Source organism: Solanum lycopersicum, chromosome 10, assembly GCF_036512215.1.
Source record: "Solanum lycopersicum chromosome 10, SLM_r2.1".
Taxonomy (NCBI): domain Eukaryota; kingdom Viridiplantae; phylum Streptophyta; class Magnoliopsida; order Solanales; family Solanaceae; genus Solanum; species Solanum lycopersicum.
The window spans coordinates 51,368,144-51,440,232 of record NC_090809.1 but is presented as its reverse complement, the minus strand read 5'-3'; the positions used below and the strand labels follow the sequence as shown (position 1 = coordinate 51,440,232).

General features: G+C 32.5%; 4 protein-coding genes across 5 annotated transcripts; 1 reads left to right on the top strand and 3 right to left on the bottom strand.

Annotated features, from left to right (window-relative positions):
• Nucleotides 1–22,633: 22,633 nt before the first annotated feature.
• LOC101264869 (isoflavone reductase homolog) lies at nucleotides 22,634–25,470 on the bottom strand. 2 transcript variants are annotated; one of them, XM_004248663.5, is made up of 5 exons: nucleotides 24,328–25,470; nucleotides 23,965–24,099; nucleotides 23,413–23,650; nucleotides 23,020–23,223; nucleotides 22,634–22,926 (listed from the first exon to the last, which is right to left on the bottom strand). In XM_004248663.5, exons 1-5 carry the CDS (start codon nucleotides 24,508–24,510, stop codon nucleotides 22,760–22,762), a joined length of 927 nt encoding a protein of 308 aa, XP_004248711.1. In that variant the 5' UTR covers nucleotides 24,511–25,470; the 3' UTR covers nucleotides 22,634–22,759. The 2 variants fall into 2 exon arrangements, with proteins under 2 accessions (XP_004248711.1, XP_010327437.1); XM_010329135.4 differs by having other exon boundaries at nucleotides 22,634–22,923; nucleotides 24,328–24,596.
• Nucleotides 25,471–25,840: 370 nt separating this feature from the next.
• Nucleotides 25,841–28,220, bottom strand: LOC101265178 (isoflavone reductase homolog). Its single transcript, XM_004248664.5, has 6 exons — nucleotides 27,850–28,220; nucleotides 27,450–27,584; nucleotides 26,928–27,165; nucleotides 26,622–26,825; nucleotides 26,315–26,512; nucleotides 25,841–26,118 (listed from the first exon to the last, which is right to left on the bottom strand). Exons 1-5 carry the CDS (start codon nucleotides 28,030–28,032, stop codon nucleotides 26,346–26,348), a joined length of 927 nt encoding a protein of 308 aa, XP_004248712.1. The 5' UTR covers nucleotides 28,033–28,220; the 3' UTR covers nucleotides 25,841–26,118; nucleotides 26,315–26,345.
• A 19,657-nt stretch (nucleotides 28,221–47,877) lies between these two features.
• LOC101265488 (isoflavone reductase homolog) lies at nucleotides 47,878–51,719 on the bottom strand. The gene is made up of 5 exons (XM_004248665.5): nucleotides 49,767–51,719; nucleotides 49,538–49,672; nucleotides 49,203–49,455; nucleotides 48,574–48,777; nucleotides 47,878–48,495 (listed from the first exon to the last, which is right to left on the bottom strand). The coding sequence occupies exons 1-5, from the start codon at nucleotides 49,944–49,946 to the stop codon at nucleotides 48,329–48,331; spliced, it is 939 nt and encodes a 312-aa protein (XP_004248713.1). The 5' UTR covers nucleotides 49,947–51,719; the 3' UTR covers nucleotides 47,878–48,328.
• A 3,832-nt stretch (nucleotides 51,720–55,551) lies between these two features.
• LOC104649731 (E3 ubiquitin-protein ligase MPSR1-like) lies at nucleotides 55,552–56,001 on the top strand. The gene has a single exon (XM_069289986.1). It carries the CDS (start codon nucleotides 55,552–55,554, stop codon nucleotides 55,999–56,001), a length of 450 nt encoding a protein of 149 aa, XP_069146087.1.
• Nucleotides 56,002–72,089: the final 16,088 nt, after the last annotated feature.

Sequence of the window (72,089 nt, the reverse complement as noted above, 5' to 3'; positions counted from 1 at the left end):
ATACGTTCCTCGAAATGGTACATCCTCTTTGAACTCTAATTCTTTATCAATGCACATAACACTGTCACAACCATGTCTTAAAATAATGTAAATGACATGTTCACACAAACAAAAAGGATATGACCATTTTCATAACACAGCACAATTCACAACAACATCAATAATGATTCGAGAAGCCTTTCAAATCGCTCTCCATTATCAACACATCACCCACAAGCGATTATTCACATTACCTTTTATTACTCTTTGTTTTCATCATTAGAATTAATCAATGTGGACAAATCAACCCATCACCAAGTCCCGTTACTCCCAAGCATATACCACAAGGAAATACACGCATTCCATACACTTAACAAGAGTTTAGAAATCACTTGCCTCAAACAATCAAGAATTCACTCCGAAACTTGAGCCTTCCTCTTTCGTTGAACTTCCAAATCGATGCAATATATTCAAGTACAGATTCACCATGAGATTTCTAATTTAACAACACCGATTTTACTATAATCCAATTTTTAAACTTAATGTCAATTAACATGTGAACTCTTCAATTTCCTCCAAATTTCAAGTCTAGGGTTTAGTTCTACTTCCCCCAATATTATAGATTTAATCATATTCACATCATACAATATATCAATTATTTAATTATTTATTTCTATATATCAAGAATTAAATCATAATAAATAAAATAAGATATAACTTGTAAACCAAAATTTTATTCATTATCCGTATCCTTTAACAAAGAACCGATACTACTCAAGACTACCAGAACATAAGCAGAACAGTAACTAGCTCTTTAAAAGTATATTTTTCTAATGATTACATCATCATTAACCCTTTAAATATGTATCACTAACTTTTCCCAACTAAGAAACTAAAGTTTCCACGTAAGATGGATCATTTACCATCTAGTGCAATTAATATTATATTATTAAGAATAATTCATGAGCAAATTAACTCAGTAATGAGTCAATATGCACGCTAACCTATGCACTGTTCAAAAACTTATTAAAAATCTAAATTGGACCACTAATTTTAATTATTAAATAATTATTGAATATAATATGGTTGCCATTATTTTTTGGCAGAAACTTTTCCAAACAACAATAACTTAAAGGACTTTTTTTTCTTAAAAGATAACTATACTGCCTATTAAAGTAATTACTATGTCAAGATTTACCTGAAGCACCAAATATTTTTTTTCGGCAATGCAAATTCCGCCTTTCTGCCTCTCGCGTAAAGTCTCCTCTCTCTCAATTGTGGAATAAAATACAAAACCCTATAAACTCATTTTAATATATTTGGGCTAAGAAGTATAGGGTCTTAAATGAGTTTTCATTCATTGCCATTATTATCAATTAACTTAAATAAATATCTATCAATTTAATAACAACGATTATTGAATAGCTTTAAAATTTTCATCAACTTCACCGACATATCAATAATTATTCGAGACAACTATCAAGAGCGGGGAAATAGTATTTTATATAAAAATTCTTAAAATTAACTTTCGAGTCATTACACCCCGAATATTCTCTATGATGTATATATAGTTAATCCTTCACTACATACATCATAATGAGTATAAACTTTTCCCATAGTCAATCTCCCATGTTAATGCAATTATGCTATAACAACCTTTTGTATGCCGCTATTAATACTATATGTGGAGGCATAGGAACTCTTATTGTGCACACTTGAACATACTTATTGAAAGAATAAGAATCACTCTTCTTTTGTCATTGTGTTTCTATTGCTTTCATAACTAAAAGTCTAAGACATTGTCTTTGATGATAAAGAAAGAAAGTGTTGAGATGAAAATGATTATCAGAATTTTAGGAATTTTTTCATTGTTCAAAGTTCAAGATGAATGTTTGAAATATTTTCCATATTTGTCATTTCTTTTAATGAAGTGTTATACTTCCGTCCATAATTACCTGCCTATTTTTCTCCTTTTTGATTGTCTATTCCATATTAATTAAATTTAATGACCTTGAGAGTTGTATCCATGAGGGACCAATGATACATTATACATACATTGGTCCATAGTTACTTGTCCAATTTCAAAATCACGAAAGAACACTTCTTTACATATTATACCCTCAATTAATTACTTAAAAAAGGTAGAAGTTTTGGAAATTTCTTAAGTTTTTAATTCATCCACTTCATAATTAATATGGGTAAAATGGTACACTCACTATATTAATCATTGTTTTCTTAATAAGTGTGTCAATTCAAAATTGGACAAGTAACGATTGGGAGAGTATTTTTAAGAAATAAATGCACTACTTATAAAGTTACATTTATTATTTCACAAAGGAAAATAGTGGAAAGTATGGTTTAAATTATGTCCTTAAATGTTTTTCTTGATAATTGTGCATAGCCTCTCAAATTTAATTAATATGGAATAGAGTGAGTATTTGACAAGCAAATAGGAACTGAGGGGTATCTTCTAAGTGAGTCAATGCTTTTCTTGTATTTTGGAAATGGTGTTCCCTTTGTTCTATATTAGTTGATCATTTTCTTTTTCACACACATATTAAGAAATTAAAAAAAAATTACCAATTTATCTCTTAAAAAAAATTCTTGAAAATTCTACAAACAAGTATGAACATCCTTACTAGTCAATGAATAGTGTTTTCTTAGAGATTGTCTTAAATTAGTCAATCAATAGTAGTTGGACATCAATATGTGAAGAAAAAAATTTGTATAATCAAATTATATTTACTCAAAATGAGTCACCCTAGCTCTCTCCTGATCATCCTATTGTTGTTATTATCTATGTTTTCCTTTGACCTTACAAGAGCTTGGTTTTTGAATAAGAAATATCATGTAAAAATCATCGACGATCTTCCTCCCAATTCGCCTCCACTGAAACTTCACTGTGCTTCCAAAGATGATGACTTTGGAGAGCGTTGGCTATCTAGTACCCAAGACTTCACTTGGGCATTTTGTGGAATCGTTCATTATATTTTAGTCATTTTTGGTGGGATTCAAAAGAGAGTAGTTTGATGTGTTTAATTACCCTGAGAGTTGTATCCATGGGGGACCAATGATACATTACACATACACATGTGTATGGATTGTCAAGCCAGAAGGTTTTTATTTGAGCTATTATGATAAGGATTGATCCCTTCTAGCAAACTTGATTTATGATTGGGATAAGTAGGAAGTTGGAACTTTCTCTTCTTGTAAAAATAATTATTTGAGGAGCTCCATAACGTAACTCTCTTAATTCTCTGGATGTTATTCAGAACTATTCATACTCTTTAAGATATGTTGAGAGCTTGTGTGACTAACTTTGAAGGAAACATGGATGAGCATTTTGATGTAAATTTCTATGGCCCACGTTATTATATTTTGGTTTAATAATTAATATAAATTAAAAACTAAATATGTATGAAGAAATGGAGAAGTTACATAGTGTTAGAATGAGAAAGATTTTGATAGTTGATAAATACAGGAACAGATGAAAGAAACAGGTTTTCCGATCTGTTCCTTACAGACTGAATCCGACTTGGATAAGGAGAACGTCAACGACGTGAATTAGAAGTTATAAAGCTGTGGAATTATTATTTTTTTCGACAAACAACCAGTTCAAAAAGTTCTCTTTTATAAAGGAATTCAAAACCATGTGAAAGAAGGAAAACTAATTCCTATTTAAGGAAATTGTGTTTTCTTATTTATTCAAGAAAATTGTGCTTTCTTATTTATTTAAGGAAATTACGTAAAAACGTTTTTTTTCAAGTCGATTCCAACGCGGAATTCTACGTGAAGAAGGATTACGAGTTAAACAAGGAATTGAAGACATGACAAAGGCTAGTTTGAGTTGAACAAGACTTTGAAAAGATGTGATCTATAAATAGGGCGTTAGATTCGCTTGAAGAAAAGTGTGCACTTACACAGAGAGAAGATCAAAAGACGATTAATAGGTTTGAGAGAGTTTTGAGATTTATTGGGAGTGTTGCAATTTGTGAGGAAAAATTGTAAGATTGTATTCAAGAGTCTTGTTTACAATCTGAGTTTTGTGAGTAGGAGTTGTTCGACAAGTTGTAGAACTTGAAGAACATTAGAATTTATAAAACCTAGAGTTTTTGTGTCTTTGGGTAGATAGAAATTAGAGTTTATAATTTCTTAGCTAGGAAATAGAGTTTATAATTCCTCTAGGAATTAGAGTTTATAATTCCTTAGGTTACATAGCTTTGTAACCTTTTGTTGAGACTTGAAGTTTAATAAAGTGGAGTTAAATCCTACAGAGGTGTAGTTCGTGGTTGCTTTCTTTTAAGAGTAGGGGTTTTCTGCGATAATATTGTGTTATTATTTTATTTGCTTCATAAAACGTAAATATTGTAATCTGCAAAGGAAGATATAGAATAAACATGTTCCTTAAGCGATTTTGGGGGTCAGAATTCGAACAATTGGTATCAGAGCAGGTTATCTTTGAAGAGTCTAACAACTCAAGATAAAATCATTATGAATTTTGCACCTCCTCTTGGGCACGGTCAAGGGCAACACATCAACAGACCACCATTATTTAATGGAGAATACTACTCTTTTTGGAAGACAATGATAGAAGACTTTATTCAAGCTGAAGATTACGAACTATGAGTTAGAATTACTAATGGACCATTAACTCCTACTATTACTGATAGTGAAAGGAATAAGGTACCTAAACCTACAGAAAATTACGGAGAAGCTGACTACAAGATGCTAGGGAAGAATGCAAAAGCTAAGTGCATTTTCGTATGTCGACTAGGACCTGATGAGTTTAACCACATCTCCAGTTGTACCTCTTTAAAACAAATATGGGATACTTTAAAAAACGCTCACAAAGGTACAACTCAAGTTCGTAAATTTAGAATTGCCAGACTTTGTTCTAAATATGAAGCCTTCAAGATGAAATCCGGAGAATCACTTCAAGATATGATCACCAGATTTACTACCGTTGTAAACTAGTTAACATCTTTGGGAAAATTATACACCACTGAGGAACAGGTAGACAAAGTACTAAGGACTCTGCCTAGATCATGAGAAATAAAAGTCACTGCAATCAGAGAAGTTAAGAATCTAACTAATATGAGTTTGGATGAATTAGTAGGAAACCTCAAAACTTATGAGATGAATGTTGACAAAAGAGGTGAAGGAAACAAAGAGAAAAATCTTGGATTCAAAGCAACTGAAAGTGATGAATCAGATATAGATGATGATGATGATTTGACACTAATAAGAAGAAACTTCATGAAATTCTTCAAAAAAAAGGATTGAGTTCTGTAAAGAAAACACCACTTACGAAAGAAAAAATTGTTGAGAAACCACAAGATGGAAGGTTGTTTCAAATGTGGTCAAACTGATCATCAGATTAAGGACTGTCCTATGTGGAAAGTAGAATGGAAAAATAAAAGAGCCGAAAAACATAATAAAGAATTTCTCAACATAAAGAAAAACAAAGAAAAGAAACAAGCTATATATGCAGCTTGGGGAACAGGTTCGGACATATATGACTAAGATGATGAGGACCTCACTTTGATGTCCATAGAAGAATAAAAAACTGAACCTGAATTAGACTCTGAAGAAATGGAGGTAAATCTTTTTAATTTATAGGGATAATGCCCAAGTACCCCCTCAACCTATGCCCAAAATCTTAGAGACACACTTATACTATACTAAGGTCCTATTACCCTCCTGAACTTATTTTATTAATAATTTTTTACCCCTTTTTAGCTTACGTGGCACTATCTTGTGGGCCCAATGATGGTTGACTTTTTTTTCGAACTAGTGCCACGTAGGCTAAAAAGGGGTAGAAAATTACATATAAAATAAGTTCAGGGGGGTAATAGGTTCTCTCTGGGATTTCGGGCATAGGTTGAGGGGGTACTTGGGTATTTTTCCTAATTTAAAAGATAAATTAGTAAAGTTCTCTAAGAAAAAGTTATCCTTCTTATTGCTCACTTCCATGGATACAATTCAAGAACTAGTTAAAACTAAAAATCAATTATTTCCTTCTTTGACTAATTTAAAGTTTGAGTATATTGATCTTGAAAAAGTTAATTCTGATCTCAAGAAAGAAAATCAACTCCTAAAGGAACAAGTACAACAACTTGATTCCTGCACTTTGGCTCTCAACTATGAAATTTTGAAATAAAGTGTTAGTGGGAATGAAAAAGAAAAAAATTAGTGGTGACCAAATCAGATGTGACCAAGATTTGATGAGGATAAACAATGAACTATCTTTTGAAAGGGAAAATTCTTGGAGAATTAATCTTGAATTGTCTAGGATAAAAATTGATCTGGAAAGAGCTAATAAATGGAGAAAATCTTCCATGGTAGTAACACATCTAGGTAACAATAATCGGAACATAAGAACTGGAATAGGGTATGAACAACCTATGATTGAAAATTCTTTGTTATGTATTATTTGTGGTAACTTAGGTCACTCTAACAAAAATTGTCTGAAATACAGAGTTAGTGCAGAAAATAAAGCAAGAGGAATTTATAAAACTGTTTAGAGGAACATGTATATTCCTAGAAAAAAACAATTTGCCCAAATAGACTCATAGAGATTTTGTTTATCCTTTTGATCAAAACAAAGGACCCAAGCTAGTCTAGGTTCCTAAATCTAACCTTTAAATTTGCAGGAAAAGTGAGAGAAAGCATGCAACATTCACCAACTGAACATGTTGCTTCAGATGTATGATTGAAACTAGAAAAAAAAACTCTCAACTTGAAAAAAAAAAGAAATGGATGAATAACATTGACTGAAAAAAAAAGGGTTGAGAAAAAAAAAACAGGAAAGGGAAAGACTAAAGAAGCATGTGAAAGGAGTAGGTCCAACCTATGCAGTATCAAACAGTTATTTGGACTCACATGATCAACCAATCAAAGTGATCATCCAAGGAAAATTCTTTAAAGAGGAAAATTTTGGAACTTGGGGATGATTAAGTTCACATTAGTATCCCTAAATGGCTAATGAACATTGTGTATACTGCCCCCTAATCTTGAATTCTATGCTCAGTTTTGCACATTAAGTTGTATGTCTCTGTACCACTTTTAAAGTCATGTTACTCATGCACTATAACATTATATTTGCATCTAGCACAGGAGAGACTTAGTAAAATTGAAGCAAAATTCAGTATATCCAGAGATCTATGGTATGTGCAGTACAATTATTCATGATTAAATATAAAGTCAATGCACTTGAATTTATTTCTTTCACTTGTCCCAAAAGATATGCATGCCCTAAATACTACCAAAACAAATATCTTATTTAAAAGTCTTATCCCAATGTGATGGTCTATGGATGAGATGAATTTGATGGAGAACACCTCTACTTTGGCGCCTTATTAATATAGATTAAGAAAGTAGAGTATGTTAGTTCTTAGGGGGAATCTTTTGTATTGAGTAAAGTCTTACATTGTGAGGGGGAATATTTTGGGGACCCTACACTTGAACAAAGTTCACTTGTTAGGTTCAACTTGGGTGCATCTAGTGAGGGGGAATCAACGGGAGACCCATATGTCGAACCTAGTTCTTCTATTGGGAACCATATAAACTGGGATTTCATATTGTTATAAAAAAGGTATTATGTTGGTGTTGCACCTGATAGTACACGTCCAGGAAACAGATTGAGAGAACATGTTCCTTTACAAGTGATATTCAAGAAAATTTATTCCTTTTACTGAATCTACTGAAATTAAAGATGGGTGAACTATTGTTTCAGCAGAGGGAACATGATTGATTGAATAAGTTTCTTAAAAGTGATATTAAAAAGAGAAAATAAAAGGATTGAGCGTGCATAGACCAAGATTACCTTTGAAATTGAGAAGGTTGCTAATCTTGTTAATCCAAAAAATATCTTTGCTACTAAAAACGACTTTTATTTATCCTCTCATCTTTTGATATTACCTAGCAACTCTAGCCTTTGACTTCCAAATTCTTGATTCTATATTTAATTTTGATTACATTTGTGGTGTATATACTTTTTGAGTAATGCTTATGTTGGGTTTGAGTTTCAGGTTCATGTCTATCTCATATGTTTGTGTAAACGCTTTGTTATAGCTAATTGAGTTCTTTATTTTTTAAGTGTTTGAGTAGGAATCAAATTTGCTTCCCTTAGTAGGGTGTATGCCTTCACAGTGTTTTATTTTTGCCTGATGTAAAAAACGCGAAGCAGTAGCATATGAATTATATACAGACTGAGTATTATTATATTTTCAATACATTAAGTTGCTATCGATTGTTTTCGAAACTTTTCATATGTTGCATTTTTTATTGTTGCTTTATCTTAAGTTGAGTAACCCATAATTGAGTAACTTATTATTGAGTTGATCCCTATTTCTCTGAGTTGAGTATCTTATTCTTTAGTACTTCTGAGTTGATTAAGTTTTAATATCTTTGAGTATTCCTTGAGTTGATTGAGTTGAGAAGAGGTAAATATGTTTCTTTTCCATCAGTTCAATCTTATGTCATACTTTAGAATTTCCCTTACATGCTCGTATATTCCATCTACTACTGTCATTTGGCCCGTATCATTTAATGATGCTGATACAGGTAGTTGGGTTATCAACAGGAGCTTTGTTGATACCACTTGCAGTTTCAGTCAACTTTGGTGATCTTTCTTATATTCTGGAGGACTTCACCTTTATCTAACATACAGTAATTTTGGGATGTCGTGGGTCTTGTCACAATATCCTTATGTAAAAGTAAAGGATTTATAGACATACATCAGAGTTTGAAAACTTTGTTTCATTTATTTTGTTAAATGTTTTAAAGATTTTAGTTGCCTATTTTTGGCTAGTTGAATATTCTATTTATATCAGAGTAAATCATTTGAGTTAAAGCTTTGTATTTGAGTTTCATCAATTTCATTCAGTTTTAAGCATTGTATGCTTGAATCCATCTTCCGCTAGTCATCCAGGATGAGAAATTGTTTGGGGATCAACAATGATTCTCAAGAGTCGGTCATGTCTAGGATATAGGCTTGCATCGTGATATACACTACCTATATATGAACAAACAAACTCTGCACAACCAGCATACGAAGAAAATAACTCATATTTTATGTCAATAGATTGGTGACATAACTTTGAACAATGGGGAAGAAGATTAATGAACTAATTTTGTTACTCCAATAGCATTTAGGGAACAAATGAAGGTAAGGTTTATTTAGTGAGAAAACAGAACACGAGAGAGGTTTAGGTTTACTCTCAGGTTTGTGGTTTCAAGAAAAAAGATGGAAGATGGAAAGGTTAGATAAGAAAGGTTTTCTTCTTAGAAAGGTGTCTCGACAAAAGGTTTAAAACTGGAAATAAAATTTGTTTAATTGTTTTGGAATTTTAATGTTTTTTTAATAAACTTATATTTTATAGCCTAAGTTTTTGAAGTAATGAAAGTATTCATGATCCCACAACCAATTCCACTTTTTCACTTTTTCATAACCTAAGCTTTAAATAAAAAAGTTGTTATTTGTCCAATTAAATTTTGTTGGAGTTCCCGGTCCAATTAATCTCGAGAAAGAGTTAAATCTCTCATTCGAACAAAAACTTGGATAATAAGTGTGTGTTTGGAACGAAGGAAATATTTTTCATAGAAAATGTTTTCCTAGAAGTTTTTTTTTTGTTTGGTGGTTGAGTAGAAAATATTTTTTATGGTTTGGTTGACAAACGAAAAATATTTTTCAATAAAATCTTTTATTTTTGGCTTGAGTATAAAATATACTCTTTAGGAAAATAAATTCTAATTTGAAAATCAACTCCGATAATTGATCTAGAACCCGACTATTACAACCAAACTAGGAATAGACCACGATGATCATTCAAAGTCAACCCTAAGATTTGACCCATAACCTGACCCAAGATTATTATTTTTTTCAAAAACGACATTTTAAAAAAAATGAAGGGAAGGGGGAGGATTTTTTAGGTAAAATGGTAAAAAAAAAAATACCCCTCAACATTGTTTTGTTGGTTGCTCATGCCCTTATGGTTAAAACAGAGTTATTCTTACACCTGTCAATATCAAACTTATCACGTGTATCCCTCTTTTAATTGAAAACCCCAAAACAGAATAATTATCGTAAAATGAAAAAAATCATCATCCCTATTCTAACAGGCACCCAACCCAACAACTAGGTAACCCAAATTCTTCAATTTATCATCACACTCATTTGAGAAATTTGTATTTTAAGAATCAACTGTTAATGACGGTTCACTCAAAAGCTTCTTCGGTAGAATTAAAGTACCCAATCAAATTTTTTTTCTTGCAAAATTTTTCTGATTTTCTTTTTCAAACCATAGGAGACAATTTACTAGAACATTGATCTTCCTTTTTAGCGAAAAGCGAGTCTTTACATTAGAAAATTTATAAAAATCTAATGGATTTTTGATGTTTAGTAAAAAAGATTAAATCTTCACCTTTTTTTATAAAAAAAAAACTCATGAACAATAATCTTTGTTCTTTTTACCGTTTTTAATCATATGTAGATGATTATGTAGCATATAGATATGAAATTTTTACTCTTTATTTCCTCTGGATTTTAATTACTTCCATTGAAGAAAGAAGGGCAATGTAACCCTATTTACCATGAACAGTTTTGGTACCATTGCCGGCAGCGGCAGATTCTAATGATGATATTTGCCCAGTTCTAATAGAAATTAATTATGTTAAAGTAAAAAAATTGAATCGACAAGATGATGAGTCCACAAGAATATATGTGGTTGCAAAAGTATGAAATTTTTATGGAGTAAAGAGATAAAAATATTTTTTTATTCATCAAGCAAGAAGATGAAAAAAAATTGATTTTGAAATTTAATTTGTCATGATTTTATGGGCTGGATTCTGAATTTGGGTCAAACTCACCACATGAAAAAAAAAACTCCTTTTATCAAGTGTGTAAAATTGCGGCATTTCATCCCATTCTTTAGCAATGCTTGACCAAGAAATTCGACCTCGATCCAGAAAATAGAGAGAAGAGAGACAGATAGGAAAATAGAGGAATAAGATGATATAGTTGACAGTGTTGAAGTTGGGTTAAAAGATTTAGGTTATCGGTGGGACTTTTGGGTGGGTATTTTTTTTTAATTTGTTTAATTAACTATTATGGTAACCAATAGGATACTAACAAGTCATAGAAGAATTTGCTAATTGAGGTTATTATTTAGGCAGTTAAAGATGAGAGCCAAAATATTGACATCAAGAGCATTTTAGATTCGAAAGATACAAGTGGATAATTTTGTACCAATTCACATAGTTGAGGGATATTGTAGGCCTTTTTCATTTTAAAAATAAATAAATAAAAATAATCATTATTTTTTTAGTTAAGTTTTGTAGGAGTTCCTTCTAATTAATCTCGAGAAAGAGTTAAATCTCCCATTCAAACCAAAACTTGGATACTAAAGGTAAATCATAACCAAAAGGAAACATAGAATTAAAGAAATGGAGAGGCGAATTGGATACTGAATGTAATTCATAACAAACTCATGTCTTATGTCAAGATTAACAAGAAAGAATAAAAAATATGATTCATATTTTGAGATGACTGTTTTCAAGGGGGAGATAATGAAACAATTCGAAAGTTTGGATTATGTTGAACTAGTTATATGTGTTTAATTAACGGAACTAATATTTATTATGTTTGTAAGATTAGATATCTATCATAAATGATGGAAAATTGAATTTGTGTTCCAACGCACATCAAACTATTCGCCAATCAAACAACACAAATATGAATATCACACATCCCCAACACATAACATCAACCAAAATAATTATAAATCACATAAGGTCATGTCAATTTAATATAAGATTCAATCTGCATTTTACTTTTACAAGAAGAGAAATCACCACTCATAAACCATGTGCTTCTTAAGAGTTCCATTTTTATCATACTCTGTTCCCAAATAAAAACCTTCTGGTCTGACCACCCATGTACATGTTAGTATGTAATCATCATTAACGACATCCTTATGGATACAATACCAAGGTTCGTTAAATACGTCAAATTCACGATCCTTTGAACTCCACCAGAAATGACAATGATATAAAGTAGTACCCCAAAAATTTTCGCAAAATGACCAAGTGAAGTTTTGAGTACTGGATAAAAATTTGATTCCAAAGTCATCGTCTTCTGAGGCACAATGAAATTTCAGTTGAGGTGAATCGGACGGAAGATCGTCGATGATTTGTACCTGATATCTTTGGTGTAGAAAACAACCTCTAATAAGGCCAAGGGGAAAGACAAGTAATAACAACAAGAGTATGATTGTGATAGAACTTGGGTGACCCATTTTTAGAAGACAAATTGTTGGATATTAAAAGGTGATGCATATTTATACTAATTTTTCCTTCACATCTTAGTTACTAAATCATTATTTTGGAGTCAAGTATTTATTAATTTTGGAGTCAAGTAGTTGTACAACTTTAATTTTTTCAAACATAAGATAAGCTTTTAATAAATAAAAAAAGATATGAAGATTTTCTTAATTAATGATGGGATATTTAAATAATTAGATTCTTTTAATATTTTGATTTAATATAAAAATAATAGGCAAAATGGTATGAACTAACAAACTATTAATTTAAATTAAATGTTATAGTCATAGCTTATTTTGGAGAAAATGCATAACCCCCCCTCCCCCTCCCTCCCCCACCCTCCAAAAAAAAAAGTTGGCAGCAAAATTTACTTTAGCACTTAAACTACACGGACGTTTAAATACTTCCTTTAACATTATTGAAGTGAATTAAATACAATCTCGAGAATAGAATACCACTCTCACCTACCACATCACAGTCATGTATGCACCACGTCACAACAATGTAAGCACCATTTCATTAAGTTTCAAACATTGTTTTTTGCCTATTCACCTTTTTTCTTAAACATTTTCTTAAAATTTATTACACTAATCAATTAATTAAAAATATACTTTAAAAGGAAAATTCACACCATATACACATTTAAAGTCAATATTAAGTTTTAAATATACTTTTAAACAATTCTTATTTATAACAGTTTATTTACAAGTTATAACATATCAATTTAATTTTATTTTATTTGAAAATTAATTTCAATTTATTTAATAAATGATTAATCCATTTATAGTTTCCGTGAGTCTTCTTATATTTCAGAGAACTTCAACTTTATTTTACATCTAGTAGTTTTGAGATGTTGTGGGTCTTGTCTTAATATTCTTCGGTAATAGTAGAAACTTCAATATTTACAACAGAGTTTGAGAAGTTTGTTTCATTTATTTTGTTAAATATTTTAAAGACTTGGATTGTCTATTTTTGGCTACTTGAATATTATATTTATATTCATAGTAAATATTTGAGTTATAGCTTTGTATTTCAGTTTCATGAATTTCTTTTAGTTTTAGCATTGTATGCTTAAGTCAGTCTTCCGTTTGTAGTCAACCAAGATGAGGACTCGCTTAAGGACTAACATTAGTTCTCGAGTATCGGTCACGTCCAACATGTAGGCTCACGTCGTAACACACTCTACCTATATGAACAAACAAACTTTGCACAGCCAACATTAGGGGTGTACATGACTGGGTTGGTTAGGATTTTTCAAATATCAAACCAAACCATTTGTGTTAGATTTTTGAATTTATAAACCAAACCAATAAAACTTGGGTTTTCAACTTCGTGTTTTTTCGGATTTCATCGAGTTTTTTTGGATTTTCGAATTTTTTCGGTAAAGTATTCATAGAAATATATAATTTACTTGTACTTCAAATATTTCTTTTGTCCTACCAAAATGCAACTATCTAAGTTATTTCTCAAGAAAATAACAAAAAATATGATATGATTAATGACACTAAAATATCCAACAAAAAAATAATAATAAAATTGCGTAAAACAAATATTGCTAATTAATAAGTAATAATGAAATTGATCATAATTTAAAGTACTAAATCATTCTAAATTAAGTTAAGTATTAGTTACATGACTAAATATTAAAAGAACATAAAATTAGATTATGCATTTTAATTGTCTAAATCTATGTAAAACTAAAAAATAAATATTCAATATTGTTGTCATTTTTAGTGTTGAATTGATTTTCTTTTTGCATTAGTATTAATTTGAATTTTATTTAAATTTTATTATAATTATCAACATGTATGGACTATAATATCATTAAGAATTTTAACTTCCAAACATGAAATAAATATATTAAATGATAAAAACTATGAAAAAGTATAAGAGATATTTAAAAATTATATCAAAGTAAGTAGTTTAACGTATACAATAAAATTTTAAAATTATATATATAATGTCGGGTTGGTTTGTTCTCTAGTTCGATTTTTTTGTTGACACCAAACCAATCCAAATATAGTCGGGTTTTTTTTTTCAACACAAACCAAGTCAAACCAAACCATTAGTCAGATTGTTTTTCTCAGTTTGACTCGATTTAGGATTTGATTCAATTTTCAGTTCGATTCTGTACACACTTAGCCAGCATACATAGAAAAGATCTCATATTCTATGTCAATAGATTGGTGACATAGCTTTGAACAATGGGGAATAAGATTGAACTAATTTTGTTTCTCCAGTAGCATTTAGGGAACAAATGAAGGTTTATTTAGTGAGAAAATAGAAGACTGGAGAGATTTAGGTTTAAGCACAGGTTTGTGGTTTTTAGAAAGAAGATGGAAGATGAAAAGGTTAGAAAAGAAAGGTTTTCTTCGTAGAAAGGTGTCTCAAAAAAGGGTTTCAAAACTGAAATAATATTTGTTTAATTGTATTGGAATTTAAAAGTTTTTTTATAGACCTATGTTTTATACCCCAAGTTTTAAAGGGATGAAACTGTTCATGATCCCATAACCCTACCCCACTGAAGGAATATTGATTGTATTGAAGTGTTGAACTAATAAGAGAATACATGGGAGATATATACAGGAGATATAGGAAGGAGTACTAATCCTAATAGGACTAGGATTAAGGAGTACTAATCCTAATAGGACTAGGAGTAGTACACAGTAAATACTAATATTATTTAATACTATTTATTTAATACTAGCTGTTATTATCCCTCCTCAAGCTGAGCTGAGCGGAAGCGAACGGAAGCTTGGAACTGAGGTAATCGTGTTGTCGGCTCGGGAGAGGCTTGGTGACAATATCAGCCGGTTGTTCTTCAGTGGGTACATAGTGCACAGTCATGGTGCCGGCCTGAACTTCATCGCGAACAAAGAGACAATCGGTATCAACATGCTTCATTCTGGTGTGTAGGACGGAATTCTTGGCCACACAGATGGTTGATTTGTTGTCACAATAGAGAGCAGGAACAGTGTGAGTGGCGCGGAGTTCGCGAAGAATATATGTGACCCACATGGTCTCAGTAGCAAGAAGAGCAAGGGCGCGGTATTCAGCTTCAGTCGAGGATCGAGAGACCTTGGGTTTTTTTTTTGTACACCAAGAGATCAGGTTCGGCCCCAAAAAATGAGAAACCCCGATGTAGATTTTCTGTCATTTTTATCATTCGCCCAATCTGAATCTGAGAAACCCCGAAGCTCCAAGTCCCCGGGTCGAATGAGTAAACCACGACCAAGAGTGCCAAAAATGTACTTGAGAATGCGTTTTAGACAATGGTAATCATGTTCACTTGGTTGATGCATGCGGTGAGCAACTCGGTTGACAGCAAACTGGATGTCAGGACGGGTAATGGCCAGATACTGTAGAGCCCCAATGAGGCTGCGGAAGTGGGTGATATCGGCAAAGGGGGTGTCGGCTCCATTCGTAGACGAAGAGACTGCCATCGGTGTTGGTTGACTGGTGCATTTTTCCAGTCCAGCTTTCTGCAACAGATCTCGAGCATATTTTGACTGATGAAGAAACAAGCCGCTGCCTGTCCGAGAAACCTCCATTCCCAGAAAATAATGTAACGGGCCAAGGTCCTTCATTTTGAAGGTAGTATGCATAGATCGAGTGACATCCTGAATGAGAGTTGCAATAGAACCTGTAATAATGATATCATCTACATAGACAAGAAGAATGATTGTACCGTGTGCTGAATGTCGAGTAAACAGACTCATGTCGTGTACGCAACACGTGAAGCCGAGTCTCTGGAGGAACATTTTCAGACGTGTTTACCAAGCACGGGGGGCTTGCTTGAGCCCATACAGAGAATTCTGGAGTTTGCAAACATGTTGAGGGAAGTGGGGATCAACATAGCCCGGTGGTTGCGTTATGTAGATAGTTTCATCAAGCATGCCATGAAGAAAAGCATTGGAAACATCCAATTGATTGATGAGCCAATTATTGCGCACGGCGAGTGACACTACCAGGCGAATGGTTTCCTGCCGAATAACAGGACTGAATGTCTCAGAGTAATCAAGTCCATACTCCTGATGTAGCCTTTAGCAACCAAACGAGCCTTGTACCTGGAAATACTGCCATCTGCATTGTGTTTAATTTTGTACACCCATTTACAGCCCACTGGGTGCCGCCCATGGGGCTTAGGTACAAGGACCTAAGTTTTCTGATTAATCAAAGTCTTAAACTCGTCATCCATAGCATGACGCCAATAAGCATTTTTTGAGGCAACAGAGTAGGTTGTTGGTTCACTATCGGTAAGGGGTGTATTTGGTAGTATGGTAGCTTGAAAGGTTTTGGGTTTAAAGATACCGGCTTTGCCACGGGTTAACATGGGATGAGTATTGGGGGTGGCGCGGGTGGTGGTGATTCGAGGGTGGCCGGGAAGGACCTAAAACAGATCGGGCTGGAGATGTTGTGGGTATGGGGTGGTTCGGATTGGTTGTGAGTGTGGGTGGTGGTTGCGGGTGTATTGTGGGTGACGGTCGAAGGGGTGATGAGGGGTGGTTGGGTAGTGGGTGGAGGTGTGGGGGAAGGTGGTGAGGGAACCTGTGAGTATGTTGGAAAAGGGGGAAGGACGCCAATGAATGATGTATTTGTGGAGGAGTAAATAGACTCTTAGGGAAATTCATTTTCGACAAATTTGACATGACGAGATATGTAGACTTTATGAGTTTGTGGGTCAAGACAGCGATAACCCTTGGAGGTAGGATATATATTAAAGTGTTGAACTAATAAGGGAATACATGGGAGATATATATAGGAGATATAGGAAGGAGTACTAATCCTTATAGGACTAGGATTAAGGAGTACTAATCCTAATAGGACTAGGATTAGTACACAGTAAATACTAATATTATTTAATACTATTTATTTAATACTATCTGTTATTACCCGCGTTTTCGATTTTTTATAACCTAACCTTGAAAGATAAAAAAAATACTGATTATTTGTCAAATTTAATTTTAGGAGTTTCCATTCTAACTAATCACCAGAAAGAGCTAAATCTCCCATTCGAACAAAAACTTGGATACTGAGGGTGTGTTTGGTACAATGGAAATATATTTTGTGAAAAATGTTTTCCTAGAATATATATATATATATATATATATATATATATATATATATATATATATATATATATATATATATATATATGAAAAACAAGTGGATTTCTTTCTAACTTATTTTTTCATGTTTGGTGGGTAGTAGAAAATATTTTCTAGAAACTATTATTTAAGATTTGGTTGATGAATGAAAAATAATTTTCAAAAAATCTTTTATTTTTTGCTTGACTAAAAATACTCTTTAAGAAAATAATTTTTGATTTAAAAATAAACTGCGATGATTGATCTAGGACCCGACAACCGATAACCAAACTAGGAAAAGACCCCGATGATCGTTAAAAATCGACCCTAAGATTTGACCCAGGACCTGACCCAAGAATTTTTTTTTCAAAAAAACAACTTTCAAAAAAATTGAAGGGGGCGGGGATTAAAAAAGGGTTTTTTAAAAAAAAAATTGAAATATTTTTCAATTTATTTTAATTTTTTAGAGGAAAAGAACAAAAATGACCCCTCACTTCCCCCCCCAAACTTTGTTTTATTGATTGACTATGTCCTTATGGTTAAAAAAATATTATTCTTACACTTATTGTCACCAAACTTATCACGTGCATTCCTCTTTTAATTGAAAACGCCAAAAAAAATAAATAATTTGGAAATGAAAAAAAAATCACCCCTATTCTAACCTGTATGCGACCCAACAAACAAATAGCCTTCTTCAATCTATCATCATACTTATTTGATGAATCTGTATTTTGAGAATCGGTCATTAATGACGCATTACTCGTAGAAGAAGCCCCAAGTTCAAATTTTGCAGAAATAACCTTTTCCACATTTGCATTTTTAGCTTTTTCCAGCTTCTCCTGAAACATAGATTTCTTATACTGATAAACCTCATAAGATTCTTGGGGAGTATTTAAAAAACACGCAATCAAAAATTTTTCTTGCAAAATGGGTCTATCATCTCAGTAGCAAATTTTTTCGAGGCAATTTACTAGAACATTGATCAAAACTCAAAGAGCTTTCGTTTTTAGCGAAAAGCGAGTCTTTACCTTTGATAAATCTGAGGTCTGAAAATCCATCATTTATGGCGTATTTTCAGAATTTGTAGAAATATTTTTTTTCTAAAAAAAATCTTTTTCGAACCCTAGGAGGAGGCAATTACCAGAAAATTGATAAAAATCTAATGGGTTTTTGCTGTTTAGTAAAAAAAATTGAATCTTTACCTTTTTTTTTTTTTTGAATAATATCATGAACAATAATCTTTGTTATTTATTCTTGTCTTTCATCATATGAATATGATGCTGAAACATCTAAATCTGAAATTTGTACTCTTATTTTCCTCTGGATTTCAATTACTTCTATTGAAGAAAGAAGGGCAATGTAACCCTGTTTACCGTGAACAATTTTGGTACCATTGCCGGTAATAGTAGATTCTAATGATGATACATGCAAGCTCTAATAGAGATCAACTATGTTAAAGTAAAAAAATTGAATCGACAAGATGATGAATCCAAAAGATATATGTTGGTCACAAAAGTATGAAGTTTTTATGGAGTAAACAAATGAACATATTTTTTTTATTCATCAAGGAAGAAGATATAGAAGAAATTGATTTTGAGATTTAATGTCATGATTTTGTGGGTTGGATTCGAACTTGGGTCAAACTTATGTAAAGTTGTGCCACTTCTCCTCTTTTTGCAAAAATGCATAAGTACCCCCAACCTTTGCCCGAAATTTCAAAAACACACTTATACTATACTAAGATCCTAGTACTCCCTGACCTATTTTATAAATAGTTTTTACCCCTTTTTGTCCTACGTGGCACTATCCTCTAGGCCCAGATCGTGTTGACATTTTTTTCAAGCTAGTGTCACGTAAGTCAAAAAGGGGTAGAAAATTATTTATAAAATAAGTTTAAGGGGTAATAGAACCTTAGTATAGTATAAGTGTATCTTTGAATTTTCGGACATAGGTTGGGTTAGTTATACATCCCCCCCCCCCCTCCAGCAATGCTTGACACAAAAATCCGAGCTCGACCGAGAAAATTTTTGCTTGTATTTGACCTTTTTCGTTGAAAACATTCACTTTAATCGTCCGATAAGGAAGATCAAAAACATCATTCACATGATACACACGTTTTTCATTCCAAACAAGGTTCAAATATCTTAATTTTTACTTGTCTCTGATTCATAAACTCAACTTATACAAATGGTGATGAAGAACTTTCACCATCTGTTGGCATCAAGTTATGTGCTGCCACCACTTCTACAACCGATTTTTCTTTACCATTTTTCATGGTTCTAATGAAGAAGAAGAAAACAGAGAGAAAAGAGATAGATAGGAAAATAGAGGAATAAGATTATACAATTGACAATGTTGAATTTGGATTAAAAGATCTAGGTTACGGGTGGGGGGAGGAGGAGTTTCTACCGACCTAGGGTTCTGGTGGCTTCTACATAGACAGCAGCTGGAAGCTATCATGGCTGCTATGGCCATTGGACGGACACCTTTCGAGGCTGTTTAGCCTGCTCCACCACCCCAAACCACCACATACGCGACCCTTTTCAATTTCAATACTATAAATCCTAAACAATCTATCCTAGTTTACTTAAAAACAATTGTAAAATCAATCAAATTTATGGAGAACCTACTATAACATTTTCAATGGAGAAAGACAAGACTTTATGATCAAAAAGGGATTACATCAAGCAGTGATGTTCAAATTATCCCGTGGCGTGCCAGATTTGAATGTATTAAGGTCAATTTTACGGAAACATCTTGGTATTAAGGGCAATTGTTTAATTGACTTACTTGCTCCAAGACAAATTTTGTTGAGGTTTGATCAATATGAAGATTATATACTAGCTTTACCTCTCTTAATTAATTATCTTCTCTACAATGGAGAGGAGCACCAATATAGGTTTTTTCCATGGTCCATTGGATATAACCGGCCCTAAGGAGGAAACGATGTTAGCTGTTATTTGGATTTTTTTTACCATACTTATCTCTAGATTTTTTTGCAAAGAAGTGTATGTTGCCTATAGCATCAGCAGTTGGGAATCCATTAGCTATAGATAAAGCTACTCAAATCAAGTCAAGACCTAGCATGGCTAGGATCAAAGTTAATACTTAATATTATGGAAAATCTTCCAAATCATATAAGGTTGCGGTTTGTGAATGGGAAACCTTGTAAGTTGATCGAGGTTTTTCAAGAGATTTTATATGATAATCCACCTTTTTATTGCAATTATTATAAGCACCAAGGTCATGATGAAGATAGTTGTCGTTTAATTTCGAAAAGAGATCAAAAAGCCTAACAAATTGATGATACTATTAAAGGTGCTTTAAAAGATACACTGAAAAGTATCAACGCGATGCGAGAAAAATATTAAATTAAAGGGAAAATACACAAGTATCCCCCCAACCTATGCCCGAAATCTCAGAGACACACTTATACTTTACTAAGGCCTATTACCCCCCTGAACTTATTTTATAAATAGTTTTCTAGCCCTTTCGGTTTACGTGACGCTATTTTATGGGTCCAATACGTGTTGATATTTTTTTCAAGCTAGTGCCATGTAGACAGAAAAAGGGGTAAAAAATAGTATAAGTGTGTCTCTGGGATTTCGGGCATAGCTTGGGGGGAGGGGGTTCTACTTATGCATTTTCCCTAAATTAAAAAAAATTGTAGATATCGATCAAAGTAAAGCTAATTCTTTAGACCGACAATTGGTTGTTTCCACTTCCAAACAAAATCATGTAGACTCAATGGATGTTGATACAAGTAATATTGGTGTTCAAATAACTACCGAAAACAAAGGTGATTTCAATAACCAATAGGTTGCTACTAATGAGGTGCAATCAAAAGGAGTTTGGCTGAATTTGATATCTAATGCAACTAAAAACGCAGGGGGCACAACAAGAATTGGGATAGATGCGCCGCAAGTTGATTCAGGGTTAAAATTAATGGATTAAAGACAAAAGCTAATAGATACATCTGATGTTGAAGATGCTGAAAATTCTTGGCAGTGGTTTTCGCAAGTTGAAAATGAGAATCCAACTAAAAACTGGACACTGGTTGACACAAAAAATCATCTATAAGTTGGATCATTTCTCCTAATAGTCAAAATAATTTTCCATGTGGTGAAATGGGTCCGACTGAGAATTTTCATGACAATGAGAAGAGGTCAGATACTACTAATGCCTCAAGAGACCTATTATGTCCGAATAACTTTGAAATTTTATTGAGGACTATTAGAAAGCAAGCAAGTTTAACAGAGAATGATAACAAATTTATCCAAGAAAAACAAGCCTTACGACCTGCTTTGAATAACAAATTAAGTCCAGAAGTTCTCGTATTTTAAAGTTTTAGGGTATTTTAATTAAATGGTTTTTTTTAAAATTGGGTCAAGTGGGGCGGGTTTAGTTAAAATGGGTGGGTTTAAAATTATTTTAAATAATTAAATTACAACCTATGGTTGAGTGCACGTAATTAAAAAATATTATTTAATTATTTTTAGTTTTGGTCCATTAGTGAAGGGGTAAATTTGGACCCAAAGGTGGATGTGAAGGGTATTTGGGGGCCAATAGGTGGATGGGGAGTAATTGTGTACCATTTTCAATACTTCATGGGTATTTTAGGCCCTTTTCCGTAGAATGTTTAGTAAGCATGTTAGGAAATAAAAAGTTTCAAATTTTCCGCTAAAATTAATCTAGATGAAGTAAAATGGACGTATTTAGGCTTGTCTGCGACCTCTGAGAGGTCAACGACGCAAGTCTCATCTGAGTCTGGACTCCGATCGTGACAGTCAGAACCTATATTACAGAACAATATAAGCAAAAAAATATGCGATCAACACTTGGAATGTATTGAGTATGAAGGAATGCTTAATCAGGGGTGGCTCGACAGTGATACAAAAAACACAAGTGCTTTAGGCCCACAAATTTAAGGGACCTCATTTTTAACAATAATAAGTTATAAGTTATTCTTTTTTAATAAATATTAAATACTATTTGTAGAAAAAGTAAACTTTTCATGAAAAATGAAGAAATTATTTGAAGAAATCTGACATATTTGGAGCACTATGTCTCATGAAAAACAATATGAAATAAGAAAGGTTATCCTATCAATTAAAAACTAGAAGAAATCAATTATATAAAAGTTATTAACAATTTAAATTTTAGGCCCTATTTGGCTTTTGCTTTAGGCTACTAATATGTTTGAGCCGCTCCTCTGCATAATGGAAAAAGGAAGAAATACCAAAGGGTAAACTGAGAATTTGAAGTGTAGAAATATCTCAAATGGTTTAAATCTGAAAACAACTAATGTAACATCATAGAAAGGGAAGGAAGCCCTTTACCTTATTCTTAATATACGAAGGAATTCTAAATTTTCAGACATACTGGTTGAGAATTTCATCTACCGGCGTATATTTAACATCAGGATAAACCTCTGATGCCTCAACTCCAAATGATGAGTCAATTTCAAAATTAGTGTGGTCACCCTTCACAAAAGCAGTGTGACAGATCGATAATAGCACTTTCAATGGAACCGGGGCTTCTACAAGAAATACAGTTACATCAAGACGACATAAGTTTATGTTGACTGATAAAATATCACTTAGTGAAGATCAAGGGCACAAGGCCTTTATACCTTGTATGTTCTTGAGAACTTGTTCCTCTGGTACATATATTCTTTCAAGATTCTTTCCAGTTTTCTTCTCCCACAAGGATACCAACTCGTTTAATGTAATTATATTGTGTGGAGGCTTGATGTAAAGGAATTTGTTAAGTGTTTTTGGATCATCGACAGTCTTTATGGTATAGGTAGCAATGTCTTCTTCCTTGGTAAAAACAGCTGTAGATACAAAAGGAGTTCAATGACTGTAGGAAAATGTGTCTTTAAGCTACTACTAGATGATTGACAGATGCTTCACTCATCGAACAAATAAAATTATCCGATTAATGTTTAACGATTTCAAGGAAATATCTACTTTACTGCACCGTGTTTTTTCATACGGAAAACTTGTAGCAAATGTGAGTTTACCTTTAGTATTGCCATCTCCTAAGATGACGACTTCATCTTTAGGAGGACCTACAGGTCCAGACTGTGCCAAATTCGGAAGAAAATAACCAGAAAAGAAGAAGTTGACCACAAAAGTGAATGGTATTCCTTCAGCCTCAACAAGGCGGCGCAATTGAGCTTTAACATTATATGCTGTTTTAGCAGGCTCGACAGCATGGACACGATCTACATCATTTCCAAATTCAGAGGGAAAAAATCTCTGTAAACAAGAGGTGTTAAGAAGAAGTTATTTTGCTAACTGAACCAATAAATACTGAATCTGTTGCAGAACAGCAAAGCATAGAACTTTCCATGTATCGGAAAAAGCATCCCACAACCATATTTATCAAACAGAAAACAGAGCTCATAATTAGTCATATTAAAGTAGATAATCTGAATAATCGCGATTTGAAGTATGTGGACTTGGCTTCAGAAAAAGTTCATGACCGCAGTAAAACAACACAAACGATACAGGAAAAAGCCAACCTCACATTATCTCAATTTTTCGTAAAAGATTGAAACCAATCGATTTACCTTGACATTGCCAGCTTCTTTGATAGCAGCAATAATCTTGACCTGATCAGCTAAAAGGGCATGACCTACAGTAGAGATCACAACATCCACTTGCTTTATCGCCTTCACCAAACTCTCATGATCATATAAATCTCCCTGCATTTAACCACCAATAACAAACGCAATTATCATAAACGAGTTGTTTTCACATTTTTTTACCCCCAAATCACTAAAAAAAATTCAAATACAACTCCAATTTTCAAATAGAATAATTTATTTTTACTTTGAAAACAAAAACTATTTTTTTTGATTTTTCATGACCTAAGGCCTCTTCAGCTTTAAATCCTAAATCAATGTCTGAATTGAAAAAAAAATGATACATACATGGAGGAAGGTGACGCCAAGACTTTTGAAAGTATCGATGAGTTTGGTTTTGGTAGGATCGGAAAGAGTGGATTTTCTGACGAAGACAAATGTATTGTGACCAGCTTTAGCACTAGCTTCCACGATGAACTTTCCGATGTAACCAGTACCGCCGATGAACAGAATCTTACTTTTTCCGGCCATTGATTTCTAAACTGGTAAAAAGGTTTAATAAATGCCACAGAAATATTATGGAGTTAGAATACAAAAATACCCTCTTACTTTGAACAAATTACAGAAAGGTATGTGGTCAATTCGTTAGGGAGTTCTTGAAACTGTCAAACAAATGCTTCATTTTAGGCTTTGATCCAAATTTATATAATTAAAGAGTGTGACAGATTTTTAAAGTGGTTAATTAACTTATCTACGTAATGGATATTTGATAACACAAGCAAAAATAAAATCAAAATTTAAACCAATACTATTAGAAATACTTTATCAGAAGTTCAGATGCTCAATTGAAATAAGTTATAGTTTAAACGTAAATAAAATTGGTTGGCAAACTTTTAAGACCGTCAATATGTTTAGTCTAGATGTTAAGCTCTTCATATCATCATCATCCATTCATTCATTTTATACACTTATGATGTGGAATTATCATTTGACTTGATAGAAAAGCATTTAGAGAGGTATTAGAGGTCTCGAGCGATAGCTCAAATGGGCATAAAAGGGATTGATTGTGCAATGAAGAGGTCTAGATAAAAGAGGAAGCCAAGATTGTTACTTATAGGGCGCTAGTGGAAAGCTTAGATGCGGAGGACAAGGGGAGAATAGTCTATAGAGAGAGGTATAAGATGACAAAGAGGGAAGAAAAGCCTCTACTCCAAATAGTATGTTTTGGAAGTTAAACATCAAAGGTCCAAAGCTTGAGCACTTCTGCTAACAAGATCATTTCTAGGATGCTATATGAGATTTAGTTACTTATCTGTCTTGGCTCATCTTAAGGAATCAAACTGGTTTAGGCAAATTTTCAAAGGAAGAAGCATCACAGAGAATGTCCCAGTGACTAAAAAAATCACAAGAGACACTAATTAGAAAAACAATTTTCATTAATGTGGTGGTAAAATTGGATATGGCTAAAGCTTATGATAAAGTGATAAAGATACTGTCAATTGCAAGAAAAATTTATTATAAAGATAAACTTAAGGGGAGGATTATCCTTTCAGTTATTTGGTTATACATCTTATTTGATTGACTTTGTTGGGAAAATATACCTAACAAACTTTAAGGGGTAATATATTGTACTTAGATGGCCAAAAAAGTTATTAACCCAAAAAATTGCAGTAAAATGATCTCCAAGTGACCATCCGCAAGTAATTGCAAATGTTTTGAGGATATAATTGTTATGCCCCGAGGCAATCCCTAGACACGACATGATGCTTTGAGCCACAAGTAACCCCTAGCTCACCTCATGACATAGTATCACACTAAGAGTAACAAAATCAACACAACACTGAGAAGTACATGCGGAAGCTAAAACTGAGAAATATCGAAATATGCCCATAATACTCAGAGTCTAATATCTAAGAGACAACATAAAACATGGCTGAAAGTTAACTGACTGCCTCATAGCCTCTACTAACATGAGTTGCTAGGACAAACCCCTAGCTAACTCTAACATGTTTGGAAACTGGAAGTAATTACTGAAAAAGAAATCATAAGTGATGTCCTCGAGGAGATGAGGACTCACCAACAACGGTCCAAGCTGATACGAATAGCACTAACCTTGAGCTACATATGGAGCATCAAAACCTATATTATAAAACAATATAGACAAAAATGTATGTGGTCATTACTTGAAATGTACTGAGTATATGAAGGAATGCATAATAGTAAAGGTAGAAACACCGAAGAGTAAACTGAGAATTTAAAGTGTAGATATATATCAAATGATTTACATCTGAAAACAACTAATGTAACATCGTAGAAAAGGCAGGAAGCCCATTACCTTATGCTTAATAGGAAGGAACTCTACATTTTCAGACATACTGATTGAGAATCTCATCTATCGGCGTATATTTAACATCCGGATAAACCTCTGATGCCTCTACTCCAAATGATGGTTCGATTTCAAAATTAGTGTTGTCACCCTTCACAAAAGCAGTGTGATAGATCGATAGTCCCACGTTCAATGGAACCGAGGCTTCTGCAAGAAAAACAATTACATTGAGACAACTTTAGCTTATGTTGACTGATAAAATATCACTTAGATGATGGTCTAATTAAAGTGAAGATCAAGAGCACAAGGCCTTCACCTTGTATGTTCTTGAGAACTTGTTCCTCTGGTACATATATTCTTTCAAGGTTCTTTCCAGTTTTCTTCTCCCACGAGGATACCAACTCGTTTAACGTAATTATATTCTGTGGAGGTTTGATGTAGAGGATTTTGTTAAGTGTTTTTGGATCATCAACAGCCTTTACGGTATAGGTAGCGATTTCTTCTTCCTTGTTAAAAACAGCTGTAGATACAAAAGGAGTTCAATGACTGTAGGAAAATGTGTCTTTCAGTTACTACTAGGTGATAGATGCTTACAAGGAAGTATGTACTTTACTGAGTTTACCTTTAGTATTGCCATCTCCTAAGATGACAACTTTGTCGTTGGGAGGACCTGCAGCTCCAGGCTGTGCCAAATTTGGAATAGAATTACCAGCAAAAAAGAAAGTGGCCACATAAGTGAATGGTATTCCTTCAGCCTCAACAACGCGACGAATTTGAGCTTTAGTATTAAATGCTGTTTTAGCAGGCTCGACAGCATGGACACGATCTACATCGTTCCCAAATTCAGAGGGAAAGAATCTCTGAAAGCAAGAGGCTATAATTTAGAAGTAGTTATTTTGCTAATTCAAATCAATATATACTGAATCAGTTGCAGAAAATAAAATCGCAGCAATATTTAAACAGTAAATAAACCTCATAATTAGTCATATTACTCATATACACACAGATTAAAAGGCTAACAGATCCCAGAATTAAGCAATTCCAGGCACTATAATTTAAAACAACACAAAAGGTACAGCAAAAATCAAATTCACCTCCTGTTATCTCAATTTACGCAAATAGAAGTTGAAAGCAATCGATTTACCTTGACATTGCCAGCTTCTTTGATAGCAGCAATAATCTTGACCTGATCAGCTAAAAGGGCATGACCTACGGTAGAAATCACAACATCCACTTGCTTTATCGCCTTCACCAAACTCTCATGATCATATAAATCTCCCTGTATTTAACCACCGGTTATCACAAACTCAAAATTATCACTCTCCCAAAATCGCACAACAAAAAAAAACACTAACAAATCAATGTGATAGTAAATAAACAAAAAAAAGTTACAATTCCAGAAATTTGAAAAAACACGTACAACGGTTTTCACCTTTTTACTCCAAATCACTCACAAAATTCAAATACAACTACAATTTTCAAATATCATTTTTGGGCTTCAAAAACAAAAACTACTGTATAAAGCATGACCAAATGTTACATACATGGAGGAAAGTGACGCCAAAACTTTTGAAAGTATCGATGAGTTTGGTTTTGGTAGGATCGAAAAGAGTGGATTCTCTGACGAAGACAAATGTATTGTGACCAGCTTTAGCACTAGCTTCCACGATGAACTTTCCTATGTAGCCAGTACCGCCGATGAACAGAATCTTACTTTTTCCGGCCATTGATTTTGTAAAACTGGTAAAAAGCTTTTATGATGGAGAGGAGTAGAGAGTCAATTGTTACTCTTAACACTCAAAATGGCACGCTTTTATAATTGCCAGTAGTCATTAGACAGAAAAATTATGGATTACTTTGAATTAATTACAGAAATGTATGGAATTAGCTTGTTGGAGAGTTCATGAATATGTCCAAGTTCAGAAATATTAGATTTTAGGCTTAATACGTTGCAAGTTTCCCACTAAGATGTCTGGAATCAAGACTGGTCAACGGACCGGAACCGGGTCACCGGACCGGAATGAACCGGTATCGGACCGGACCGGAATCCGTTGACCGGAATTTTGACCGGTACCGGGATGAACCGGACCGGAATTACCGGAATGGTTCATCGGTTCCGTCCCGTTCCACTATATACCGGGACGGAATCGGAATGAACCGGAACGGACCGGGATGGAACGGGACGGGATTAACGGGACGATATTTTTTAAATTACGAAAATATAATTTTTTTTATTTTTTAAGTATAAATTAATAGTTTTTAAATTTATACTATAATTTTTAACTTAAGTTTATTTTAAAGATATTTTATTAATTTTTTTTTATTATTGTTAAGTTTGCAAGTAATCTAATAAAGTTTTCAAAATTTAAATCTTTTGAAGTTTATACTTTATAAGTTATTACTTATATTTATTAATATTTATTTTATAAGTTATATTTATAACTTGTATCTTGTAAATATTAAATAAATAAAATTTGTAATTTTAAAAAAGTAAATTAAATTATAAAAATTAAAAAATATCAATTTAATTTATTTAAATTTGTAACAAATTACAATTTCAATTTACAACTATTAGTAGAGTACATAGCTTACGCAGCCACCTTCTAGGAAGGGTTCTGTTTCAACTATGTCTGGAATGTAATACTAATAGTTGTATAGTCCCGTAAATCCTCTTTCTAACTCCGCTAGGGATTGATTGTGATCAACTTCTGGTCTTGGTAAAGCTCGTTGACGATCTTGAATTTCGATGCCATCGTCACTACCACATCCAATAGTTGAATCTATGAAAAGTTCAAATTGACTATCTAACTTTGGAAGTCCTTGATTTCTACGCTCAGCATTTATCCAGTCTCTAAATAACACTGATATCTCCAGGCTGTCTTCTGCTAACGAATATCAGTGGTCTCCAATTTGAAATCTTGCCGCGCTGAAAGCTGCCTCCGAAGCTACTGATGATCCTTGAATTGCAAGCACGTCCTTCACCATCCTACTAAGTTTTGGATATTGAGCTCCACGATTTCTCCACCAGTTCAATAGTTCCGGTATACCATTATCGTTTGTAATATCATCTGTACCCTGTTCAAGATATTTAACAAATTCACATTTATTAGAAGAGTCAAGACCAAGTTTATGTTTCACTCGTCCATGAGCACCTACTTGATTTGTAAACGTTTGAGGATTTTCAACATTATCTAAGAATGAATATTTATCATACATTTCTTTTGCAAAGTATTTTATACTATTTTGACATGTTACCAAATCAGGTTCTTCTTCAGGTTGAATATCTAAATTCTGATAAATGCATTCAACTAAAGCTTTTGTACCATATTCTTTATATTCGGGGTTGAAAAGAAGTGCAGTTAAATAAATTTGAGGAATAGGAAAAAAATATTTTTTAAATTTTGTAATCATAACTTCAATAGCAGAGGTGAATAAAGTATTTGTTTTATATTCAGAAAAAATAGATGAAATCTCACATATGTGTATTAAAATTTCAGAAATAGTAGGATAATATATTCCAGAAAATTTTTTAGTAGCATCATAAAATGATTTCAAAAATATTCTAAGTTCATTTACTTCATCCCAATCACTATCATTAATTTTAAATTCAGGATAAGCATTATGATTATTAAATAGCGTAGTAATAGGTTGTCTATATGCATAAGCAACTTCAAGCATATCATAAAAGGAATTCCATCTAGTTTTTACATGCTTCGGAACTTTTCTAAACGGAAGTTTAAATGCATTACAAAGTTCTTTAAATTGATTAATTCTACTACTACTATTCATATGAAAAATATAAAAACAAGCATTATCAATTTTGTCACAACTATTTTCAAATAATTTCACACCGTCACTAACAACCAAATTTAATATATGCGCGGCACATCTAACATGAAAAGCATATTTACTAATAGGACAAAGTCTAGGTTCTAGCAAATTAATAGCATTTAAATTAGCAGAGGCATTATCTAAAGTAATACTAACGACTTTATCACAAAGACCAAAAAAATCTAAAATTTCCAACACAGTAGTAGCAATATAAATTCTGGTTTTTTTCTTTTGACAAATTTTATAACCAATAATTCTTTTTTGTAAATTCCAATTATAATCGATCCAATGCGCAGTAACAGTTAAATAATCAAAACCATTAGGACTACGACCCATATCAGTAGTAATAGCAACTCTACAATCCATTAGTTCAAAATAGGCACGTAAATATTGACAATGTTTTTCTTGAAATTCGAAAATATCTCTTTTTACCATGCTTCTTGATAAACCTTGAAAACTAGGATTATATGTTTCACGAATATAAGCAATAAAACCCGGATATTCTCCAAAACTAAAAGGTAAACCACAAACAACAACCATTTTAGCAAAGTTTTCACGATCACGATCCTTGTTATAGGTTCGATGTGTAAGAGGACCACTTGGGTTCGAAGTATTTAACTCACTTTGAACCATATTTGATCCTCTAACCGATTCTTCAACATTACAATTTCCACCAACTTCAAGAGAAGACATATATGCAAACCACTCTTTACTATGCTTGTTAATCAAATGTTTTTTTAATCCCCCCGTTGAACCTCCCGTCCCACCAGATGTATATTTAAAATGTTGTTTACAAAGATTACATATACTAAAAGTTTTTTCTTCATTCAAATAACAAAATTTCCACACATGTGATTTTAAAGAACGTTGTACCTTGGTCTTACCTCTAGTTGGAATAATAAGGGGACGAGTAGTTCCAACCGGAGGTGGAGCTTCAATACCCATACTATTGACTGTATTGAGGTCGGCGGCGGGGCTAGTCGGTGTATCATCTAAATCTACTTCTTCATCTAAATTTAATTGTTCATCCGTTTCCACTTCTTCATTTTCTTGATTAATACCATAATATCTTTCATAGAGTTCATGGGGAGTCGGACTATCTGAATTAATATTTATAGGACCGGGACGGGAAAAACTAGTTTCATTCACATGCGTAAATTCATCTGTATTTATTCTAACAAGAGGAATTTTAGATTTAGACGAACTAGCACCTTTGTTAGTTTTTTTAACTAATTTTTTTACTGATTCTACTAGACCTTTTTTACTTCCACTTTTTTTAGAAGACTCCATGATATAAAATTATAAATTATAAAATACGAAACTTAACAAGAACAACTTACAAGTTAAATAATAAATACAAAAAATAAATATAAGATTAGAGAGTGGAACGAAGTTACCAAATGTTTGTATAAGAACAAACGATTATAATGAAAATTAAAATATTGATGTCGAAACTTGAAATTTGAAGAAGATTCCTCCTCCGAAATACACCAAATGACCAAATGATATAAGTTATACTTATAAATATGAATGTAATTTGGAAATATATATTCTCTCAAATACTCAGATTATATTTGTAAGTTGTAAACTTGTAAATAAAATTTTTTTACACACAACTCTAATTTATACAACAAAAAAACTAGCCGTTTTAATTTTTCCGTTTGGGGCGGGGGGGTGGGGGGGGCTGCACTGCAGCTGCAGTGCTTTATGCAGACTGCAGTCTGCAGGGGCGGGCAGGGCGGGCAGGGGCGGGATTTTTGAAAAAAATTTAAATTTTAAAATATAATTTATAAAAAATATAAATATAAATTATATAAAATATAAAATATAAAAAAATTAATATATATTAAATAAACCGGACCGGAACCGGAACGGACCGGACCGGAACCGGAATGAACCGGGATGAACCGGTACCGGTACACCGGTACGAAACTACGGTTCCGTCCCGTTCCGTGTACCGGTTTAGAATATCCCGGCCCGTCCCGTAGGCAACCGAAACGGGACGAACCGGAACGAACCGGAACGGTACCGGTACGTCCCGTTCCGTTGCCCAGTCTTAGTCTGGATTAACTATATTTTTCAGATGTTTTTAATTTTAAGCAATTTTTAATTTCTAGAAGAGTGTGATAAAAAAGGGAAAAAAATTAAAAGTAAAAAGTAGGTTGTAACTATCTACTTTTGACTTTTAAGTTATTTGACAAAAAGTTTATCCAACATTCTCTTAAATTTTATTTAGACAGATATTTCAATTGAATATTTGAAAACATGATAAGTTCATTTTTACTGGGTATCTTCAATTCAAATTTTGGAAATTTTTTTATGTGATTTCGTATGTTCATTATAGATTATTGAGTTTGAGACCAATTTGTATAATTAAAAAAAAAGACATATTTTAAGCGGTTAATTTATCTATATAGTTGATATTTAAGAGCACACACAAAAGAATTAAAATTTGAATCGAGAGTGTTACTAGGAGCACTTTGTTATGTGTTCAGTCAGATGTTCAATTGAAACATGTCATAATTCAAGAGTCTAAATAATTTTTTTTGCGAATTTGGAGAGATTGTCAATATGTTAAGCTCTTCATTTCATCATCTTCCATGTTATCGATGTATTAAGTCTAGATGTTAAGCTCTTCATTTCATCATCTTTCATGTTATCGATGTATATATTAAGCCTAGATGTCAAGCTCTTCATATCATCGTCATCCATTCATTCAGTCACTCACTTCATATACTATACAAGCAATTTTATTTTAAAAGTTACATAACCACCATTTCTCTATGAGACTATCTTTTTATCTGATAGAGGAATAACTAAGAGGTATTAGGGGTCTTGAGGAATAGCTCATATGGACATAAAGGGGACTAATGTCAGAATAAAGAGGTTCGAAGAAATCAATTTTTGTAAGTAAAATTTCATTACCAAATGAACAATATATATCATTATCACACTCGCAGCCAATTAATACCATCCTATATATCTGTTATGAATTTAACTTGAAATTTAGTAGAACAATAACTAAACTAAAACACAGTCAATATTTGTGGAACCGTTTTTGATTATCTGAAAGTGAAACTAACAATCTAACAATAACTCAGCTAATTTACAGAATTGAAACAAAACTAAATAAAAATAGCAAGACGAAGCTCCTTGATCTCAATTTGAAACGAAAGAAGAAGAAGATAGGATCAAAACAGAGTTGAAAAGAAGAGAGAAGAGACAAGGAAAAAGTTGAGAATTATCGGCTACAAGTTTCTTTTCACGTCTCCACTCTTTCCCTCAATGTGTATATGATAACCTGTCGACTAATCTCAGACGTTGAACTTCATTTAGCTACTTTTAATCCAGACCCTTTATTATTTGCAATTCACTCCTTCCGCATCTCCTACATTAACTAATACTCCTTCCACTACTAACTTCTATTGGAAAGTAGCTGAAGTTGTTACACATTGCCCCATGGAAAACATCCTTGACCTCAAGGAAGGGTGTCGAAGTCCAGAAACTTGGCTTTGAAATCTGCATAGTCCTCCCAAGTTGCTTCTTCATGTGGAAGATTTGACCATTGAACCAAGACCTTCAACCCTGCCACATTACCTGTACGAACCATCTACCTTTGCAATATTTGGAGAGGCTTAACAAGAAACTGGCCAACTGCATTGGTAGTAGGCAAAGTGGTCTGCACTACCACTCTATTGCCAATTTTCTTCTTGAGAAGTGATACGTGAAAAAACAGGATGGATCTTGGACTCGATCGAAAGAGCCAGTTTGTAAGCCACCTATCCTACCCTCTTGAGAACAACAAAAGGACCATAGTACTTGGACCTAAGCTTGAGGTTCCTTCCCAATGCTAATGAAGTCTGCCTGTATGACTGGAGTTTGAGGAACACTAAATTACCCACCTGGAATTCCCTTTCTGTTCCTCTCTGATCTACATGCATTTTCATTTTCTCTTGACCTTTTAACATATTGTCCAGGAGGAGTTGTTGAAGTTGCTGTCTCTTCATGATTACATTTTCAACTGCAGAGACTGCAGTGTTAGGCATAGAGCCGATAGCCAAATGAGGAGGTTTATAACCATAAAATGCTTCAAACAGAGTGCATTGAATACCACTGTGAAAGTTTGTGTTCTACCACCATTCAGAAAGAGGCAACCACTTCCTCCACTGAGTTGGTCTATGAGAGATCATGCATCTGAGGTAGTTTTTGATGCACTTATTAACTCTCTGAGTATGTCCATCGCTTTGAGGGTGATAGGCAGTGTTGTAGTGCAACTGAGTTCCCAGTAATCTAAATAATTCTGCCAGGAACTGGTCAAAAATATATTGTCCCTGTCGAACACAATGGACTCACGCAACCCATGAAGAGTATGTACATGCTTAAAGAATTTGGTTGCTATTGTGCCGACTGTATAAGGGTGGGATAAGGCCATAAAGTGTGCAAACTTGGTCCTCCTAACCACCACCACTAGAATTACTTCTTTTCCTCTCGACTTAGGCAGTCCTTTGATAAAAGTCTAGCTTACATGCCTTCATGCTTGATCAAGAATGGGAAGGGTTGTAATAACCCTGTATAAGGCACATTCTCATCTTTACTTCGTTGACACACATCACAGACCTCCACATGTATTACCATTTGCCTCATTTTAGGTCAATAAAACACTTGTGCTAACCTTTTATAGGTACCTAACTATCCAGAATGACCATCAACATGTGAGTCATGAAAGACGGTGATCAGTTGGTGTCTTAACCCACTAGTGTTGCCCACATAAACCTTGCCCTTTCTTTTTAGAAAACCAGATGAATAATGGAATAGATTAGGACCCAAGTGAGCCACATAGAACTCAGATATTAGTGCAGTGACTTCAAGATCTTCTTCATAGCTTTTATGAATTTATTACACCCAAGTAGGCATCATAGCACAAATAGATGACACACCTGCTAAGGCATGGAGAATGCTGCCTTCCTTATCCTCAAATTGCCTAGATAATGCATCTGTCATCTTGTTCTTAGCACCCTTTTTGTACTATACCTTATAGTCTAGACCAAACAGTTTAGTTAGACCCTTTTATTGCACAACAGATGTAACTTTTTGCTCCAGGAAATACTTTGGGTTGTGATGGTCGATTTTGACCACAAGGTGCTTATATTGAAGATATACTCTCCATTTGTCTATAACATTAAGAACTGCCATGTATTATTTCTCATAGATGGATTTCCCTTTATGCCTAGGAGCCAAAACTTTACTGAAGTAAGTTATGGTTCTACTGCCTTGCATAAGAACAACACAAATTCCGGTTAAGCTTGCATTAGTCTCAACAATAAACTCTTTAATATAATCAAGTAAAGCCAAAACATGAGTAGTGGACATGGCATGTTTCAAAGATATAAAGGCTTGATCAGCCTCTTCATTCCACCTAAAAGCATCCTTTCTCAATAAATCTGTTAGTGGCCTGCAAAAAATGTCATAGTTGCAGACATACTTTCTATAATAGCCCGTAAGCCCCCAAAAATTCTAAGTTCTCGCAAGGTGGTAACGGTAAGCCACTCACTCATAGACCAGACCTTGCTTGGATCGGTAGACACCCCTTCAGAAGTATTAATATGTACTAGATACTCCACTTGTGATTAACTAAATGAGCATTTAGATCTCTTATCATACAACGATTGTTTTCTAAGCACTTCAAACATAGCTTTAGGTGAACTGCATGGTCTGTACGAGACCTACTATACACTAGTATTTCATCAATAAAACTCCAAGACAAACTTTCTGAGTAGGGGCCGAAATACCTGATTCATTAGTGCCTCGAAGGTTGCAGTTGAGCCCAAAGGGCATTACCTTGAACTCATAATGACCCACATGGGTCCTAAATGCAGTTTTGAACACATATTCAGGCTTCATCTTGATCTGATGGTATCAGCTGGCAAATCCACCTTTGGAAAAATCACAGACTCTTGTAATTCATCCAATAAGTCATCCACTATTGGTATAAAGTACTTATCTTTAATGGTTATTTCATTTAGACCCCTATAGTCCACACAAAACCTCCAAGTTCCATCTTTATTCTTAACCAACAAGGCTGGTGAAGAAAAAGGTAACTGGCTGCATTGGATGATTTCATTACTGAGCATTTCTTTATTTGTTTCTCCAGTTGTTCCTTCTGTAGTAGTTATATTTGTAAGGTCTGAGAGATACTGGTGATGTGTATGATCAAGGGAATAGTATGACCAAGGAATCTTGCAGGTGTCAAAGATTTGGGTTCACCAAACACATTAGTGTAGTGAGACAGTACCTCTTGTATTGAACTATTCACCTCTTCTACAACTTCATTACCAGTAGCTTGGAAAAGGAACAAATGAGCCATAATGGTTTGGCCCTTCGAAAATACTTTACTCATAGTATTACCAGTGATCATGCTAATCTGACCCTCGTCCGAAATTGACCTTAAAATCACCTTGTTACTTTTTCTCCCAATGGTCACACATTGTTTCTCATGGTCAAACTTAGTAGGGTTGTACTTCTTCATCCAGTCATTACCTAATATAACGTCATAAACCCCTAGCTTGAGGATTCGCAAGTCTTCCACAAAGATTTTGCTCCACATTTTCCAAGTAAATTTAGGGCACCTGGAATTGCAAACATAATTGCCATCAGCAACAATTACTCTGATTGGTTGCACATAACAAGACCGATAACCAGTTTCCACTACAGTTAACTCATTTACCCAGTTGTGGTACTGCCAAAGTTGACTAAAGTGGAAAGGGCCCTCTTTTTTACCCGACCTGCAACCCGAACGGTATTGACCCCATTACAATTTCCCGACAGAGCACTAAGACATAGAGCCTCAGTATGTCAGCTTCAAGATCAGCAGTCACCTCAACGTCCACCTCATGCGGATCATCTAATTGCAGAGGTAATACTTCAGAACCACCAGAAATACATTTTAATTGCTTTATTCTACAGGTATGACCTGGAGTGTACCTTTCAACACACCTAAAACAGAGTTGATTAGCCTTTCGATGTTCATACACTTTAGAGCGGAGTCTGAGAGGTGCAGGTTTCTGAGTGGTAGGTGTTGATCTAGGAAACATAGATTTATTTGCATTAAGGACATATCCTATCATTTTGGGAGGCACTCTATTCTTCTTCAATGCGGCCTCGATTGCTTTTTCTTGCATCCTAACCTGTTGAATAGCAAAACTAAGGTATTAGGCTTGAACATTTTCACAACAAATTTAATCTCCTCTTTGACGCCTCCAATGAAGTTAGACAAAAAGTTTAATTCATTTGATGCAAGGTTTCACATGATCATTTGAGCCTTTAGATCTTCAAATTTTCGTAAAAAATCCTCAACTCCCCCAGTTTGGTTGAGTTTGTTAAACTCTTATACCACATCTTCCATCAGAACATCTCCAAACCTATCACAAATTTCCTCTCTTAATTTTCCCCAAGTAACTGGACCTCTACTCAAGGAATTATACTAGATCTTTGCATCTCTATTCAAGTAAAGGGTTGCACCCTTGACTTTCTAGGCATCATCAATTCTATAGATATTGAAGTGACGCTCACACTTACAAATCCATACCTTAGGATTGAAGCCTTCGAAGCTAGAAAGCTCCCGTTTAGGGGTAGGAACATGTATCAGATTGGGTCGAGCCGATCGAGCATCAGAAAGAGGAATGATCCTATCACCTCTCGCCTGGCCATGCTTCATGACATTAATACGCTCTAGTAGAAGCTCTAAAGTACTCCGAATTCCATGATAAGTGGTCGTCAAAGGTTGTTGTCCATTCCGGAATTCGATTAGCAGTTCATCATGTTGGGCTAACTTGTCGTCCATACTTCGCATTTTAGTGCTTTCAGCCATAAATGACCAACAACAGTTGTGGAAGCAGTGACTCTGATACGAATTGTTATGAATTTAACTCGAAACTCATAGAACAGTAACTAAACTAAAACATAGTCAATATTTGTGGAACAATGTTTGATTATCTGAAAGTGAAACTAACAATCTAACAATAACTCAACTAATTTACAGAATTGAAACAAAACTAAATAAAGATAGGAAGATGAAGCTCATTGGTCTCAATCTGAAACGAAAGAAGAAGAAGGCAGGATTAAAACAAAGTTGAAAAGAAGAGAGAAGAGGCAAGAAAGAAGTTGAGAATTGTAGGATAGTAGTTTCTTTTTCACGTCTCAACTCTTTCCCTCAACGTGTATATGATAACCTCTCGACTAATCTCAGACGTTGAACTTCATTTAGCTACTTTTGATCCAGGCCCTTCGTTATTTGCAATTCACTCCTTCCCCATCTCCTATATTAACTAATACTCCTTCCACTACTAACTTCTATTGGAAAGTAAGCTGAAGTTGTTACAATATATGAATTCTGAACTTTTGCTTGCTTGCCTTTACAATGCTCATTTGCTTAACTTATCTCCTCTTCCAACCTTGAACCTCCCTATTGATACTTCGCCAATAGAAATCTTCTGCCATACATGAAATACTTAGGTTGATCCAAGTATCTTCTTGTTAAACATTAAACCATAAATTTCAGCAATGAATGGCCTAACTCATAAGATGAATTTAAAAAAGCTTCTTCCTTTTGATTGTTCTAAAATCAAAACTTAATTTGTCAATCACTCTCATAAATTGCTGAGAAGAGAAATATGCCTTCAAAATTGGTGAAAATAGTTCTTAAGTTTCTCTCTTGAAAATGAAGGATAGGCATTCCAATTCGTTCACAAATAATTTCTTGTACATTTATGTTTGCGATGACTATATACAAAGCAAAAGGTCAAATAATCTTTAGAGTTTAATCATATATACTTTTTATAATGGATTTTTTCACCAAGTCAACTTTACATTACATTTTCAAGTGGGATAGCAATATTGGTAAAAGAGTCAAGGTCTTGACAAACCAATTGAAAGGAACATATACAAGGAATACCATCTATTATAAAATCCAATCTTTTACATATTCAAAGTAAAGACTGGGTCAAATATGTAGCTTAAGTATCAGATATCTATAACACAACTCACAAAATATGTAGCTTAAGTATCATATATATATATATATATATATATATATATATATATATATATATAACACAATTTTATCTATCTTCAATTTTAGAAGTATCATATATCTATAGCACAATTTTATATATCTTCAGTTTTAGAATCATATTACTGAGAAAAGAAGTAAAACATTAAACTTTCAATAATTCTAATTATTTTGGAAAAGGTACAACACAAATTATGATAATAGTCAAGATAATCTTTAAGTAGTTATTAACACCCTTATCTAATATTTACACTAATTATGGAGTAATGTGTTGGGTTTTATTTGCCCTGATTTCTTACCATAAATAGGTTTTCCTTTTAGGAAAAGGTTTTGAATTGACTATTCTTTTTTGGTAGGAAAAAGTTTAGGACTCTATAAATAGAGGCATGTTCTTTCTAACTTAATTAGCATTCACAATGTACTTTTAAGGGCTTTGAGAGTTTTGGTTAGAGGGAGAATTTGTGAACCTCTCATGTATTCCGAGTGAATTGGTTGAAGTTGTTTCCCTCTGTATTTTGTACTCTCATGTTTATAGTGGATTGCTCATCTCCTTTGTGGGGGTAGGTCGATTGACCAAACCACGTTAAATCTTTGTGTCTTTTGGTATATTTCTCGTTGTCTTCTTACTCGTGGTCTTTCGAGGTTTGCTTTGCTAGCTTCCGCGTTTACACCTGCTTATTTCCCGGTCCTAACATAATGTTTATATATTTTGATGAAGGAAAAGGATGAAAAGTATAAGAGAAATAATATAGAAGGAATAAAGTTACCTCAAGAACATAGTGCTATGAAATCTCTATATTCTATCAATTTCTAGACATAATCATCTAAAACTATTATTTTTGACAATATCATTTTTTATGATAGTTGCTTCTTTAATATTTATCTATTATTAAATACCCTATCACAACATTAAAACATGATAGCATAAAGAATAAATATCATGATATCAATAATATAAAAATTTGATCTATAACATAAAATACTAATGACCCTCTTATCGACTATCATAGATCAAACGATACAAATTTCACAGTTTATAATAATAAATTTGCACATTGCGCACATAGTATACTAAAAGTGAAAAACTCTTACAGTTTGATTACTAAAATATTTTTTTAATAAAAATGTATGAATATTAATAATGATAAAATGATGATAATTATTAATTAAAGACTGCAATATATTTATCAAAGTTGTGCCTTTTCTTAATTATTGCATAAATAACTGATTTTTATCCATAAAAAATTTAAGTACCCTCCTGAGTAATTACCAAAACAATTCTAAATAACATAATGGAGCTGTATATTTTACTGTCGAGTATCGAACATTAAAAAAACGTGTAAAAAATTCCAGCCGTAGAAATTATTTTGTTTAGCTGCAAGATGTGGACAATTGTCTTTATCAATTGGCACATAACCAACAAAAATTGGTGGTACCAAAAACAAAGACATGCATAATGTTTCAATTTATCCATTTTTGGACACTGTGAGGTCTAACTGTAACTTTATGTGCAAGTGCAAGACAGTGCTTTGGGTTATTGTGAGCATTTTATTATAATTATTTTTTATTAAAGTTGTCACGATAAATCCAAGGTATACCCTAGGTGTAATATGGTATATAGGATCCTGAGAGATCCCACACAAACCACTAAGCATGCATAAATAAGATAATAGAAATTTCGAGAGAATATAAAAGACTAGTAATACCCTTCATTCATTTGCAACATGCATCACCTCAAATAATTTCTGCAACTCTTCCACAAGATTCTTTAGGTCCTCAGTGACACTTGAATTGGTGAAGTCTGGAGGATTCATCCTTAAGAACTCACGAATCCTGGATGTATCAGTCACATCTTGTCGATTCCCTCTTTGCCGACCAACTTGATTGGCACCACCACTTGACTCAACATCCAGATAGCATCCCGGAATTCAGCATTAGTGACCTCTCCTTGGGGTTGCACTTTTGGTGCATTGGGAACCCCTTGATTCTGAGGATTAAAATTCCTCCTAGTGGGATGACCTCGAACAACTTTTCGTCGAGGCATGATCTGAAGATACATGCAAACACGAATTAGAACGTAACTTTATAGAGTTAAATTCTATCACATGAGAAAGCGTATGAAAGATAGGAATTGTTTCATAAATGTCTCAGCCTCCTGATTATAGATGTTGCGCACTTCACACTGCTAACTAGGAATCTATAGACACGACTTCATAGACATTCTAGGTTTTTTAAACAATGGGCTCTGATACCAAGTTTGTCACGCCCCAAACCTACACCCCGAATGCGAGTGACAGTCGAGAACCATTGCTGGCACCAAGAGAACCCTTGACCTGACTCAACTCTCAACAGAAGACTTACTCAACATAAGATGAACTCAAATATAAAGCTTTAACTCAAATGTCTCATATGATTAACTCATATATTATAATATTTAACTAGCCAGAAATAAGCAACTCAAGTTTTTAAAACATTTAACAAAATTAAATAACAGACTTCTCAGACTCTAATGTCTATTTTATGAAGCCTCTAAATGACAAAGATGAAAGTCGGGACAAGACCCACGACATCCAATCAAAATTGAAAAGTAAATGGAATTCTTCAAAAGCAAGGAGGCTCACCAAAGTTAACTCGAACTGCAAGTGGTATCAACGAAGCACCTGTTAATGACCTTGGTAAACTCTATTTGCATCATGAAACGATACAATTCAAATGACAACAATACATTGAACTTACGAGCATGTGAGAGGAACATAATATAACCTGCAATCTTGAATTGATAAAAGAAAATCATATTTACCTCAGCTCAACTTGAGTCAAGGATATTCAAGGACTAAAAGATACTCAAGAACTCAGAAGTATTCAATTTAGTTCAATATAAAAGCAATAATAAGATGAATTACAAAGAAACCTTTAAAACAATAATTTGTGACTCAACGTATTTAAAAATACAATAAAACTCCTTTACTATTAATTTAGAGATTCTCTATCGATAACCATCACTATGAGCTATCTGATTATATGACGTCTCACCCATCGATAACCATCACTATGAGCTATCTGATGGTATGATGTCTCGCCCACGTTGTCAGAATTGTCCTATACATTTTTGGAGTACAGGAAATCATTAACTAAGTGGATCCACTAATGTATACTTAAAAATCAATAAGGAATCATCTAAAAGGTATATGACCCTTTACCCATGTTGGAATACATGGTTTATGAGGACTTTGAGTTTTCTGAACTCGTCCCGTATCAGTGCTCAATACTACTCCCAATAATATAAATTGTGCTCATATATTTAAAAACGTTTACTTAGCCTCGTGCTTTGAGATTATTACTCTAAAGGTTCTCTTAAAAGAGACGGTGCTCAAAACTTCTCATAAACTTATTTGAATCAAGGTTTCCTCTCATTTTAAATGAAAAAATATTTTCTCTTGGGAATACTTAGTTCACACATATCATTTTGAAAAATGAAACTCTCCTCAACCTTATACTCAAGTGCTTAAGTCTTAGACAAGTTCTAAAAGTTTGCAAAAGATTTCTGAAATGACTCAGAAGAACTCCCTCGAACTTTACTCTTGACTCTATCTTATATATAAAAATTGTGAATTCAAGAATTATTGATTGGATACACATATTTCTCAATGATTAGATGTAGTTTGGATAGTTATAATCGGCAGGAGAGTATGGGTATATTTTAAGAGAACTTAGACGAAACAAACGACTGAAAATCGATGGGGAAGGCGACCATGGCGCATTCCTGGAGTCAGCCCAAACATCTGAAACCCAAATATGACACACTGCTGGCACGCATGCCACACCCTCTGACTCATCTAGAGCGTGCCGCGCCACCCCCTCCCCAGATTTTTTGGACGAAATTTTCTTCCTCAAATTTTGCCCCAAATCATCTAGAATCAATCGATTTCTTCTAACTCTCTTAGATTTGTATACCAACATAAGTAAACGAAAATATACTAAAAAACAATTCTCAAAATCATAGCATTTACCTCAGAAACTAACCGAAAACACAATAATCAAGATTTAAGAATGAAACTAATCAAGAACCTCACATGGATTATCATGGACGAAATTTACTAAAGAAACTCATGATTGGAGTGAGGATGAACGAATTAACAAAGCTTAGATACCTCGTTAGGACCAAATCTTCATCGAAATCCCTCTATAATTGCAAGAAAACCTTGTGCGCTTGAACCTTTTTCCTCTTTCTTCTCTTCTTGAACTTCTCTCTAAAACTCTAAGCGTATTTTAGAATTGAAAAAATGATCTAGGTTAGATTATACCCCTAAAATATTGCTAAAAACGTTGAAATCTTATTCTGTAAGAAAAGACCAAATACCCCTCTTTAATTCCGATGAACTTTCCTTAGTTGGACAGTCTTAATTCAAACAGGCAATCTCCATCATTCAAACTTGAAATTTAGCAAACTCGATAGCGTTGGAAAGACGAATCAAAGATCTTTCATTTGATATCTCATGATCCACCTAAATTATCATGTGCTGAAAGTTATGGTCATTTGAAGTTGACCCAAAACTCATAATTTAAGACTAACTTGCCCAATTCTTAATTTAGATCTTTCTAAATTCGAGTGTTACAATATCTTCCCCTTGAAAACATTCGTCATCGAATGAGTCGCTCTAATTATGACTAAGGTTGGCAACTCAAACACCCAACATACAATTGAACACAACATAGTATATTAATTTAAAAAATGTTCTACAAAATTCATTACCTTGGTCTGAAATTTCTCCAGAAGTAAAGAGATGTGGATATCTCTTCTTCATATTCTTCTCAGCCTCCCAAGTAGCTTTCTCTAAAAAACTGATACCTCCACAAGATTTGAACTAATGATACCTCCTTGGTTCTCAATTTGCAAACCTGATGATCAATTATATCAACGGGTATCTCCTCATAAGATAGGTTGTCCTTAACATCAATATTCTCAGTAGGTATTATAAGTGAAGCATCACTCATACAGTTCTTCAACATAGAAATGTGAAACACCCAATGGACTAATACTAACTCTAGCGGTAGCTCCAACTCGTAATCTACATCGCCAATTCTCTTGTATATCCTATAAGGACCAATATATCGGGGAAGAAATTTTTCTTTCTTACCAAATCTCGTAACACCTTTCATGGGTGACACCTTCAAGTAGATCCAATCATCTATCTCAAACTCCAAGTCTCTTCTCCTAACATTAGTGTATGATTTTTGAAGAATTTGCGTTGTTTTCGACCTTTCTTGAATGATCTTTACTTTCTCTATAGCTTGATGAATTAAGTCTGTTCTTATCAACTCAGCTTCACCAACGTTAATTCATCCAATAGGAGATCTACATGTTCTAAATATTTCAAGTCAATTATTGTGATCTACATAACATTCTTTTGACTGAATTTTTAAATATATAAATTTTATTTTTGAAGTTTTACTATGTGTGAATTATGATCAAAGTTTAGAACTCTCAAAATTTTAATTATATCACATAAATTAAAAAGGAGTAACTTAGTATGGTATCGAAACTTTGAAATATCGTATTGAACTATACCATGCCCACCCCTATCTATGTGTATATGAAGACAATATGTAACTATTTAAAACTATGGGTGTGTTTGGTATGGAGATAAATGTTTTTCATGGAAAATGATTTCCAGAAAATGTTTTCCTGGAAAACAAGTAGATTTTGGACTTATTTTCTCATGTTTGGTTGGTGAGTAGAAAATATTTTCCGGAAATAATTTTTAGTATTTGATTTACGAACGAAAAATGTTTTTGAGAGACATCTTTTATTTTTACTAGAGTAAAAAATAATTTATGAAATTGAAAATATTTTAAAATAAAATTATTATTTTTTTGGGGTGGTGGTAGTGGTTTGGGGGGGGGGGTAGTGGGTGGGGTGGAGGTGTTGAAGTGAAAAAATAAAAATTTGAAGTTGATAGTATTTTAAAAAAATAAAATTAATTTTTTTTTGGGGGGGGGGGGGGGGTTGGGGGTGGGTAGGGGGCCGATAGGGGGGGTAGGAGTTTAAAATTAAAAATTTGAAGTTAAAAAAAATTAATAAAGAAAAATTACTGTTTTGGGAGGGGGTGGCTGGCTGGTGGGTGGGTGGGGAGGTCAGGTATTGGGTGAAAAAAAAATTTAAAATTTTAAAATTGAAAATATTTTTTTAAAATTGACGTTTTTCCTAAAAAAAATGTAATTTGAAATTGGAGCAGAGTTTTGGAAAATGTTTTCCTTAATTTTTGAAGGGAAATCATTTCCTTAATTTTGAGGAAAATGAATTGATCTGGAAAACATTTTCCAAAACTTTTGTCCCAACCAAACATGGGAAAATTGAAAAACATTTTCCAGAAAATGTTTTCCTTCATACCAAACACACTCTATATGGAGAATTAGTATGGTAGGAATGCTTATGTTATTAAGTAGTTCTTTTCAAAAAATAATAATAATAATAATAATTACACCTGTTGGTTCATTCAATTTATGTAACACAGTTGAATTTCGAGAATCAAATTAAGTTATTCTTTGGCACCAATTTTTTTATTAGGTGTTCTAAATATTTAAAGTTAATTATTGTGATGTATAATATTCTTTGGATGGAGGAGTTTTTGAATAAATAAATTTTAAACTTACATAAATATACTATAATAAAAAAATATTTACCATTTATAGCAATAACATTTTTTTTCAGTTGACCACTTTTAATTCATTTATAATACAATTTTAATACATATTACAAATATAAATTTATTATTCAAATATAATATAAGTTTTAATGATGGATAATATATTTATCACACATTTTAATACACTTATAATACAATCTGACAATCTTTTACCAAACAAACATAATATATTTCAAAAACAATTATAATTCAAATATATTGCATACATAATTCACTTTTAATACATATTACAAATTTATCACAATATTGCTATAAGTGATAATAAACAAAAATTATCGCTCAAATCAATAATTATTTTAAAAAATGTATTAATTTGTGAAATTTTTCCCTTTTTTAAAATTATAGTTTTACTATATTTGAATTTACAGTTGAAGTTTAAAACCTGAACTCTCAAAATTTTAACTATACCACCTCAATTAAAAAGGAGTGACTTATTGTGGGATAGCGATTTAATAATGAATGTTAAGGTTCTCCTTATCAATTGATATTTCCCGTGATCCTCAATTTGTAATTGAAATTTTAGTAAGGTCACAATTTCAGTTTGAAACATTTGATTATTAATTTTGTGAAACCCGTATTTTAAGTTAAAAGGGTCCTTAGGGTGTGCATTTGGTTTTTGGTTTGATTTGGCACCATACGATTTGAATTTTTTAATTTTCGGTTTTGTAATAATGCAACCCAATCCGATCCGATTCAAAATATATTTGGTTTGGTTTGGTTTTCCTTTATATGGTTCGTCTTTTTTGATTTGGTTATTCGGTTATGTCAATAATTAATAACATAACCAAAGTAATAAATATTGAATCCCTTAAATATTATTGATGTTCAAGCATGATGAGAGGGAGTTGATCGGATGATAAGCAACCCTCACTTCCAACCCAAAGATTGTGAGTTCGAGTCATCAAGGGAGCGAAGGGGATGGGAGCTCCTAGGGAGGTTTAAAAAATAATTTTTTTTTAAAAAAAAAGAAAAACTTGAAAAAAAAAATGTTCAACCATAAAATATAAACATAATCATCGTGAAAGGCAATAACCAAAATAGATAAAATTTGGTTTAACTCCGACTCAATTCTAAACCTAGACATACATCTATCTATCTAGAGAGAGCAATAATTCATTTTTTCATTTTTTAAAAATCCGAAACCATAAAAAGTCATTTATTAATCCAAAATCAATCTGAAAAATCAAAAAAACAATCCAAATAAAATTTCGATTTAATTTGAATTGATTATTCTATTTAACCCGAATAGTGCACACTCCTAGTCCTAAGTTGGTCTGCACAAGGTAGATCAAACTTTAGAAAAATGTTCGAAGTTTGTACTTATAAAGTTCACAATTTTGATTTTTAAAAAATTGAACTCTTTCCAATTTTGATAAAATTACCGTTAATCCAATAATATTTTTTTGTTTCAGTTTATGGGTGGGTTGATTGTTCACACCTCTATTAATAGTTTATTGAGATTAATTTGTATAATTAAAGAATGTGATATATTTTAACTGATTAATTAACTTTTCTATCTAATGAATATTTGAAAACACACGCGAAAAAATAAAATTTGAACCCACATTAGGAATACTTTATCATATGTTTAGATGTTCAATATTTCTCGAACGAGCAATAAAGAATATTTTGGAGCATCTTCGGAATTAGATACAGTAATTTTAAAGACTCTCAATGCGTTAAGCAGAGCTTAGTATTTAAGCTAGCTCTTCATATCATTATCATCCATGATATCAATGTATTTAGCCTAAATGTAAAGAAGTTCTTCGTATCGTCATCGTCCATTCATTTCACTTCATATATACTATACGAGAAGTATTATTTCGTAGGTCACATAACCAACTAGAGAGGTATTAAACCTTGATTAATAAAGTTACTCAATATCTATACTGGTCGAAGGCAACATATAATCAATGAAATAATAGAGGTACAAGGAATATATAGACACTGCAATTAGACAAAATTAGTTGAGAATAAAGAAACTTTTCAACAATAGAATATAAAAACATGTCAAATGTTTTACGTGAATCTGAAAATAACAATTATTCATCATAGAAATTGAAACTAGGAATTAGCTCCTTAACGGAAAATGCACAAATACTTTCCTAGACTATGACCGAAATCCCAGAGATACATGTTAACTAAACTAAGGTCTTATTACCTTCTGAACTAATTTTTTTTTATAATTTTGTGAACTTTTTTGGCTTACGTGGCATCCAAATCTTCCATGCGCCTCAATTGCATAGAGTCACGGGGTGTGCCATGTAAGAGAGAAGCTGCACAAAATTACAAAAAAAATAAAGTTCAGGGGTAATAGGACCCTAGTTTAGTCAAGTTTATCTCTGAAATTTCTATCATAGTCTAGGAGGTACTTGTGCAATTTCCCGCTCCTTAATAGGAAGGAATTGATCTAAAATTTCACACAAACTGGTTGAGTATCTCATCGACTGGCGTATATTTAACATCAGGATAGACTTGTGATGCCTCAACTCCAAATGATGGATCAATTTCAAAATTAGTATGATCACCCTTCACAAAAACAGGGTAAGAGATTGATAATGCCATATTCAACGGAAATGAGGCTTCTGCAACAAATATGTACAAACAACAAGTTACGTACGTCCCATGGAACTTAAAAAAGGATAGAATGAATGTTTAATTACCTTGTATGTTCTTGAGAACTTGTTCCCCTGGCACATATATTCTTTCAAGATTCTTTCCAGTTTTCTTCTCCCACAACGATACCAACTCGTTTAACGTAATTATATTGTGTGGAGGCTTGATGTAGAGGATTTTGTTAAGTGTTTTTGGATCATCGACAGCCTTTATGGTATACGTAGCAAAATCTTGTCCTTTGTTAAAAACAGCTGTAGATACAAAAGAAATTTATAGCAACATGCATGTTCGTATCAGAAACGGCTCAAGCATATTAATGGTCGCCTAAAGCAAAAATCAAGTGTCTTAAATTTGAATTGTTAATAATTTTTATTCAATTGATTTCTTCTAGTTTTCAGTTGATGATATAATCATTCTTATTTTAAATTGTTTTTCAGACAATAAAGTCGTTCAAACATGTCAGATTTCTTTCTTCCAATATTTCCATGAAAAATTAACTTTTTTGACAAATAGTATTCAATATTTTTAAAAAATTAATAACTTACAACCTATAATTATTAAAAATGAGGCCCCTTAAATTTGGGAGTTTAAGACACATGTCTATTTTTAACACTGTCGAGCCACCCCTGGTTCATATAAAATTTAGAACCAAAATTGGAGTAGTTTAATTAATTACCTTTAGTATTGCCATCTCCTAAGATGATAACTTTGTGTTTGGGAGGACCAGCTGAAGGTCCAACTACATGTCCAGGTTGTGCCAAATTCGGAAGAAAAAAATCAGCACAAAAGAAGTTGACGACATAAGTGAATGGTATTCCTTCAGCTTCAACAGCGCGGCGAATTTGAGCTTTAGCATTAAATAATTTTTTAGCAGGCTCAACGGTATGGAGACGATCTACATCATTCCCAAATTCAGAGGGAAAGAATCTCTGAAAGCAAAAACATTAGGTTATATATTTATTCTAACTGTCTAAACCAATGTGAAAGTAAAGTAGGACAATATAAATTTACCTTGACATTGCCAGCTTCCTTGATAGCAGCAATGATGTTGACTTGATCAGCTAAAAGGTCATGACCTACAATAGAAATCACAACATCCACTTGCTTTATTGCATTCACTAAACTCACATGATTATATAAATCACCCTGCATTTAAGCATCAAATAAATCATGTTAATCTTCTTGCATTTCAAAAGAAAAACAAAATAATATATATATATAGATAGATAGATAGATATACATGGAGGAAGGTGACACCAAAACTCTTGAACGTATCGATGAGTTTGACTTTGGTAGGATTGGAAGTTGATTCCGTGACCAAGACAAACGTGTTGTGACCAGCTTTAGCACTAGCTTCAACGATGAACTTTCCGATGTAACCAGTACCTCCAATGAACAAAATCTTACTTTTTCCGGCCATTGAATGAAAAAGCTTTGATGAGAGAGAGAGCTTAGTAATAGTGGACAAATTGAGAATGATTAGTTATTTATAACACGACAATGTTTTTTTAAAAAAAAATTCTTATCATAAGTATCCATCAACATACGTTGAGTGCGTCTCGTGAACAATTGTCTTATATACATCATTGACATATAACCAACAAAAAAGTGGAAGTACCACTAATAAATAATTATCTTTTTGCATAATGTTTCAAGAGCAAACGGAAGGACAAGGCTCCTCTCCAGTATATAATCTATCTAATTGATTCAGTGCATATTTAAATTTTTGATATTTGTTCATTTTAAAATCTGACGGTTAGCATTCGTTTAAATAAACCAATCCCTTCAACCATGGTTAAAACCCTTATGTAAGTTCTTACTTTTTCCGCCTTCAATTTTAATCTTCTCTTACTTTTCTTTCCCATCACAGTCTCTTTTTTTTTTTCCAGCTTCTTTAACTCTTTAATGTAATTTTAATTTTAATTCGTTGAGAAACTTTGAATTTAAAAGAATAAATTCAAGACAAAAAAAAAACCTAGATTAATTAACCCTTCTTAAATTTTTACCACACTTTATCTCATCCAAATAATTCCCATTTTCACATTGAAAAATCTTCAAGATACATGTATAAAGACGAAATGGTTTGGTAGACCCTTGTACTTGTATCAGTTTGTATTTTGAATCCTTCTATTTACCCCTTTATCATCTGAACCCCTAAACAAAATAAAACACTATAGATTAAAACCCATCTGATCATTGACCATGCTTATATGGCATTAAAATAAATGAGTTGGCGAGATAGTGTAACTACACACATTTAAGGCGAGTAAGCGTCATATTTTAAGCTTTAAATTTTAAATTATTAAAATTATATGATAAAAAAACTAAAAAAAAAAGAATTTGTTTCTTCCCAAAACCACTTTTTCAGCATCGACCATCGTTGCCCATATCTTTTTTTTCCTCCTACCATGGCTGCCCAAACCTTTTTTTTCTCCCACCATCACTATCCAAACCTTTTTTTCCTCCACTTTTTCGCTAGAATGAGAGCGATATTGGTCTGGGGCTGTTTGATGCCTCAATCAAATGAGGCTAGCGCGGAGCGCCCATGATGCGCCCAAAATGTCATTTTTCACACTTTAAAGTGTAAGATTGTGGATGTTGGTCTCATCATTTTCATAGAGGAGATCTGTTCCTTTTTCCTGTTCCTTTGCATTATCAATAGATGCCTATGAGATTTCATCATCTTCCTGCAAGTTCTAGTTAGTCATAGTATTATAATAATAAAAGACAATATGTATACTTTCTTATACACACATGGTTGTTTGTTCAGTACTCTATTGACTTTGCTATGCATAGAGTATCCTGAAAAGGTTTCTTCATCGCTTCTTGAATCAAATTTCCCTAACAGATTTTTCTCATTAATATGAAAAAAACATTTATATCCAAATATTCTTAGATGCAAGATGTTTGGTTTTCTTCCCTTTAAAGTTCATAAGGGGTTTTATCTAGTAAGGGTCGCGATGTACACCTACTAATAGTGTAGCAAGCAACACCTGCATTGGCAAGGTTTTTCACCCCTCTTCTAGTAAAGAGACCGAACAAAGTCAATAATCTTTTAAGATGGAAAAACTAAAATAAGAAGGTTCAAAAGAAATTAAAAATTGAAGTGATGAAAAGAAATCTATCTCTTGAATAACATGAAATCATTAATTGAAAAAGAGAAAAGACTTGAAATTGAAAAATGAATTAATGTAGCTAAATGTGGAGAGATTTGTGGCTTTAAAAAGGAAAAAAATCATGGTTACGAAATTTTAAATTTCCAAAAAGAGAATGATGGGAGCAAAAGAGGGCATTTTTGATACTTTTGAAATAATAAGAAAAATAAGAAAATATGATAATAAATGACGTGTAGCTAGGTAATTTTTCTTTTTTTTTTAGTCGGACAAAATCACCAATAGCCACCACAAACGACCTCTTATTCAACTCCAAAATCACCACCGAACAGAAAAAAAATGCTTCCCTGCTAGTAACTCTATTTCTATTGTTGATTTCATTTTATTTATTTATTTGGGTTTCTTTTTTTACTATTTGTGATGTTGGTTTAATGTGTTAATTTTAAAAAAATAACTTTCTTTTATTTAACTTTTAAAAAGTATAAAAACATCAATTATATTAGAGTGATTTGTGGAACTTATATTCAATTGTAAATTCTCTACTTTTAGAAATGTAACTGAATTTGTTTTAATATTCTCTTTCCTTTAAAAGTGTAATTGAATTGTTTTAATGTATCAAATTTAATGTATCTGATTTATTTGCTATGTATCCGAATAGCAGTAATTTTAAGAGATTTTTGTAAATTGAAAAAGAATAGAAATAGAATGTAATTCAGGTCCTTACAATATGAAATTTATGTATAATTTACATTTTCTAATCTGTTATTTATAGGAATAGATCTTTTTTGTAAATCATGCGAGGCACATCACTCATTCAAAACCAATAATCCAAATTCTGAAATAATAATAAAGTAATTTGAACACAATTAACAAGAGAGGAACATTATTTGTAATCAATTTTCATGAAATTGTCTCTCAACCCTTACCTCAATTCGTTATTTAGTAAATATGAATAATAAAATATGAATCTTGTATGACTAATTTGAAGTAGAGAGTTTTCAAACATGCCTTTTGACGAATAACTTAGGAAAGAGATTTTGAAAATTAGCCTTAGATCTTGGCTTCATGAAGGGTAAGGTAAGAATAGAAGAAGAGTTTCTCGTAATTTATCAAATCTCCTAGAATATGACTTCTCGGGAAAGTTAATAGTCATGGATTAGGGTTATGAGATGACGAAAGACAAAAACACCGCTCCTAAAACGTAAAGAGAAGATAAGACTTGAATAGTATCGGAGTTGGTGTCCGATCGCGCAGCTGAAGCCTACTTTGCACGATCTTCATCTCTTCTCTCACAAATCAAATAGAAAAATCTGAAGTCACAAAGTTGCAAAGATGATAGCTCTATTTCTATGGATACTTCAAGCCTTGTTTTTGAGTATCATCAAGCTTACACTCCGACAACCTTGATGCCGAAGACATTTGTAGACATCAAATTAGGGATTCCATCTATGGTATGTGGTTACAATGTACTTGTAAATATTATGGTATACCATTTTGATTGTCCAAATAGTAACTATAAAACAAATAAATTGAAACACGGGAATATAAATTTTTATGATGAAAGTAATAAACAATATATTTGAAAGATACAAATATTTTACTACAAATAATACTAAATAGGAAAAATTACAAAAACATATATTACTTAACACTTCAACAAAATATTAATCTACATATATTTAATTACAAACATAGTTACATACCTAACAAAATACTAATTATTTTTTGTATTTAAGTGATTTATTTTTATTTTTTTCTGATTTTCTCTCTCTCCTTGTATTGCGTGTAATCAGGATATGTAAGGTAATTAATTTGTAATTGGCAAGCGTGTCGATTTATTAGTTTAGGAAACATTATGGCAACCGTGTCAATTTATTTTTTATGGAAACTTTCTGTTAAGGAAATATTATGGTAACCATCTCTCTCTGTCTATGTATATATAGATGTGTGTGTGTGAGCTTTTGCTATTGAATTCATATTTGCAGCTCTCTTTTCTTTGTTCTGCAAAACCCCAACTTAATCTTGAAAAGAAGCAAAATTTTACTTTTGTTTCTGTGTTTGTTGTTATGATGAGTATGAATTCGGATCCTGCTCTGTTTCTCACACACGGTCAATACATTGACGGTGTCTTTGTCATTGATAATGCTGCTCCTCTCTTTCCTTCACAACCCCACAATCATCCCTCAACAAATACTGTTTTCTGGGATCCATATACTCATCGTCACTTGGCTCCACACTCTGTTTTCTGGGATCCTTATACTTATCATCATCAATTCATTCATCAACCAACTGATGATGTCAATCAATTAATAGCTCGTCTCAGCGCACAGCCATTTGATGATACAGCTTTGATTGATCTACCAGCCCATCACACTGAAGTAAGCCAGCAGCAGCAGCAGCAGGAGGAGGAAATTGTGATGATGAAAACCACAAATCATTGTGTTAATAAAGTTGATTCAGAAGAGATATGTTCCATATGTCTATCTGATTATGTAAACAACGACACAATTGGTACACTCAGTTGTGGACATGAATATCACGCAAATTGCATACAACAATGGCTGCTGAGGGGCAAGAAGAATTGTCCAATCTGTAGATCTTCTGTTTAACAGAAACTTTACTTTTCTTTGTATTACGTTGTCGTTAGTCTTAATACATTGTTTTTATTTCAACTATTTTCCATTCAGTTGCCATATTGAATATATATATATGTTGGAGAGTATGAAGATGAGATTGAATTTACCTGCTATAAATCTGGACAACAATAAGTAAGGCTAACTCTGAATATAATGAAGGATAACTGAGCACCCTGCTTTGCTAAACATAAATATAAGTCTACTACTCTAAACATATATACACATGATTAACAATGCTACATCTTAATTAATTTATGATATTCTCTACAAAATTAAGGAAACAACTAAGAGGAAACCGATAATCAAGAGAAACATCTTGATAAAAAACTTAGTACCATCTACATGGATTGAATGATGAAATCCATGAAGTGAACTAGAGAAGAGGTATGGAACTCCCGTCGTTGCACCATATACAGTAGCATCATGAAATCCTTGCACATAAAGGTTAAGTTGGTTAGATGGTTAATTTAAAGATAGTTAATTTTTGTGCCACGTGAAAGATAGGTAATTTAGAATAATTTAATTTGTGATCAGATTCAGTTACAAGGCAATATGTCCTATATCCTGTCAAGTAGAAAAAACTTAAATTTTCGATATCTGCTCTGGTTTAATCTACGGGTATGCATAGTTTTACATAACTTAATCTAGAATGATGTAATACATTGTTGATTAACTTAATCAGATTGATACCTTTGACGTCACAGTTATAGCAATGCAACGTCTTTATTGATTACTTCTCCATACAAAAATAATACAAATAATATTTGAATTATGAAGTATTTTCCAAAACGTGTTATTTTCCATAAATAAAAACACAAATAATATTTCCAAAAGGTGTACTACTTTTCTTAATTTATTCCCTTTTCTCATCAAATTAGGCTTCCGGCCACTCACTTATCCTTTCCTAAATAATTACCATATTCCTTAACAGTTTAGGTTTGCTAGTAAATTATATATTTTATTATAAATAAACTTTGAAAGGAGGTAAGTCTCCCATTAGTTTTAAAAATAATAATTGATTTCTTCTCTCAATACTTGCAGTATGATTCCTACAGATTTTGTATGCCACCATTGCTTCAAGAACACTTTTGTTAGTGTTACACCAATTGCTGCTGCTGCTTCTTCACCCTATTTAACCATTATTCACTTTAGTTTCAGTTTAATAAATCATTATTGGTACATAAGACCCAATGATCAACCACCCGAATACTGGGGTGTAATACTAGAAAACTCTCCAACCACGTCAACTCCAATTATTGTTCATCTTTTCGATAACATGTTCTATGAGAAACTCAATCACGCTATATCACATGTGTTTGGGCCTTTTGAGGACGTGTTTGGAGATCAACAATACGGTATAGTTGAAGAAACTATTCGTCAGTTGCAAAGCATCAGGGCTAGTACTGAGATGTCAGAGGTATGTGTGCATGCGGAATTACAGATTGATCACTATTGCGATAGAAGAATTTTGTTAGCGTTTGAAGAATCATCATCCGTAGATGGAATGGTGCCCGCAAGTAAATCATCAATAGAGTTGCTAGAGCCGATGGAAGCTAATGAAAGAAATAGCAACGATGAGTGTTTGGTATGTCTTGACGAGCTAGGGGAAGAAACTCAAGTACTGCGCTTGCCTTGTTCTCATATGTTTCATGCCGAGTGCATTACCAAGTGGTTAGAGAATAGCCATTACTGTCCACTTTGCCGCTTTGAGATGCCTACTAATTAGACAAGACTACATAAAGGATAAACCATCTAAAAACCAAACACAATTTTGTAGACGTATTTTGCATTGCTACTATTAGTTATTAAAGTTGGTGTATTATGAATATTCATTTTTAAATCATATATTTGTTGGAAATTATGGTATTTTGTTTGAATGATTTTGAATTGTACGCAATGAATAATAATATGGTTTGATATCTTACCAAGTTTATACTCGTGGTCTCTCTTTTATTTTGTATGTATAAAGTTCTTTTCATGTTAGTTAATATTGTTTTTATTTTATGATCATTATGTGAACTCATATTATTATCTCGTCACATCAAATTGTTGGAAAAGTTATACAGTTATTTTATGAGCATTTTTTTAAAATTAAATTTTGAAAATCGATTCGTTAGAAATCTGTTGAATGCCTTGAATCGGACCCGCTACAAACAGAAAGGACGGGGGTCTCGCTGCCCGGTCAGCGAGTCGGGGGGTCCAGGGGGGCGACGCGCCCCCTGGCCTGGGGGTCCGGGGGGGCGGAGACGCCCCCGGGCCGACGGTATACAATGTTGTTGTATTGGCCCTTAATTTTCTGTTGATTCTGTATGTTGGGCCCAAGCCTGTTAGGGCGTAGCTTAGCACTATATATAGACGCTATGGGAAACCCTATTCTGTAATTCTGTTTTTGCCTCTCCATAATAAAACTGCTCCCTCTCTTCCCGTGGACGTAGCCAATTTATTGGTGAACCACGTAAATCTGTTGTCTTGTTTTTGCGTTTATATTTTCTCGTATTATCTCAAATTCCGCACAACAAAATCAAAAGACAATAGATTAAAAATCAATAAAATATCTTATGTTTTTAACATATTTCAAAACCTAAAATAAATAAATCAAATCAATAGTACATTGAATCGATATACATGCCCCCTTACCCTACACTGTTAAAATATTTATAAAATCATAATCATAAGAAAGTAGGATTCGGATCCTGTGGAGAGCAATTTCATTGCTCCTTTTTTTTTCACTAAGTCGTTAATTAATTTTATTAAGTGATTCATAAATTAATATATAATAGTATTTATTTAATTTTCTAATATAAATACTAATCTAGCGTGAACAAAGTGACCAACAAAAAGTATACAAAATCCCTAAGTGTGGTGGATGTGTACAGTTGTCTTTTATTCATCACTGACATATAAGTTATAACCAACACAAAAAGGGGAAGTACCAAAAACAAAGCCATGCATAATGTTTTAGTAGCAAACAGACAAACATTATGCATCCAATAGGCTCGATTTTTTTCTTTGAAAAAAATATTTTATATATTATTTCTAATTTGTTTTATATATTATTTTCTTTAGTGATTTTAAAATTTTAATTTTAAAAATACTCTTTAAACTTTGTTAGTTTTTATCAAGTTCTTCAAAGTTATTATTCAAAGTATTTTAGGATTGGAGTTGATCAGTGGCGGATCCACTAGCGGGATTCAAACCCTCGCTAGTGGCTTCGCACACGCAGAGGTTTAAACCAGCTCACCCACAACTGCTTTTGTTCTATAGATGCTCATTTAAATTATAATAACATGTATATCATATTTTATATATATATATATACAAAATATTTCAGAAATCAATGGGTGCTCGAGCACCCGCGTCTGGCTTACTGGGTCTGCCTCTGGAGTTGACGACAAGAAAAATCAAGTGAGGAGTATAATTCTATCCATACTGTTTTATCATTAAAATTTTGTTTCTCATTTTATTTGTGATTACAATTTATCTTTTATCACCTTTAAAATTTATTGAAAAAAAAGTGAGGCACCCGATAAATCAAATTTGTCCTCCCTCTCTTATCTCACAAAATCAAATAGATAAGTTTGTAACTACATAATTGCAAAGATGAAAGATTTATCCAATCTAGTAATCAGCTCAAAATTGAAAAGAGAGAACCAAACATATCCAACATCACTTGATTCACTTCACATAATAACTACTCTCCAATCTAGCTAGTAGAATTCACCCACATCAATTAAAAGTTTAAAACCCATTTGTTTCCAATAACAAAAAAATCTTGAGTGCTTACAAATTCACTTTGCTAATTACCATCACACACACAAAAAAAAAAACAATGAACGGAAAGGTCTCACTACTAATTTAAATGATTTTTTCCGTACAAATAAGTATATACTATGGGTGTGTTAGGTATGAAGGAAAATGTTTTGGAAAACAAGTAGATTTTGGACTTATTTTTTCATATTTCGTTAGCGGGTGAAAAATATTTTTCGGAAATGATCTTTAGTGTTTGATTTATGAATGAAAAATGGTTTTTGAGAAACATCTTTTAGTTTTACTAGAGTAAAAAAATTATGAAATTAAAAATATTTTTTAGAAACAATTTTTTTTGAGGGTGTGGGGGTGGGGGTGGGGGTGGGGGTGGGAGAGTGTGTTTGTATGGGGGTAAGGGGTGCAGGGGTAGGTGAAAAAATAAAAATTTGAAATTGAAAATATTTTTTAAAAACAAAATTAATTTTTTGGGGGGTTGGGGCTGGCTAGGGGGGGGGGGAGGTGAAATTTTTTTTTTGAAGTTGAAAATATTTTTTAAAATAAAATTAATTTTTTTTGGAGTTGGGGGAGGGGGGTAGGAGTTTTAAAATAAAAATATTTTTAAAAATGAACTCAATTTTTTTTTGGGAGGGGGTGGGGGTGGGGGTCAGGGATCGAGAGAGTTTTGGAAAATGTTTTTCTGGAAACAAGTAGATTTTGGACTTATTTTCTCATTTTTGGTTGGAGAGTAGAAAATATTTTCCAGAAATGATTTTTAGTGATATATTTATGAATGAAAAATGTTTTTTCAGGAGTAGAAAATAATCTATGAAAGTAAAAATATTTTTTTCGGGGTGTGTGGTGGGGTGGGGGGCTGACGGGGGGTTGGGCAGGGGTTAGTGAAAAAATAAAACTTGAAGTTGAAAATATTTTTTAAAAATAAATTTATTTTATTTTATATTTTTAAGGGATAATGTCCAAGTACCACCTCAGCCTATGCCCGAAATCTCAGAGACACACTTATACTATACTAAGGTCCTATTACCCCCCTAAACTTATTTTATTAATAATTTTTTACCCCTTTTCGACCTACGTGGCACTATCTAGTGGGTCCAACGATGGTTGATTTTTTTTTCAAACTAGTGCCACGTAGACTAAAAAGGGGTAGAAAATTACTTATAAAATAAGTTTAGGGGGGTAATAGGACCTTAGTATAGTATAAGTGTGTCTCTGGGATTTTAGGCATAGGTTGAGGGGGTACTTGTGCATTATCCCTATTTTTAAAATAAAAATATTTTAAAAAATGAACTCAAATTTTTGTGGGAGGGGTGAGGGTGGGGTGGGGGATGGGGTTTAAAATAAAATTTGAAATTGAAAATATTTTAAAAATTGATGTTATTGCCGAAAAAATTTGTAATTTGAAGTTGGAGAAGAGTTTTGGAAAATGTTTTCCTTAATTTTTGAAGGGAAGTCATTTTCCTTGATTTTGAGAAAAATGAATTGATTTGAAAAACATTTTCCAAGACTTTTGTCCCACCCAAACATGAGAAAAATGGAAAACATTTTCCAAAAAATATTTTCGTTCATACCAAGCACACCCTATATGTTCTTAGTATAACGTCGCAGATACAGATACTAGTGAAAGAGTTGATTCGGTTCTTGTGGAATCAAACTAAATCGAAGATGAATTAATATGAATATTTTGGTAGAGATAATTAGTACAAAATAAAAGTCAAGATAGTATCTTGGTAGGTGAAGTTTAGGCAAACCATAAAATGGTTTCATATTTTTAACCTTGACATTTTTGACATATAGTGATGTCATGGATGACGTCAATAGGATGAATTTATTTCTATAAATAGGTAGTTTTTGATTCATTTTCAAATCATCCTCTCACTTTCCTTCTCACCTGTAAGGTATTTTTGTTCTCTCTCTTGTAGTATTTCACTTGTATTCTTTGTATAGTGAAATAAATATTGGTGCAGTTGTTCTCTGGTGGATGTAGGATCATTTTGATCTGAACCACGTTAAATATTGTTGTGCTTCCTTGTTCTTTAGTTTCACGTTTCCGCTAATAATTGGTATCAGAGCCAAGGTTCTGTCTAAGTATGTTCTATGGTTGAAGAATAGTCTGAACTTCCACATCAGAAAAGAATTACTTTGATTTTTTTTCTGTAGTTCTAAATACATTGTAGTAGAAGAGGAAGAACAAGTAAAGATGAGTTCCATTAAGTTTGAAATTGATAGATTTAATGGGCGTAACAACATCAATATCTGAAAGATCCAGATGATGGCGTTACTACGGAAGGAAGGTTTGATCCATGCTATTGACGGGAAGTACCCCGATAAGATATTGGATTTCGAAAAGAAAAAGATTGAAGGAAATGCATTGAGTGCAATCCAATTTTCCCTTACACCTAATGTGCTTTGCGAAGTGAGTACAAGTACCAAAGAGACGGCCAAAGAGTTATGGAAAAAGCTGGAAGGGCTTTACCAGAACTAGTCAGTGACAACAAGGATGTTGTTACAACAGCGTATTCATACATTTAAGATGGATTCATGTACATTGTTGCAAGACCATCTAGATGTGTTCAATAAACTTGTGATGGACTTACAAACTATCTGAATTAAAAAGGACGAGGAGACGCATGCATGTTATTTGCAATTTTTATTGACTTCAAAATATTGTGATATTGAGAATTCAATGATGTATAGCAAACAATGTATCAAACTTGATAAAGTGCAGCAAGCACTAAACTCTTGTGATATGCGGATGCATTTTGAAGGAGACAAAAGCGACGAAACTAGTGGACTCTTTGTCAGAGGTCGTACTAGACAACAAGAAAGGATCAAATCGAAGTACAGATCAAAGTCTCGTGTGAAAAAAAAAGAATGCAGAGTTTTGGGTTTGTCACAAGAAAAGACATTTTGAACGATATTGCACTATGTCGAAGTCCAAATAAAAGGCGAATGCATCCATTGTTGAGCAAGTACATGATAATGATGATGATTATGTACTAACAACATCATATCCGATAGTGGAGTCTATGGCAACAAATGGGTCTTAGGCTCTTATTGTACTCCACATATGAAATTCTAAAGAGATTGGTTTAGCAACTATGAAATAAGTAGAGAAATCGTATTAATGGGCAATAATGCAACTTGTAAAATAATTGGCATTGGTTCAGTTCGTGTTCGCTGCCATGATGAAGATCGTTATGTTCCTGATCTGAAGAAGAACTTGATCTCCCTAGCTACTTTGGATAAACAACGCTATAAATACATAAGTGAAAAATGAACTAGGAAAGTGACTAAAGGGTCTTCAGTCATGTTGAAGGCCAAGCTGGAGGAAGTCCTCTACACACTTGCGGGAAGCACCATTATTAGATCTGTAAATGCATCTACAGTGCAATTATCTAATGATGACAAGGCAAAATTATGGCACATGAGACTAGGCCATATGAGCGACGAGGATTGGAGGTGTTGAGCAACCACAACCTTTTGAATGGTGAGAAGATCAACACACTTGAATTTTGTGAGCACTGCATCTTAGGGAAGCAGAGAAAGGTTTGCTTCAACACTGGCAAGTACAAGACGAGAGGGGTGCTAGACTACATCCATTCATATTTATGGGATTCCTCTAAGCTTCCATCGAAGGGAGCAAAGAGATATATTCTCACATTCATTGATGATTTTTCATGAAAGGTTTGGTGTGTTTCCTGAGGATAAAAAGTGATGTTTTTGAAGCATTTAAAGAGTGAAAGATTTTGGTTAAAAATCAAATGGAGAGAAAAATCAAGTATCTTCGCACAAACAATGTCTTGGAGTTTTGCACTTAAGAGTTCAATGATTTCTACAAGGTTCATGGAATCGCAAGACATAAGAAGGTTAGTCACACACCACAGCAAAATGGAGTTGCTGAGAGAATGAACAATACTCTTCTTGAGAAGGCTCGTTGTATGCTCTTACAAGCCAAGATGTCCAAAGTATTTTGGGCTAAAGTATTTTTATACTGCTTCTCATACTATCAACCGAACTCCAGCATCAGCGATTGACTTTAAGACTCCAAATGAGGTCTGTTCAGGCAAACCCTCTAACTATTCATACTTGCGAATATTTGGGTGTCCAGCTTATTTATCATGTCAATGAAGGAAAGTTTGAACCAAGGGCTAAAAAGGTCATATTCGTAGGGATGTAGATATAGTAAAAGGATACAAACTATGGTATTTGTTTTTACTCAAATTTGTAGTTAGTATAGATGTTACCTTTGATGAATCCTCTATACTTGATCCTCGTAAAGATTCTATGGAGTTATCAAGATATGATAACAACAAGCAGGTGGAGTTACCGGTGGAGCTTACCAAAGAACGGGATCAAGAGACAAATTGATGAGTCAAAATATGTAAATCTTAAAGAACTTGCTGTCAATGAACCATACACAATTGCAAACGAAAGGGACAAAAGGCAGATACAACAACTGGAACGTCTTATTGAGTAAGAAAATTTGATTGCAGATGCGTTCGTAGCTGCAGAAGAAGAGATTGAGGATCTCGAGCCCTCTTTGTATGTTGAAGCAACTTCTTGCAAAGATGCTGCATAATGGTAGTTAGCCATGATGGAAGAGATGGAGTCTCTTCACAAAAATGAGACAGGGGTCTTAAATAAAAGGATAAAGGGGATGAGGACAGTTGGATGCAAATTGGTCTACAGAAAGAAAAAAAGTATTCTAGAAGTGAAAGATGCTAGGTTCGAGGCGAGATTGGTTGCAAGGGTTTCATTCAGAAGGAGGGAGTTGACTACAATGAAATTTTCTCTCCAGTCGTGAAATATAGCTCAATTCGCATGCTACTAGCATTGGTTGCACAATTTGATTTAGAGCGTCAACAACTTGATGTCAAAACTGCTTTCTTACATGGTGATCTAAAAGAGACAATTTATATAGATTAGTCTAAAGGTTTCCGAGCTGAAGGAAAAGAAGACCATGTATGCCAACTGAAGAAGTCTTTGTATGGTTTGAAGCAATCCCGTAGATAGTGGTACAAGAAATTTGATGCATTCATGACTACACATGGATTTTAGAGAAGTGCATTTGATAGTTGTGTGTGTCATAAGAAGATGTCTGGTAATTTTATGATTTATCTATTGTTGTATGTTGATGATATATTTATTGTTGCTAACAACATCACAGAGATAAATAATTTAAAGAAATTGTTGAGTAAGGAATTTGACATGAAGGACTCGGGAGTTACAAAGAAAATTTTTGGAATAGAGATTTTAAGAGAAAATGGTGTTGTACATCTTTCTCAAAAGAGGTACATCAAAAAAGTTCTTGAGAGATTCAATATGCATATGATCAAGCCTGTAAGTACACCATTAGCTCCTCATTTCAAGCTCTCAGAGTTACAAATGCCTCAGTCTATGGATGAGGTGGAACATATGTCAAAGGTTTCTTATGCAAACGTAGTTGGTAGCATTGCACATGTCCAGGCATTGCTCAATTTGTAAGTATGGTAAGCAGGTACATGGAAAATACAGGGAAAAAGGAACTGGGAGGTTGGTTAGGCGTCATCGAGTTAATATACAAAAATCATGTTCTTATTCGAAGTAGAACATATCGAGACTTAATAATCATTAGCATAACGTTTTAATTACTTTCTAAAAACTCGTATTTAACAAGTGCAACATAACATTTATATTTTGATAACAAGACCTGTAGACGTGTCTCATTAGTATTTTCAGTTACTTCACAACATAACTTTTAGATACTCAAGAAAAAAGATACACCATTGTAATAGATTATAGATGTTAAATTTGTTAAGCTTCATTTCAATCGTCATTAGGATCTTCATAATTAATATATAATTAAAAATATAGTGATAATATTATGTTTGGGCATACAGAGAACATATAATTAATTAAAAATGTAATTTCTTAATATTTATTTCAAAGACCGCGCGAAGCGTGGCCAAATTCCCTAGTATAAACTAAAAGAATATGAACATGTAAGTTCATTTCAAGATTGAGTCTCTATTATCCTAATTAATAACATGGTAATAATACAAATTAAAAGAATATGAACATGTAAGTTCATTTCAAGTTTGAGTCTCTGTTATCCTAATTAATAACATGGTAATAAAAAAAACAAAGGAGGGAATGAACAAGACAATTGAATAATTAATAGAAAATTTTATGCTAATAAAAAATAATATTCTTTTATATAAAATTCATATTCGCATTTTAGATGAATCTCAAGTTATAAGTTCGGCTATAATAAATCGGCATTCAATTAAAATAGGCTAATGGAAAGATACATGAACTTAAAAAAAATTGAAATATTAATTTCAAGCATATAGGGTCAAAATATAAATTATATGTGATTTTTATTGTTTATTTAAAAAGAGTTTAAATTCGGACCAATCAGATTAGACAACATAATAAAGAAGTATTTAATTATTTAACTTTAGAGGAGCTGTTAATGATAAGGGCGAATATGAGCCAGTGGATTTAATTTTGAGGATATTTTTAAATCAAAAGATTGACGTCGGAGGTATTTAGGGGTGAAGGTGGATGAAGAGTGGCTTTTTACCAATTCAAATAGTTAAAGGACACTTTAGTCTCTTTTCTGAATATTTAATAATAATTATTATAATAATTAAATGAAAAACTGAAACAGATTAATCAATGTTGTGTCTTTTTCTTAATAGCTGTATAAATAACTGATTTTCATACATAAAAATATTAAGTACCCTCCTAAGTAATCTTAATACTCTAACAATTCTAAATAACATAATGGAGCTGTATTTTTAAAAATTGTACATGTCGAACATTAAAAAACATGTTCAAAATTCCAGTGGTTGAAATTATTTTGATTAGCTGCAAGATGTGTAAAATTATCTTTTATTAATCATTGGCACATAACCAACAAAAATTGGTGCTACAAAAATAAAGACATAGCATAATGTCAATTTACCCATTTTTCGACATTGTGAGGTTTAACTCTAGCTAATTTTATGTGCTAGTGCAAGACGGTGTGCTGCATTGTGTTGTATTTGTCAATGACATCGATGGTCACATAATTCTTATTATTGATAGATATAAAGTGGTCTTTTATTTTCTTCATAACTTTTTATAATGGATCAATGTTTTATTTTACTCATCATTCTACTTTGCTATCTATATTAACTTAATTTTTGGAATATTTTTATTGTTGTTTAAAGTTTGAGACCTAATCTGTAATGATCGGGAAGGTTATTTTTAAATTTTTTTTATAAAACTATCATTTTAAACCTCTCGATAGTTGTCCTGAGTTATTTTGCACTTATTCGCGAAATTGGTTACTATTCGATAACTTCAATTATTTAGTTGATGGTATTTATTAAATAATTTATCTATTTAGTTGGTGATTAATGAGCTAACCCATATTTTTTTTTCAATACCCTTACCATATGACCCATATATATATATATAAAGAAGTTAGTGGGAATTAATATTGATTTATTACATAACTTAGAAAAGTTAAACCTAAATAATTAAAAGGGAATTAAGCAAAGGACTTACCTATAAACAAAGTATCCGCAGCCCGCAAGAACTGTTGGGCATGCAATTATGATAATATTATTCCTAAATTTGAAGCGACGAATCGGCATGTGAGGTTAGTGTTTAAAGTTTTAAAATTTAATACAGTGTAATTTGATATGTGGTGAAAGTTTGAATGGCTTTGGCCAATCACGTATTAGTAGAGGGCATATAAGTTTGAATTATAATTTTTAAGGGCCAATCATTGGTGGGAGGTATATATAGCGATCAAAACATTGCAAATGGATTAGTTTTGTTGTCAAAATTATTCTTACAGTCCGTTACTAATTTTGTAAATCAGTTGGGGTTGAATTTTATATTTTAGTTATCATATTATGATTCAAATTTTCATGTATTAAAATAGGAAATAAATTATTGGTGTACTATACCATATGCGAACTATTGGAGTTGGTATTAGAAAATTTTGAACTTAACCTTAGACTTGAAATTAATTTGAACTTAACCTTAGACTTGAAATTTGAGGAAATTGAAAAATTTGACCTATTGGTTGAAATCAAGATTTAGAAACTTTATTATAATTTTGGGTGAATTTTGAGTCTAAGTTAGACATATGATAATATGAGTGTTGTTACTTCGAAAATCTTATTGTGATTACTTATTTGAATAAATTGCATTCGTTTGGAGGTTGAATGAAAGGGAAAGACTCAAGTCTCAGAGTGATTGTTCGACCATTTGAGACAAGTGAATTTCTTAACTCTTGTTAAGTGTATGGAATACGTGTATTTCCTTGTGATATATGTTTGGGAGTAATGGAAATTGATGATGGATTGATTTATCCACATTGATTAATTTTAATGATGCAAAAAGGGTGATAAAAAGATAATATGATAAATTGTTTGTGTGTGATGTGTTGAGAATGAAGAATGGTTTGGAAGACTTGTTGAATCATTGTTGATATTGTATCGTGATTGTGTTGTTATGAATTGTGCAATGTTATGAAAATGTTCATATCCTCTTTATTTATTAACATGTCATTTGCATTATTTTGAGACATAGTTGTGACAAGTATTATGTGCATTGAGAAAGAGTGAGAACTTAAAGAAAATGCACCATTTTGGGGGATGTATAGCGCACCGTGATGGATACTATTTGAGGGACGTACCACACGCCGCAATAGATACTATATTTCGAGGGATGTATCGCGTGCCGCGATGGCACAGATTGAGAGATAGCAGGCGTGTATCACTAGGTTAGACATGCATCATTATACTTGACATTGCATTCCATTGGATTGTACATACTTATATTTAGTGAACTTGATATTGTATTTTGCTGATTTTGTTAATGCCTTTTTGTGGAACTTGTGATTGATGAATATTGAGCTTCTTGTTAAGCATATGTAATTTGTTGAAGTGTTGTTGTTGAGGATATATAATTTGTCAATGTGTTGTTGTTGAGGATATATAATTTGTGTAAGCGTTGTTGTTGAGCTATGTACTATGTAAATTGTGAGCTGTTAGGTTGAGTTGATTTTTAGCAGGTTATAGTTGTGGAGGTTCAGTTGGGGTGGTAAGAGTACCTGTATTTCATCATCTTACTTTGTGTTTAGAGGCTTACTTGCTGAGTATCGTGTGGTTTGGTACTCACCCCTTGCTTCTACAATTTTTTTGTAGGTTATTCGCCCGGACCTTTATGTTCTCTTCTTTTCTGAGACTTCTTGGAGATTTGTGAGGTAGTTGTTTGTCATCTCAGCAAACCTTCTTACTCATGTTTATGATGTTGTTCTACTCTAGAAACAATCTCTTGTGAGACTTGTATTTTCTTTTAATTCAATTGTGATACTTTATAGACTTGTACACGTGACAACCAGATTTTGGGTATAATTTAAGTTGATAGTAAATTTTCCGCATTTTATTATAATAATTGAGTTTAAGGCTGACTTGTCTTGGTGGGATAACACGAGTGTCAACACGTCCATTTTTGGATCGTAACAAAATTGTATCAGAGCCCAAGTTCTTATCCCATTTACTTTTCTCTAACGACAGAAATCAAGTTCTTACACGACAACCATATTTTATATTTATTATCTCTTTCTTTCTTCCTCTCCCTCTTTTCTTCAAAAAAAAAACACTAAAAAAACGAAAAAGAATAAATATAAAAAATAACAAAAGAAAAGAATAATTATTAAAAAAAATGCACAAAAGAGATTTTGGGTGTAATGAAAAAAGAGACTTTTTTAGTCTAATATTTTTATTTTACTTACAATACAAACTTTTAAATAATTTTTAACTGAAAATAACAAATCTAATCATTTAATTGATTATTTGTCATGTCATTACACTCTTCTTCAGTTTTTTGTTTATTGCGAGAAAAATGTCAAAATAATATATTGATATCTTATATGAGGTGTCTAAAATGAACAAACCTTACATGAGGTGTCTAAGTGAAACTTGTTGGCAACGTAAGGAGAATACCAATGGGTTTGATCTTAAAAAATGGTGAAACTAATTAATAAAAAAATAGTTAATGATCTGATGCTGACATGACTGTGTTGTGACACTTAATAACCCCAGGATTATTTTTAATTCACTTCAAAGTTGTTACGGGGTGTTTTAAATGCTTGTATAGTTGAAGTGCTAAAGTAAGTTTTGCTATCAAATTCAAGAAGAATTTGATATCTTTCTCTAAAATAATTCTTTAATTATATGTCTATATGGGGAAAAACATTGTTACAAACTTACATACAATTTTCTCAACACACGCTTTGCACGTAATTGTAGAGGTGTTGTACTCAGTGTTGTAAATATTGTATGTGCACAAGTTCCATGACAGTACACGAATTATGGGAACTAGTATCATATCAGTACATTAGCAGTTTATATGTGTGGGTTCTACGATAGAATCGAACTGACTTATTGTATTGCGATAATTCATGTTGTTATGCATATTAAATCAAGATAAGGATTATGTTTGTAATTGTGAATTATCTGCTTACTGAGTTGTGGTTAAATCTTTATGTTTTATATACTGGACTAGTCGGCGATCCTACGAGGGAATTACACTGTGATTGTGTACTAATATTGTACTAACTCTTTTTTTATTTAGTACATGACATATTTCGACAGTTATTTCACGACCTCAACTGTGTGACCTCTACTATCTGAATCCGGGGATGAACCACTTCATCTAGGCTTCTATGGATTCTTCTTTATTTTCTTAAAGCCTATTTGTCATTGCTTTTGAGAGGCTAAAACACTTATTTTGAGAAAAATACATTTTTAATAAATAAATAATAATAATAATAACAACAACAACAACAACAACAACAACAACAACAACAACAACAACAACAACAACAATAATAATAATAATAATAATAATAATACGTCGTTTGACAAATTAGTAAAACTAATTTTAAATGAAAGTAGAAGCAATTTTTCTGTTGTTGGAAAGAAACTAGGAATTTCTGCTACTCATTTAAAAAAGTCGTAGCAAAAACATAAAATTAATTTTTTGATATCAATACATTACTTAACTTATTCAAAATATTAAAATTCATTTGATAAGTTAAAGCACTCACAAGTAGGGGTTATCATATCATATCAAAAATATTTTGATATCATGATTTTGATTTGGGGTATATATATATATATATATATACGAATCGTATTTGATATTTAAAAACAACTTATCGAATACAATACTGAAGTATATAATTTGGATTGTGTGTGCGTGTGTGTTTTTGTGTTTGTGTAATAAATATACAATTTAGTAATCGTACAAATTAAATATTATTTAGAAATTGAAAATTTGACAACTCTATTTTGAAAGAAATATATTTCAAAGTAATTGATTAACAAAAATGTGTGTGTGTGAGAATTACTTGGAGTTGAACAAATTGTGTCCGATTTATTATGCCGTAGAATATCAAAATCAAATTTTAAAATATCGAACCAAATCAAAGTAAATTAAAATGATAATAGTATAATAATTTTAAAAATGAATACCATATTATAATATATCATGCCCAACCCTACTCACAAATGCCTTGTAATCCATGTATAGCATTTAAAAAGGTTATAAATCATCCTTCAGATATAACAGAGTTATCAAAATTCAAATCCGACCTCACTAAGTTGACTTTGGTTAAATTTTCCAAATATCACACTTTAAGAGAAAATGAAAATCTTCTTCACCCGATTACCTTGAAAATCATGTCACTGATCATGCATCCCCACAAATTATAAAAGAAACATAATCAAGTTAGTGAAAGAATAAAACACACAAAAAAAACAAGCTGGAAACACAAACGACTAGAAATAGGAGTGTATAAAATCGAAGAGTCAAATCGAAAAAATCTGATTAATAGTTAATTTGACTTGGTTTGATATTAGAAAAAAAAATCGAGTATATTTGAGTTGATTTGGTTTTAACTTAAAAAAATCAACTCGAGATCAAACTAACCCGACATTATACATAGAAATATTTACTTTGATATAATTTTTAAATATTTCTTATACTTTTTCATAGTTTTTATCTTTTAATATATTATTTCAATTTTGAAATTTAGAATTTTGAATGGTTACATAAAGATTATAGTCCACAAATGTTAGTAATTATAATAAAAATTAAATCAATATCATATTAATGCTAATGCAAAATGAAAATCAATTTAACACTAAGAATGACAACTATATTGAATATTTGTTCTTTGAAATTATATTGGTTAGACAATCAAAATACATAATCTAATTTTAATTTTCTTTAATTTTTAGTCATGTAACTAATACTTATCAAACTTATCTTAGTATGATTTAGTACTTTTAAATTATGATCATTTTATTATGACTTGTTAATTTATAATATCTTTTTACGCCATTTCATTATTATTATTATTAGTATTATTATTATTGTTATTGTTGTTGTTGTTATTATTATTACTATTACTATTATTATTATTATTATTATTATTTTATTTGGATATTTTATGTCATTAATCATATTATATTTTGTGTTATTTCTTAAAAAACTCCTTAGATAGTTGTATTTTGGTAGAAATTGAAGAAATATTTGAAGTACAAGTAAACTATATGTGTGTATCAGTGTATGAATACTTTATAGGAAAGATCTGAAAAAATCCGAGACTGAAAAATTCGAATGTATTGATTTATTTTATAAATTTAAAAATTCAACACAAACAATTTGATTTAATATTTGAAAAACCAAACCAATCTGACCATATAGTTTCTAACTGAGAAAATTATTACACAACCACTAACAAATGTAATAACATGTAGCTACATAATTTCAATGTTTATTCATCATATAATAAATCTTTCATTATTAATTTATTCATCGATCAAAAGTTTTTGCATTATTATGTGCGACCGTTAATAAAATCATGTGCTAAAGGGAGACAATTAGGATCCCTTAAATTAATACTCTCGAGCACTGCAATAGGTAGTTGAACTAACTGTACCAAATGGTCGGCACTTGGCAATCGGCATCCACATTCAGCACTTTTGTATCCGCTCACACATTCTATTCGTTCACGTTTAATTATTATAATTTATTTTAAAGTCAAACAATAAATTTTTTTATTAATAATTCAGGTATATTATTGTATCTCTTTTTCAAAAAGTAAAATACAATATATATCAACTTACATTTTCGTTTAGAAAATAATTTCATTAAAAATAATAGTGTCAAATATTTTTTATATATAAAATATCAAGAAAAGAAAAAAAAAAGAGAGAAAAAAAATATGTCAAACACGGTATGTTATCTATCTTTTCTTTTTCTGCCTTATAATTAATATATTTATTTATGAAATTTTTCCGACGATGTCTTGCCATGTGACACCATTGGTCTTCCTAGATTCGTCCTTACAAAGACACACTTAAATTATATTTTTATCTTAGTTTCATATCTAAATAATTGAGAGACAGTTTTATAAATATACTATTACTTATTAGTTTGAAAAACACATCTCTCTAATTTATTTCTCTCTTCATGGTGTGTGTACTATATTCTCTTTTTCTTTAAAAGCCTAAGTCATAGGCGGTCCCTTAAAGTTGTCCGCATAATTCACTTAGACACCTTAACTAGGTCATGTTTCAATTTAACCCTTAAATTGTTCAAAACATATACCCATTAAACACAAGATGCTTATGTGGCAAGATAAGTGTAATTCACTGCCCTTGAGCGCGTGAATCGTTCCCAAAATTATTATTTTTTATTTTTTTAAAAATTAATTTTGTAATTTCTTGAAATCTAGATATATTATTAAATAACTAAAATTAATAATTTAGTTCAACAAAATCTCTTAATAAAAAAAAGGAAAACAGAATCCATTATCCTTCAACAATCGTCTTCTTCAAAGCACTCTGTGTTCTTCAATCTTTAGCAAATCTTGTTTGGGTTTCATGTTTTTTTTTTGTTTAAAAGAGAAATTGAATTATTATCAGCCAAATTCCTAAGCCACCATCCCCGCCTCACCCCTTCCTCATATACTTTCTTTCTAGCATTGTTCCG

Coding starts and splice junctions, on each gene's coding strand:
- LOC101264869 (XM_004248663.5), bottom strand. CDS start 24,510: ATGGCCGGAAAAAGTAAGATTCTGTTCATCGGCGGTACTGGTTACATC. Junction 23,651..23,964: donor AAGAAGCTGGCAATGTCAAG/GTAAATCGATTG, acceptor TCTTGTTTACAG/AGATTTTTTCCCTCTGAATT. Junction 22,927..23,019: donor AGTTCTCAAGAACATACAAG/GTATAAAGGCCT, acceptor TATTTCTTGTAG/AAGCCCCGGTTCCATTGAAA.
- LOC101265178 (XM_004248664.5), bottom strand. CDS start 28,032: ATGGCCGGAAAAAGTAAGATTCTGTTCATCGGCGGTACTGGCTACATA. Junction 27,585..27,849: donor TTGGCGTCACTTTCCTCCAT/GTATGTAACATT, acceptor GGTTAAATACAG/GGAGATTTATATGATCATGA. Junction 26,826..26,927: donor AGGAGATGGCAATACTAAAG/GTAAACTCAGTA, acceptor TTGTATCTACAG/CTGTTTTTAACAAGGAAGAA.
- LOC101265488 (XM_004248665.5), bottom strand. CDS start 49,946: ATGGCCGGAAAAAGTAAGATTTTGTTCATTGGAGGTACTGGTTACATC. Junction 49,673..49,766: donor TTGGTGTCACCTTCCTCCAT/GTATATCTATCT, acceptor GCTTAAATGCAG/GGTGATTTATATAATCATGT. Junction 49,456..49,537: donor AGGAAGCTGGCAATGTCAAG/GTAAATTTATAT, acceptor TTTTGCTTTCAG/AGATTCTTTCCCTCTGAATT.
- LOC104649731 (XM_069289986.1), top strand. CDS start 55,552: ATGTTCTATGAGAAACTCAATCACGCTATATCACATGTGTTTGGGCCT.